We start from the raw sequence: 72,089 nt of genomic DNA, 5'->3' as shown, positions 1-72,089 counted from the left end.
TGAATAGATACAGGGAAAATTGGCAGCCTTGTTGCCTTGTCTTGTTCCTGATTTTAGTGGAATTGCTTTGAGTTTCTCTCCATTTAATTTGATGTTGGCTGTCGGCTTGCTGTAAATTGCCTTTATTATGTTTAGGTATGTTCCTTGTATTCCTGATCTTTCCAAGACCTTTATTATGAAGGGGTGTTGGATTTTGTCAAAGTTTTTTTGAGCATCTAATGAGATGATCATGCAGTTTTTTTTTTTTCTTTCAGTTTGTTTATATGGTGTGTTACATTGACAGATTTTCTTTTTTTTTTTTTAGGCACTTTCAAGATCATAGTTTATATATTACTTCAGATAAAAAGATAGTATACATATTAGGAAGTCCCTTAAAATTCAACTCTAAAGTTATACACATCTAGTATTTTGCATCAAATGTTAACCAAACGTTTCTAGACACCTGAAAGCCCCACTATTAACATGAACTATGGTAATAAAAAATTTGACATTTATACTTACCTGGCAGGGGAGATACCATGATCACAAAGATGGTTTTCCCAGGGCGAGGCTTATCTATTGCACTCTGGATGTGCTGACCCCTGCGATTTCCCCAAATGCGGGAAACTCGACTGCATAATTTGTGGTAGTGGGGGACTGCGTTCGCGCTCTCCCCTGTTTAAAAAAAAAAGACATTGTATTAAAATTTGCATCTAATTATTTTAGCAAAAGTCCAGATACACTGAGGATATGACCTATTGTTTTTGATATAACAATTTATTTTCCACGTTTCTTTTACGTTAGTCCTATGAACTTTTTGGGAATCTGATTCTTTCTGATCATATATATGTAAATATACACATGTATTTCTGCATCTGTATTGAATAAAAACTGTCAACCAAATGACATATTTCCTGTACATCTAAAATGAAACACTTCTGTACTGGTATTTGCCCTGCCCATGACCTTGGGCTATATGGCCGGAAAGAGGCAGTGCTTCTTGCCTTTTGTAAGTGATCTCTTACAAGGAGACGGAGAGGGGTCAAGTGCTTCTTCTTGGCATGATTGGACACTGGACAGCCAGGTGCATTCTCTCCAGGACAGAATAGAGATCCCCAATTTGTATCTTATTAAATCCCAATTACCCATTCAATAGACTCACGTAGATTGATCTTAACAAACTTCCCCTAGTGCTCATTGCATTCAATGTAGTACAGAGGTTGTTAGCTCATAAGCTTTGCAGTAAGGTGATAGTAATGGAGACATCATATACTTATCTTAATGTTTAATCACAAAAAAGGTTTCAGTGATTTTTTTTAGAAAGTTGATTAAATGATATATGTATAGGATAATTTCAAACATTTGAAATATTATCAGTTAAAAAAATATATAAAATTGGTCCAACAGATAAACTATGTATACTATAGGAATAGTTTAATGGCTTGTTAATATAAATATGTTTTATGTAAGTTTCATCTGTAAGTAAATCTATAAATTAATATTGAGAATACAAAATGTAAGTGCCCAGTGCTTGATATTTAATAAATTTGATTCAATTTTCAAAAAAAAAAGACATTTAATTTGTTCAATGTATAGTATTTACATTATGAAACCAATGGTACATAAACAGTGATAAAGAATAAAATCAACATTAAAAAGCAGAGGTTTGTAGTCTTACAATGTGCTAATTATCAAATTGTATATAAAATTAAAACATAGCAGAGCTTTCTTACAAATTCTTAATCATCTGAGTTGCAGTCGTTACTTGCTACCAATTTACGTGCAACATCTGCTAGAAATGATATCTGATTTTCTTTTCCTCAAGAAAGGATGAGTAGATAAATAATATTTTGAAGCAGATATTAATTTACTTGAAGATAGGAAAAAAAAGTACTCAAGATTAGTACTGGTCACAAGCCTCTTTCCTACAGAAATCATAAAAACAGGGAGAGTTTCCTTTTTCTCGTGTGAACCAGTAGTTTTTCTTCTATTGACTTCTGGGTTTCTGTAGTTTGTACTTTCCCACTCTAATAATTGGCTTTTGTTCTACAAAATGGTGGGTGGCGATTTCTTTTTGTGTGTACACAAGATTCTGCTAGTACGAGAGGCCTTCCTCTTTCTGTTCGTAACCAACCTTACTGCCATATTGGCACTCCATTCCCTCCTGCCATTCTCACTGTTACCTTTGGGGTTTCTGGTGTACTTGGACTCCAGAGTCCCTCCAGTCAGATAATGCACAGCTTTGGATTACCTCAGCTTGAGTTGTCCCACACGTGCATATTCACCTGGCATTCTGCCTACAATTCAGACAAGTCACAACAAGGCCTTCAACTCACCAAAGACATTTTCTACATAGACCTCAGTTGAGATGTATACTTAGCAAAATTATTTTTCAATTGAAACAGCACAGTAAACAGGTAATATAAAATGCCCCTGGATTTTGCTTCCTGTGTAAATCTGTTACAATTTTAGCTATAAATCATAAAGGTCCAGTTGTTTCACAGAGCCAGTTTGAGATGGGCTGCATTCCATTTATGCTGTATATAGTTGGAATTATATATGAATCGCCCCTTCTTCTGGCCATCTCTGCCTCGTCTTAGTACTTTGCAAAATTGAATTAGTTGTGCACCTGGTGCCCCTCACTTGCTTCAGTCATTGTTATTTGATGGCACAATGGACCTCTCATCATTGAGGAGAGGAAGATGTGTGGTCATTTAGGGCTCTTTGGAGCTGTGCCCCTCATGATACTGTGCCTGTACATCTCTTTTGGGACTTTTTTTTTCTTTAACTCTCCCTGTTTTTATGATTTCTGAAGGACAGATTTTCATATGTTGAACCATTTTTGCATCTCTAAGATGAAGCCTACTTGGTCATAGTGGATAATTTTTTGATGTGTTCTTGGATTTGGCTTGCCAGTGTTTCATTGAGTATTTTTGCATCAATGTTCATGAGGGAGATTGGTCTGTAATTCTCTTTCTTTGTTGCATCTTTGTGTAGTTTGGGTATCAGGGTGACTGTAGCCTCACTAAAAAAATGTTTGGAAAAGTTTCTTCTGTTTCTATTATGTGGAAAACTTGAAGAGTATTGGTATTAGCTCTTCTTTGAAATTCTGGTAGAATTCTGTGCTTTCTTTGGTTGGGAGATTTTTAATGACTGTTTCTATTTCCTTAGGGATTATTGGTCTATTTAAATTGTTTATCTAGTCCATTTAATTTTGATATGTGGTACCTATCCAGAAAATTATCCATTTCCTTTAGATTTTCCAGTGTTGTGGAGTACAGGTTTTTGAAGTATGACCTGATGATTCTCTGGATTTCCTTGTTGTTTGTTGTTATGTCTCCCTTTTCTTTTCTGCTTTTGTTAATTTGGATGTTCTATCTTTGCCCTTTGGTTAATTTGGATAAGTGCTTGTCTATCTTCTTGATTTTCTCAAAGAACCAATTCTTTGCTTCATTGATTCTTTGTAGTGTTCTTTTTGTTTCTATGTTATTGATTTCAGTCCTCAATTTGATTATTTCCTGACGTCTATTCCTCCTGGGTGAATTTGCTTCTTTTTGTTCTAGGGTGCTCAGGTGTGCTGTTAAGTTGCTAGTGTGAGATTTTTCTAATTTCTTTATGAGGGCATTTAGTGCTATGAATTTTTCTCTTAGCACTGCTTTCATAGTGTCCCATAAGTTTGGGTGTGTTGTACATTTGTTTTCATTGAATTCTAGGAAGTCTTTAATTTCTTTATTTCTTTCTTGACCCATTAGTGATTCAGTTGAGCATTATTCAATTTCCATGAGATTGTAGGCTTTCTGTAATTTTTGTTATTGTTGAAATCCAACTTTAAGCCATGGTGGTCCAATAAAATAAAAGGAGTTTCTTTCTTCTTTTTTTTTTTATATTATTTTATTTTACAATACAATTCAGTACTACATATCAGCCATGGATTCCCTTGTTCTGCCCCCTCCTGCCCCCTCCCCTTCCCCCCAGCCCACCCCCCATTCCCACCTCCTCCAGGGCAAAGCCTCCCCCGCGGACTGAGATCAACCTGGTAGACTCAGTCCAGGCAGGTCCAGTCCCCGCCTCCCAGGCTGAGCCAAGTGACCCTGCATAAGCCCCAGGTTTCAAACAGCCAACTCATGCCATGAGCACAGGACCTGGTCCCACTGCCTGGATGCCTCCCAAACAGATCAAGCCAATCAACTGTCTCACCCATTCAGAGGGCCTGATCCAGTTGGTGACCCCTCAGCCATTGGTTCATATTTCATGTGTTTCCATTCGTTTGGCTATTTGTCCCTGTGCTTTATCCAACCTTGGTCTCAACAATTCTCTCTCATATAAACCCTCCTCATTCTCGCTAATTGGACTCCCAGAGATCCACCTGGGGCCTAGTCATGGATCTCTGCATCCAGATCCCTCAGTCGTTGGATGGAGTTTCTAGCACGACAATTAGGGTGTTTGGCCATCCCATCACCAGAGTAGGTCAGTTCGGGCTGTCTCTCGACCATTGCCAGCAGTCTGTTGTGGGGGTATCTTTGTAGATTTCTGTGGGCCTCTCTAGCACTTTGCTTCTTCCTATTCTCATGTGGTCTTCATTTACCATGGTCTCCTATTCTTTGTTCTCCCTCTCTGTTCTTGATCCAGCTGGGATCTCCCGCTCCCCCAAGCTCTCTTTCCCTCGACCCTCGCCCTTCATTTCCCCCACTCATGTCCAGGCTGTCCATGTAGATCTTATCCAAATCTGATGAGATTTGCTTTGTGACTGAATATGTGGTCGATTTTAGAGAAGTTTCCATGGGGTGCTGAGAAGGAGGTATATTCTTTTGTTTTAGGGTAGAATGTTCCGTAGATATCTATTACATCCATTTGAGTCATAACATGTTAGATCCCTTATTTCTCTGTTAAGTTTCTGTCTGGCAGGCCTGTCCATTAGTGAGAGTGGGTTGTTGAAGTCTCCCACTACTAGTGTGTGGGGTTTGATGTGCAATTTAAACTTTAGTAATGTTTCTTTTACATATGTGCATGCCCTTGTATTTGTTCAGAATTGAGACTTCATTTTAGTGGATTTTTCCTGTGATGAATGTGTAATGTCCTTCCTGATCTCTTTTGATTGATTTTAGTTTGAAGTCTATTTTGATAGATACTAGGATAGCTACACAAGCTTGCTTCTTAAGTCCATTTGACTGGGAAGTCTTTTCCCAGCCTTTTACTCTGAGGTAGTGTCTATCTTTGAAGTTGAGGTGTGTTTTTTGTATGAAGCAGAAGGATGGATCCTGTTTTTGTATCCATTCTGTTAGCCTGTGTTTTTTTATAAGCAAATTGAGTCCATTGATATAAAGGTATATTAATGACCAGTGATTGTTAATTCCTGTTATTTTTTGGTGGTAGTGTATGTGTATTTCCCTTCTTTGGGATTTGCTGCTGTGTGGTTATCTATTGTCTGTGTTTTTGCGAGTACATCTAACTTCCTTAGGTTGAAGTTTTCCTTCTAATGCTTTCTATATGGCTGGATTTGTGGATAGGTATTGTTTAAATCTAGTCTTGTTGTGGAATGTCTTGTGCTCCATCTACGGTGATTGAAGGTTTTACTGGGTATAGTAATCTGAGCTGGCATCTGTGGTCACTTAGTGTCTGCAAACTGTCTGGTCAGGACCTTCTGACTTTTAGAGTCTCCATTAAGAAATTGGGTATTATTCTGATGGGTCTGCCTTTATAAATCACTTGGCATTTTTCCTTTGCTACTCTTAATATTCTTTCTTTGTTCTGTGTGTTTAGTGGTTTGATTATTATATGGCAAGAGGACTTTTGGGGCGAGGTTAGACTATTTGGTGTTCTATAAGCTTCTTGTATCTTCATAGGTATTTCCTTCTTTAAGTTGGGAAAGTTTTCTTCTATAATTTTGTTGAATATATTTTCTGTGCATTTGAGTTTGTATTATTCTTCTTCTTCCCCTATTATTCTTAGATTTGGCCTTTTCATAGTATCCCAGATTTCCTGGACACTTTGTGTTCTGACTTTTTTGGCTTTAGTGTTTTCTTTGACTGATGAATCTATTTCCTCCTATTCTCACTTCCATCTCCTACATCCTGTTGGTTATGCTTGCATTGTAGTTCCTGTTCATTTACTCAGATTTTCTATTTCCAGCATTCCCTCAGTTTGTGTCTTTCTCATTGTTCCCATTTCAATTTTGAGATCTTGAACTGTTTCCTTCACCTGTTTAATTGTTTTTTCTTGGTTTTCTTGGCTTTCTTTGAGGGATTTATTGATTTCTTCCAATTTTTTGTTTGTCTTTTCCTCAATTTCTTTAAGGGAATTTTTCATTTCCTCTTTAAAGGCCCCTATCATCTTCATAAAGTTATTTTTAAGATCGCTTTCTTCTGCTTTTTCTACATTGTGATGTTCAGGTCTTGCTGTTGTAGAACCACTAGGTTCTGATGGTGCCATATTGCTCTTATGTTGTTGTACTTTTCCACTGGAGTCTACCTATCTCTTCCTCCAATAGGTGCAATAGGTGCCTGTGTCTGAGCGCGCTGCTATTGGTCCAATCTATACTTGCTGTGTCTGTGTCTCAGGGGGCCACTCCTGGTCCAATTGTAGCTCTTGGTCTAATTTGAGCTGGCAGATTCTGTGTCTCAGGGAGCCACTGAGGTTACATGAAGATGGTTGGGTTTGAAGTAGAGAGTGAGTCTTGTAGACTGCAGGGTTCAATGAGGGGGGTGTTGGTGGGGAAGCCTGCCCACAGGAGTCTTCCCTGCTGGCTTACATTGAGGCAGAAATTGGGGGGGGGAGGCATAGGTTGTGCCCTAGGGCCTAGGTCCTAGAGGCAGGACTCTCTAGGTGAAAGTGTCTTGAAAAAAAACTTACTGTGGTGAAAGTATTTTTATGGTTCCTGGAATTGCTTTACATCTACTTTTTTTAAGCAATACAAATAACTATATTAAGATTTAAAAATCAATGTTGAACCTGCTTTTCTTAAATCTTAAATAATCAGCTTTTCTCTAGATAAAGCAGAAACAGAAATGTTAGTGAACTGTTATAATTTATTTTTCTTAAAACAGCAAAAGTGTTTGTGAAGCAGGAAGAGAAGCAAGAAGCAAGGGGACATCTTACACAATTAATTAATGGCATCTCAAAAGACAGACTTACCTAGAGATGAAACACCAAGTGCAAAATCATTCTTAACTTACTTTTCAGCAGCACTTTCCCAAGCCATGGCCCAACCTCTTGTATCTATAAATGAGAAAAGAGAAAGAAATTATGACTTCAATGAAGCAAATGTGACTCTAATATACCAATACCTAACCCCATGAGTCTCACAAACTAGCCATACTAATTTGTCCTTACATGATACTTACAGAATATATCCATTAAAACATGGCAGAGGAAAGAGAAAATGTTAGCAGTTGGAGAGTAACTCAAGAGAAGATATATTTGCCTTTGTAACCTAAATGTTTTTCAGTGACCGATAATGTAGCTGACCTCCTATTTTGCTTATCCTGATAAATTCTACTGTTATAAAGCAAGATTGCCTCCTCTCCATTTCTACACATGTTACAGATAACATAAATGGAGTTATGCAGGTTTGGTTTTGTTTTAGCCAGGGTCTTACTGCTTGGCCAGAACTCACTATACATACCTAACTGGCCTAGAAATCACAGAGAAAAACCTGTCTCTGCCTCCCTTATGCTGAGATTAAAGGTATGTGCCACCACAGTGAGTCATGTGGTTTTAAGAGGTTTGTGGTCTTAGAAAAACTTACTCCTATCTGTCTATAAGATGACAGAAATGCTGGGGAAATTATGGACATTGTTCACATATTTCTGCCCATCTCTTTTCACCACCCAATAAATACCAGGACACTTCACTAGATACAATCTTGGTAAAATAGATTTGTTCAGACCACATACAATTTCCTTAACCCATTGAGGGAATTTGACATGTTGAAGTATTTCCCTTTTTTGTCACTTTTTTATACCATGTTTGAGATTATAATGTAATTATAATATTTATCTCTTTTTTCTCTACAAAATCTCCCATGATTCCTCCCTGCTCTATTTCAAATTCATGGCCTCCTTTTTTCACTGTGTTGCATATATAATCCACTAAGCCTGAGTAATGTTACTTGCATATATGTTTTGAGGGCTGCCCATTTGATAATTGGGTAACCAATTGGTCTGTTCTTCACTGGGGAAGACTAGTTTTCCCAATATCAGCATTTCTCAGTTGTCTATAGTTCTGTGTGTAGGGTTGAGGCTTCATAGTCTTTCCCCTATCCACTTTGGCATGTTAATTGGTGTCATCTTTGTTCAGTTCATGTTTGGGCAGTCATACTGGTGAGAATTTATAGGTGTAGCTTCTTACACTACTAGGAGACACACTATAACAGAAAACTCCCTGATTGTCTGGCTCTTACAATCTTCTACCCCCTCTTCCACAGTGTTCCCTGAGCCTTAGGTATGAGAGTGTTTTCTAGATGTATACTGGGACCAGGCTCCACAACTCTGTATTTTGATTGGCTGTGATTATCTGTAGTGGTCTCCATCTGTTGCAAAGAGAAGTTTCCTTGGTGATGGGTGAGGACTACACTTATCTGTGTGTATAAGGGCAAATGTTTAAATTGCCTGGAATCATGCTTGTTTGGTAAAGCAGTGGTTATAGATTCTGCAATATCCATGACTTCACTAGCATTGAGTAACTAGCTAGGTTTCCAGTACCATTCATGGTTTTCCTCTTGTTCAGCGCATCTTCCATCCAATCAGAGAGCTGTTGCTTGCTGCCAAGGGATGTGTGCCATCACTGCGCTTACCATGTCATGTTTATCATTGTTGTGGTTCATAGGAATCATAGCTAGGTAGAGCAGTTAGTTACCTTAACAACGATTTAATTGGGAAAGTTAGGTTTGGAAATACCATGTAACTCCATGGTAACAACCGTGGGAAAATTGTTGGTTTACAAAACCACTTTTAATAACATCTTTGTTATTTGAAGGAAAATCAGCAAAAAGATTTCAAATAGTTCTTCTGCAATCAAGTTATTGTAAGAGAAATTGAACAAAATAGTTTTGGTTGTTTTAAGGAATTTATTTATTGTGGAACCTAATACCCTAAGTAGAGATCTACCAGTAGTCAAATGTCCATGGAAAAGCAGGCTCAAATGGAGAAAATAAAAGGTGCAATAGATCAAATAATTATTTGATAATATTGGTTATATCCTATTAGTACTCCATCACCAGAAGATCATGTGCTAATTGCAAACAGTAAGCACACAGTCAAATTTTGTGGAGCATATTCTTAAACAATGAAAAACAAAGTAAATTTTACTGGCCAATCTCCTAAACAATCTCTTATTAATTTATAACTATTTTTAATACAATATAGAGAAATATGTTTGTATTCCTTTGATTTACCTAAGTTAATCAAGACACTTTCCCATAAACAAATGCAAGAAAATAATATATTTGCCCACCCCTTCTGTACTGAACATCTACTATGTTAATTGACATTCCAGGATTTGGAAAATTATAGCATGAATTAACATATGTTCTATCTGTAAGTATATTATACAATATATTCAGGGAGATATGTAACTAAATAATATGCATATGACCTAAAATATATGAAACAAAGAAAGAAGTCATCTTAATGATATTTAAACCATGTAGTCTCACAGATTCTCCCAGAATGGCTTTACTACTAATGGAGATAACTTCTCGTATTCTCCCTTTAAATTCTGTGCATATCCGTGTTATGACACCTTTATCTCTGGACATGATTATTTTATAATTATACTTTCCTCCATTTGAATGTAGGCTGTTCCTGTCTGCTTTATTTTAATTGAACATTGCCTGGCATAAAGAACCCTGGAAGAATGTGAGGATGAACAATCACTTTATATAACAATGATACTCTGTTCAGTTCTTAATAAATGATTGTTATATGGTAGGTGGAACCCATAACTGTCATAAATAAAGTGGCCAAAAACCTGAGACTAGATATGTCATGGGCTCTAGGGAAAAAGCTACTGCTATTATTCTCCTAAAGGAGTCCTAATAAAACATTGTTATACTCATAGTGAGTCAGTGAACCCTCCTCAAAGAAGCCTGTTCTTACAGTAGATGGTAATTAACAAATAGAATCACAACTGAATGGTGTGCAGTCAGTGAGCAACTCTGGAGCACTCAGTCCTAAATGGGATGTCTTTATCAAGCCCCTCCCTCTCATGATTGACAGATCTCTGCAGAAAAAGAGATGTAAGAGCTGGAGGTAGGACTCCAAGAATACAGTATCATTCGGACACAAGAGAGCTGATACAAATATGAACTCACAGAGACTGTGACAGCATGAATAAGACTTGTACAAGTTCAAATAAGACAAAAATCATAGCATGTAGAAGGGTAAGAAGACACAGTCCCACCTTCAACCAAGAAGCTATTTGTGACTGATAACTGCTGGCAAAGGGAAAACCAGTTTTTTCCAATGAAGTCTCAGTAGGTATATCAGCACATCCCAGAACAGGCCCTATTACAGGAGTAGTTGCCCAACACAAAAGAGACTCTATGTTGTGTGTGTGTGTGTGTGTGTGTGTGTGTGTGTGTGTGTGTGCACTTTTTGTTTTGTTTTGAGGGTTTTTTTTTTTTGCTTTTTATTGTGTTTTGATGTTTGTTTTTGTTTTGTTTTGTAAGAGAGAGGGAAAAAACATGAGGTTGGGTATGTAGGGAGGTGGGGAGGATCTAAGAAGAGTTGGGAAAAGGAAAAGAATATCATCAAAAATATTTATATATTTTTAATTAAAAGAAGGAAAAGACCTCAATGAAATAATTCCACCCCCAAAATGTTCTGTTTTATAGAAGTAAGACATAGCAATAAGAACCTCACAGTATTTGAAAGTTGCAAGAAAGTAAAGAGCTTGAAACATACCAAATATTCTTCAGTTTCCATCCCCACACTTTTCTGAGAAAGTCTAGTGTAAATTATTTGCATCTTATCCTGGAGTGGTTGCTGAGCTGTTAATTTTCGTCAAGTACCTGAGAAGACAGAAAATCAGTTGAGGAATTGTTTCCATCGTATTGGTCTGTGAGCATGTCTGTGGTACATTTTCTTTACTAATGATTTGATGTGAGAGGGTCCAGCCCACTATCAGCAGTGCCACCTCTGGTCAAATTGGCTCTGTGGAGCAAGCCTGTAAGCAGTGTTCCTCCATGACCTCTGCTTCAGTTCCTGCCTCCAAGTTCCTGCCCTGTTTGAGTTTCTGTCCTGAATTCCTTCAATGATGGACTGTGATCAGGATGTTTAAGCCAAAGAAACTTTCCTTCTTAATTTGCTTTTGAACAGAATGTTCAATCACAGTAATAGAAAGCAAACTAGAACAGTTTGCCAATGATATTAATCCTTTCATTTGAGAAAAAGTGGCATTGTATTAAAAAAAGAACAGCATGGATGGGGAGAAACTCAGGAAGCCTCTCCCTTAGCTGAAGAACTATTGGTAGTAGGTGGCTACTGAGGGAAAAAGCATCAGCTTTCTTCACGGATGTGGCCTTTGGTAGGTTGCCTATGCTCCAGTGGACCGTCCTGCATCCATACCTATATGAACAGCACTGACTGAACTCACTGGGTTTTTAAAAAAGAGAACATGAGGTTGGGAGGGAGATGGGGTGAGAATGTCTGAGAAGAGTTGTAAATATGATCAAAATATATTATATAGTTGTAAGAAATACTCAAAGAATAAATACATATTTAAAAATTAAATGGCTCATAGAATCCCTCTTCCCTCCCTTCAACTGGACTCCAAGAGATCGGCCTGGTGATTGGCTGTGGATCTCTGCATCTGCTTCCATCAGTATATGAGCAAGGAGGGGTCAACATCATTTTGGGGAACCTACAGAGACAACCAAACCAAGCTAGTGGGAACTCATGAACTATAGACAGACAGCTGTGGGGCCTGCATGGGACAGACTAGGCCTTCTGCATGTGGGAGACAGTTGTGTAGCTTGTTTTGTTTGAAGGGGCTCCTGGCAGTGGGATCAGGATCTATCCCCTGTGCATGAGTTGGCATTTTGGAACCCATGACCTATGGTGGGACACCTTGCTCAGCCATGATGCAGGGAGAGGGTCTTTGTCCTGCCTCAACTGAATGAATCAGGCTTTGCTGACTCCCCATGGAAGGCCTTACCCTTTCGGAGGAGTTGGGTGAGGAGTGGGGGGAAAGGCTTGGGGGAGAGCGGGAGGAGGCATGAGAGGGGAATCTGTGGTTGGTATGTAAAATGAATAAAAAAATTTTCTTCAATTAAAAAAAGAATCGTCATATGTAAGCAATAAAAAAGTTAACTGGCAACATTGGAATTTTTCATTTTACATTCTTCTTTAAGCACTTAAATTGAGTGATGTAAAAAGAAATGTCATGTGTTATTTGCTACTGTGCTTTCCTCAAGATCCTTCACTTAGCTGATCACAAGATTAGTAGATATTTAATGTATAATAGCATACCCCAAAAGACAGCACTGATTATAGGAAAAACAGAAGAAATTTACTAAGAAACCACTTGGGAAATGACCACTGGGAGTATAAAGGAATAACATCAAAAATACCTGTGATAAACTTAGGCAATGTCAGATACTGCAACAACATTTCCTGAATCAAGAAGAGTGATAGAAAAGCCAGTATGCTGTAAGAAAAAGGTATGGCTACAGACCAATTCCTTATTTACAGAGCATTGTACTTGATTCAGAGTATCACTTCACCATGAAATTCTATAAGGGGAACATATGAATAAATAGTTATTGGATATCTTATTTGGATCACAACATTTTCTCTTTTTTTTCTTCCTCATACTTGTGTACACAATTATAACTTTCAAGTGGATTCTTTTCTATTTTAATTCAATATTAAAATCAAGAAAAATTCTTAGGTTTTATTTTAAAATCCACAAAAAAAACCCCTCTAACAGGTTAGCTAAGAACAAGCTGGGTTTTTTTTCCCTTTTCATACGGAATAACACATCCTTTGGGCAACAAACACCATTCCTCTGCTGTGTTCCAGGACTTGTTTCCATTAGATCTTTTACATGATTGGGCTGACAAAGGTTCTAGCGTCTGGACTTGCTGGAGAGGCTCATGTTTTGGCTAGGTAAGTACAGAATGTTCATATTTATTCTTCCTCATTGTCTCCCATTCATGTGTCCTTTTAATAGACATTCATGCAGCGTTGAGGCTATAAACCTCCTATCCAGATGGCAGACCAGTTTTTGAAGGAATGTTTTCAAAGGTCCCTGCCCAACTGACAACAGTTTATTCCTTCCTAACATGCGTATTTGTGCCATCAAGCAATAGGAGGTACCTATTTTGGGCAATAGAAAATTGGCAATTCATGTATAATTGTTGGCTTATTGAGCCAGTGGTATTTTCACTTTTATGACTAGACTCACTTTTATACTTTTGTTGATGAGTTTTCTGGTACCTAAATGCAAGCCAAAACTGTTTTCATACTCATCAGTCATTATTCTCAGCCAGAAATTCCTTATGTTTCTCATATTCAACATGACTAAGAAATAATTGAATCCATGGATAAAAACTCCTGCACTGTCAATTTTAAATTTACTGAAAATATACTCAGTGAAGCATGCAGATAGTGGATTTACATGAAATGAACATATATGTGTGACTAATATTCATATAAAGATATACACTATTGGGGCATGAAAAAGGCTCAGTCAATATAGTGTGTGTTACACAAGCTTGATGATATTAGTTCAGATTCGCAACACTCACATAAAAGCTGAGAATAGTCCTGCAAGTCTGGAACTTCAGCAGCAGGGGTTGAGGTGGAGGACACAGACAGGCAGATCCCTTGGAGTTCACTGTCAGCCAGGCAATGAGTTTCTGGTTCAGTGAGAGATCCTGTCTCAAAAAATAGGGTGGAGAGTGATATGTGAAGACACCTGATCTAGATCTCAGGCCTACACACACACACACACACACACACACACACACACACACACACACACACAAGCTATATACTATTGAGTTCAAGTATAGCTACTATATTGACTTCTTATACCATCTACTAGTATTCCAGTATTTCAACCCTGTGAGAGTGGAAAAAAAAAATCAACACTCTTCTTTGTTGGGCTTTAGGTGTTGAACCTTCTCCATTCATTATCTGCCCGTGCATATGTGAGTAGTTCTAGTTGTTACTGCTCTACAGTATTCCATTATCTGATTATAATGTGATACATTTATCCATTCTGTAGTTGGTGTCAAGTTAGGTGTTTTTCAGCTTGTTGCTATTAGGAATATGGCTATTATTAGCATTCTTGTCTAGGTCCTTTGTCCTACATGTCTCTTGACCCATTTCTCTCTTGCAATTGTCAGAAGAAAAAAATATGGAGTGAAAATACCCGTGTAAAAAAGCAAGGCCCGTGATGCCACTGCTAGTTGGGACTTGCTATATGAGTAATTATACTTTGAATATAAACAATTCCCTTTGCTACAGTGCTTTCCCTCAGCAACCCAAACTCATTGAGTAACCTAGTAAAATGGCCCCAAGACACTCTTGTTCTCATTTGAAAATCAACCAAATTGCATAAAGGATGAAAGAAAAACTTAGAATAAACATATGCAAGTTTAAAGCAGTATAGAATAGCATTGCCAAAAAACACTCATTAAAATTACTCATGGACAAAATAGATTTAAACTAATTAAAATGCCTAGTCACTCTAGAGTAGGCTAAGAGGGAGGATTGACTTGGTACCAAATGGCTTCATTTTATGGCTTCACATCAAACTTTTGAAATATTTTTAGTTAAGGAAATAAAAGAATGATGGGAAAACTCTCATAGGGAAGCAGATAAAATACCATGGAGCCAAGGAGATCATTATCATTATTATGGCAGCATTTTCTATCACATTTATGAATTTAGGTAGTTTTTATCATACTTGAAAAGGGACAATTGAGCAGGTGCCATTTTATGAGGTACTAATTCTGTAGTCATTCCCAAGTGGAGGATCCACACACAAGGGTCAATTATTATGAGCCTAATAGAAATGCTGTGAGTGAGAACAATTCAAAGTAGCATTAATGTCTGCATTGCTCCCTTGAGCAGAGTTCAGCTGTCAATTTTAGTCCTGAGGAGCTTGGAGACCACCAGTGTGGCCAAAAGCATTTTGGATTTGTTACATCAAGGGCAGAGTGAGCTGTAATATAACTTTGAAAAACAGTTACTGATTTTAAAATTATAAGAATATATCAAGGAAAAGAAGATTAAATATGATTCCTATAATTAAAATATAGATGGGATGTTCCACATATTATCCTGAGATTTTAACTTTCAAATTTAAAATTATTTCTAGCTAAAAATCTGTCTTTATTCTCTGGCTTCTATTCAGCATTGATATAACTCCTCATGTGGGATTTTGTTCAAGTTATATCAGAATTACATTCCTATTTTTCATGAATATCAGATCACATATCCTTACAATAACTGAAATAACAAATGTGAAATACATAGCATTATAATATACATTTACTACTCACTGCAGTTAACATACACGGTAATTACATATGTTACATGAGACTTGTTACGCTTTGGAAATTGAATATCACTCCCCCTCCCAAAAGCTCTTGTGTTGAAGGCTTGGTCCTCAGTGCAGCAGTGTTCAAGGCTTGTTAGATAATGATGTCCCTGACTGATCATGGGATAAGTCCATTCATGGGTTCTTAATTTAATGGTCTTTTGGTGAGTGGTTGCAATACTAGAAGGTTGGACCCATGATGAAGACAAGTAGATCATTGTGAGCAAGTATTGTGAGTATACTTTGTCCATTGTCCCTTTCTCTCATCTTCACAGCTGTCATGCCATTTAGTAAGCTCTTCTCCTCTACCATATGCTCGCCACCATGATGTTCTGCTTCAACACTGGCCTAAAATCATCAGGCCAAGAACCATGGATTGAAACACTAAAATTGCAAGCCAAAATAAATCTTTCTTCCTTTTAAGTTTTTTAAAAAGGATTCATTTATTTTTATTTTGTGTGTATGAGTTTCTTGCCTACATGTGAGCTACATGTGTGCTGTGGAGGCCAGAAGAGGGTACCAGATACCCTGGCACTGGAGTTGTGGATGGTTATGAGCCACCACATAGGTGCTGGGAATTGAAACCAGATTTTCCAAAAAGCAGTAAGGGCTCTTAAGCACCAAGCTGTCTCTCCAGTTCCTTTTAAAGTTTGTTTTTCTTCTTCTTTAACTTAGATATTTTTCTCACAGTGAAGGAGAACACCATTTGACACATGAATAGCAAGCACTACAGCTACAAGGGGAAAAGGAACATGAGAGACAAGAAGACTAATGTTTATTAGTGACCAACTGTATGGAAGGAAATAAGGCCAGCATTTTATATATCTTGTAACCCATTTTATTCTTTTAATAATAACTCAGGTTCTGGTTTGGTAAGCTCCTTATAGATTAGACACTTGAGAAGCATCAAGGTTAAATATTTTAACCAATGGCACCACCTGATGAAAAGTTGATTCAGGAATCAAAGCTATGTCTGCCTTCTCAAATCCATTTCCAATATACCACTTTCCCTTCTCATTCTAAGGTCTGACTCGTTTTTAAGATCTTCAATGTCCTATGGGAAAGTTTTAAAACAAAATACATATGCATATAGCAACTCTCCAAGTTCAAGGTCATTATCTCTCTAGTTAGTAGATTTTTGTAGCCATAGCAAAGCACTTGAGACTGAGTAATTTATAAAATGATAGAAATTATTTTCTTGCTGTTCTACAGGTTGAGAACTCCACTATCAAGGAAATTGCATGTCCACTTGTCAAGTGAGGGATGCCTTCTGTTTCCTTGGTGATACTTATGTAATCATTTGAAAGGGGAGAATATTGTTTCTTCACCTTATAGAAGACAGAGGCAAATGATAAATTAATGCTATATATAGCCTCCTTCATAAGGACGTTAATTCTGTTCATGTCAGGAGGAGCCCTATGGCTTAACTACATCTTAGTCTCTCCCCTCATTAACATCACATTGGGCATTAAATTTTAACAACTGAATTTTGGAGGGAACACACATTTGAACCATACCAGCTTTGGCAGTGGCAAGTTTTATGTTTTGGGTTTTTTGTTTTGTTTTGTTTTGTTTTGTTTTCTTAAATAGATGCTCACCAGTTATGGTTTCAAGTCAACAAGGAAGGTTCATTCAGTAGTTGCATGCTACATCTGGGCCAAGGTCAAACTATTAAAAGGAACATGCCTTCTCCAATTTACTTCTCCAAGTAACATGTCTTGATTTAGAATAGTATACATTTTCATTTCCTTATTCATTCCTCCCAGTGTGATGCTTTCACTATATCTAATCTGTTCTAACTCCAAGGTATTTACTAAGCTATGACTACAGACTGTAAGGCTTATAAAATTTCCCTTGACCAAGTCAGTTTCCCCTGAAACATTTTAATGGTTCTACATAAAAATATGATAATATTCATAATGCCTTCTTAAGACTTATTTTTATTAAGTTTATGTGTGTACGTATATATAAGTGTATGTGAACTCTAGTTATAAATAGTTTTGAACTGCCTGACAGGGGTGCTGGAAACCAAATGTGGGTCCTCTGCAAGAACAGCAAGTACTTCCTTAACAATGGAATCATCTTTTTAGCCTCAATGTTCATAATTCTTAGATTAGAACAAAATAATTTAACCCCTTCTTCCCTCTCTGGCCTTGCATTTCTCCTGTTTTCCCACATCCTCACATCTTTCTGTCTGGTCATTCTATTTCTGAATACTAACAAATGTGATATGCTGCATCATTCACCCATGTCTTTGCCCAATGTACATTTATCTGCCTGGAAAGCCCTTCTTTCCCCATTTTTTAAGTATATCCAACTTCTGTTTCATAGTTCAGCTCCAACACAATGTCTGATTTTTGTGTTCTTCTATGCACTCAAATATAAAAACATTATGCAAAAATGCACTCAGTAATACTAGACTGTGTTTTATACTCCATGCTAAACTCCTTGAAGACAGGGATTATGCATTTTAGCATGTTATCCATACATAGCATTAGCAATTAATTTCTGAATTATGAGAGGTTATTGTTAGAAGAGGTTATTGTTAGAATTAAGTGAGATTAATCTATGCAACTATAACACAGTGTCAGTCATATAGAAAGCACTTAGTAAGTATTATTACTATGCTGAAAAGAATTCTAACCATTTATGCAATGATTAATCATTCTACAAGTCCAAAAATAATAATAATGACTTTAACAATACTTTAACAGTGTTTTTCTATAGAACTGCACACAGGCCTGGCACAAAAGTAAATCCTACTGGAAAACTAAAGCATAAAGTCTAGTGAGAGCTAGGACAATGGGTGCCTCATGCCAACAAAGGGAGCCAGTATAGGGAAAGCAATGGATGAGTACTGTAATTGTGTATAAAGTCCTGCACTGGCCTTCAGAGCACAAGTCAGCTGCTCACTTTTACCTTCAAAATCTCATGTAAATTTCTCTTGGGGTCAATTCTAACCCAGGGAAAGGAAATATTTGAAATGTAGTTCTGGCACAGGTAATTTGGCACAGCTGAAAGTTATCACATCAAGTTTCAAATCTCCAGATACATAATTATAGAACTGGCCCAAGAAACCAATGTTCTTTCCACTAGATTACTCTTCCTTCTACGGTAGAACAAATTGCAAAGATGATAAGAACATATACTTTACACTGCAAGGATTAATTAGTATCAGTTTGAAAGCAGACATCAAATCACTGGCTATTCATGCCAGTCTTTCCAGGAATTCTCCCAATTTGCTTTGGCATAAAATTTACTTTCTTAGTACCGATTTTTGAAGTGGTGAATTTGAAATCATTTAGGTCCTAGCTTGATTATTTAAGATGACATTTACAATGAAAAATGGCTTTAATACTGATCCATAGAACATTCTTTCTCTCCACAAAATTGGGAGAGGTGTTTCAGAGTTCTGATCTCTTTGAGGGAATTTCTGACTCAGTGAAGACTTTTCCTCTTTCAGAATTTGACCAGTCTAAGACAGCAAATACATAAAAAGCCATGGGAATTTCAGTTTCAATTTTATGAAAATGTTTATATTTTAATATTTTTGTCAAGACCACATATTTAAAATTAGGAATATCTATGCAGTATTCTTCTAGGACCAGTTCTGAATACTTTTATTACTAATTTAATAAGGTGAAACAAAAGGAATCAGCTGATAAAATCTACTCTCTGCAATTTTTAAAGATTTATTTTATTTTTAATTATGTGTATATATGTGCATATAGGAGTGGAAAGATATGCACATGATGAGCACAGATGCTGTGGAATTCAGAGGAGGACAGGGAATTCTCTGGAACTGGAGTTACAGGTGGGCACTCAGGACCACCAGCTCAGGGGTGGCAGTGCCCACTGCCTCCCTAATTATCAATGAAGAAATTTTATCACAGGCTTGCCAACAGGACAATCTGGTAGTGGCCTTTTCTCAATTGAGGTTCTCTCTTCCAAACTTCTTCTAGCTTGTATTATGTTGACATAAAACTAGCCAGCACGATACAAAAAAATTGAAATAACCTCCTGTCTCTTATTAGACCACCATGGCTTAAAGTTAGATTTCAACAACAACAAAAATTACAGAAAGCCTACAATCTCATGGAAACTGAATAATGCCAAGTTGAATCACCAATGGGTCAAGGAAGAAATAAAGAAAGAAATTAAAGATTTCCTAGAATTCGATGAAAACGAATGTACAACATACCCAAACTTATGGGACGCCATGAAAGCAGTGCTAAGAGGAAAATTCATAGTTCTAAATGCCCACATAAAGAAGTTGGAGAAGTCTCACACTAGTGACTTAACAGCACAACTGAAAGCTCTAGAACAAGAGGAAGCAAACTCACCCAGGAGAAACAGATGCCAGGAAATAATCAAATTGAGGGCTGAAATCAATAAAATAGAAACAAAGAGAACAATACAAAGAATCAATGAAACAAAGAGTTGGTTCTTTGAGAAAATCAGCAAGATAGATAAGCCCTTATCCAAATTAACCAAAAAGCAGAGAGAGAGCATCCAAATCAACAAAATCAGAAATGAAAAGGGAGACATAACAACAAACAATGAGGAAATCCAGAGAATCATCAGGTCATACTTCAAAACCTGTACTCCACAAAATTAGAAAATCTGAAAGAAATGGACAATTTTCTGGATAGGTACCCCATACCAAAGTTAAATCAAGACCAGATAAACTATTTAAATAGACCAATAACCCCTAAGGAAATAAAAAATGGTCATTAAAAGTCTCCCAACCAAAAAAAAAAAAAAAAAAAAGCCCCGGACCAGATGGTTTCAGCACAGAATTCTACCAGATTTTCAAAGACGAGCTAATACCAATACTCTTCAAATTGTTCCACACAATAGAAACAGAAGGAACATTACCAAATTCTTTTTATGAGGCTACAGTTACCCTGATATCCAAACCACACAAAGATGCAACAAAGAAGGAGAATTGCAAACCAATCTCCCTCATGAACATTGATGCAAAAATACTCAATAATATACTGGCTAACCGAATCCAGGAACACATCAAAGAAATTATCCACCATGACCAAGTAGGCTTCATCCCAGGGATGCAGTGATGGTTCAACATACAAAAATCTGTCAATGTAACACACCATATAAACAAACTGAAAGAAAAAAAAACACATGATCATCTCATTGGGTGCTGAAAAATCCTTTGACAAAATCCAACACCCCTTCATGATAAAGGTTCTAGAGAGATCAGGAATACAAGGAACATACCTAAACAAAATAAAGGCAATTTACAGCAAGCTAACAGCCAACATCAAATTAAATGGAGAGAAACTCAAAGCAATTCCACTAAAATCAGGAACAAGAAAAGGCTGTCCACTCTCCCCATATTTATTCAACATAGTACTTGAAGTTCTAGCTAGAGCAATAAGACAACAAAAGGAGATCCAGGGGATACAAAATGGAAAGGAAGAAGTCAAACTTTCATTATTTGCAGATGATATAGTATACATAAGTGACCCCAAAAATTCTACCAGGGAACTCCTACAGCTTATAAATTCCTTCAGTAAGGTGGCAGGATACAAGATTAACTCAAAAAAATCAGTAGCCCTCCTATTTACAAATGAAAAAGGGGCTGAGAAAGAAATCAGAGAAACATCACCCTTTACAATAGCCACAAATAATATAAAATACCTTAGGGTAACTCTAACTAAGCAAGTGAAAGACCTGTATGATAAGAATTTTAAGTCTCTGAAGAAAGAAATCAAAGAAGATATCAGAAAATGTAAAGATCTTCCATGCTCATGGATAGGTACAATCAACATAGTAAACATGGCAATCTTACCAAAAGCAATCTACATAATTCAATGCAATCCCCATCAAAATCCCAACACAATTCTTCACAGACTTGGAAAGAACAATACTTAACTTTATATGGAAAAACAAAAAAACCTAGGATAGCTAAAAGAATCCTGTATAATAAAGCAACCTCTGGAGGCATCATGATCTCTGACCTCAAGCTCTACTATAGTGCTATAGTAATAAAAACAGCCTGGTACTGGCATAAAAACCGACATGTGGACCAATGGAATTGAATTGAATATCCTGACATTAATCCACACACCTATGAACATATGATTTTCGACAAAGAAGCCAAAACTGTACCATGGAAAAAAGAAATCATCTTCAACAAATGGTGCTGGCATAACTGGATGTCAACATGCAGAAGATTGCAAATAGATCCATATCTATCACCATGCACAAAACTCAAGTCCAAGTCTATCAAAGACCTTAACATAAACCCAGTTACTCTGAACCTAATAGAAGAGAAAGTAGGAAGTAGTCTTGAATGCATTGGCACAGGAGACTACTTCCTAAATATAACACCAGTAGCACAGACACTGAAAGCAACAATTAATAAATGGGACCTCCTGAAACTGAGAAGCTTTTGTAGAGCAAAGAACACAGTCAATAAGACAAAATGACTGCCTACAGAATGGGAAAAGATCTTCACCAACCCCATATCTGACAGAGGGCTGATCTCCAAAATATATAAAGAACTCAAAAAGCTAGACTTCAAAATACCAAACAATCCAATTTAAAAATGGGCTACAGAGCTTAACAAAGAATTCTCGCCCGGCGTTGGTGGCGCATGCCTTTAATCCCAGCACTCGGGAGGCAGAGGCAGGCGGATCTCTGTGAGTTCAAGGCTAGCCTGGTCTCCAAAGCGAGTTCCAGGAAAGGCGCAAAGCTACACAGAGAAACCCTGTCTTGAAAAACCAAAAAAAAAAAAAAAAAATTCTCAACAGAAGAATCTCAAATGGCTGAAAGGCATTTAAGGAATTGCTCAACATCCTTAGTCAACAGGGAAATGCAAATCAAAACAACTCTGAGATACCATCTTACACCTTTCAGAATGGCTAAGATCAAAAACACTGAAGACAGCTTATGTTGGAGAGGATGCAGAGCAAGGGGAACACTCCTACACTGTTGGTGGGAATGCAAACTTGTACATCTACTATGGAAATCAGTATGGCGGTTTCTCAGAAAATTGGAAATAAGTCTTCCTCAAGACCCAGCTATACCACTCTTGGGAATACACCCAAGGAATGCTCAATCTTACCACAAGGCCACATGTTCAACTATGTTCATATCAGCATTATTCATAATTGCAAGAACCTGGAAACAACCTAGATGCCCCTCAACTGAAGAATGGATAAAGAAAATGTGGCACACAATGGAGTACTACTCAGCAGTAAAAAACAATGATATCATGAAATTTGCAGACAAATGGATGGAACTAGAAAATATCATCCTGAGTAAGGTAACCAAGACTCAGAAGGACAAACATAGTATGTACTCACTCATAAGTGGATACTAAATGTGAGGGAAGGGATGGCCAGACTACAACCCACAACTCCAGAGAGGCTAGCTAACAGGGAAAGACCCTAGGAGGGACATATGGATGACCCTGCGAAGGAGAAGTGGATGAGATCTACATGAGCAGACTGGGTATGTGGTGGGGAGCATGGCAGAGGGCGAGGAGTGACGATGAGAACATAAGGAAATGGGAGGGTCAAGCTGGAATAGAGACAGAGTGGCAGGGCAGGGAGGAAGATACCATGATAGATGAGGACATCATGGGAATAGGAAGAGGCAGGGTGCTAGGGAGGCTCTCAGGAATCCACAAGGTTGACCCCACCTTGGTCTGCTGACAGTGGTCCAGAGGGTGCCTGGACCAGTCTACTCTGGTGACCGGCCTAGCAAATAACCTAGCTGTCATCATAGAGCCTTTGTCCAGTGTTTAATGGAGGCAAATGCAGAGAACCACGGCCAGGCACCAGGCTGAGCTCCAGGAATCCAATCGATGAGAGAGAGGAGAGATTCTGCAGGCGAGGGACATTGAAATCAGTATGGGAGGATGTGCAGAGATGACCGGCCACACTAGTAGAAGCCCATGAACTGTGGACTGGTAGCTGTGGAGCCCCCATGGAAATGGACTAGGCCCTCTGGATACAGAAGATGGTTGTTTGGTTCGAACTGTTTGGGGGGGGGGGTACCCAGGCAGGGGGATTAGGATCTGTCCCTGGTCTATGGGCAGGCTTCTGGGAATCCGGTGCGTGAGATGTGAGGCCTTGCGTAGCCTTGGTGCAGTGGGAAGGGGCTTGGACCTGCCTAGGCTCAGTGTGCTGGGCTCTGCTGACTTCCCATGGGAGACCTCGATATGGGGGATGTGGGGATGTGGGGTGGCTTGGGAAAGAGGGCTGGGGAGTGGGAGGAGGGAGGATCTGTGGACAGTATGTGGAGTGAGTAGAAAATGTCTTAATAAAGAAAAATGAAAAAAAAAAAAAACCAGCCAGCACAGCATGTGAAGTAATGGGTTTCATTGTTGCATTGCCATACATAGTTGGTTTTGTTCATCCTCTTTCCATTAAAAGTGATGAGAATTTTAGCCGCCAGAGAACCTGAATTTTCATGTGATCCTTTAATTACATTTTTTTTTTATTTTAAATGTTATCTTAGGAGTCTTTTTTTTTTTTGGCTATGTGTAATGGCTGTACATTACTTGTACTCTTGGTGCCATTGAAGGCCAGAAGAGGTCTTCTGATCACCTGGAACTGGACTTACAGACAGTTGTGAGCTACTGTGTTTGCTAGGAATTAAAACAGTGTTCTCTGCAAGAGTAACCAGTGCTCTTAACTACTGAACAATCTCTCCAGTCCCATAATCTTTAGTAGCTTCATCCAAATAGTTACATATTGTTTCACAAGCTAGCAAAACCACAGTAACTAACTAAAAGCCGTGTTATTTTAAAGCGTAACCTTTAGGTTGCCCCAGAGTTTATTGTCTATTCTGTTATCTTTGGGCTACAAAAACCAAGCAAATGAAACAAAACTAAATAAAATGACAGAGGGACTCCAGCAATTCATTGTGATAGTTACTAACATAGAAATCCACTTTTCCTATTTTAGTTTCATTTTACCATAACGATAACTTTTTTTAATGTTTTAAAAACAACTTCCTTTGGTTCCCCCCGACAGCTCTCATTTTACCCATCCAGTATAGATGATTTAGCTAACAAACACGAATTAGTAGCTTATTATGCTCTGCTTTACAAATACCATCGAAAATACTTTTAAAATATCTTAATATTTTTTATCATTTGTTTTTTGAAAAAGAATAAAAGTTTTTTAAATATTCCTAAAACCATTTGTTTTACTCATAGTAAATTAAAGATTTTAAGAATCTATTTCCTTCCCTTTGACTGAACCTTAAGTTGAAGAATTTTGATTATGCAAATCAGGTTCTCTGTGGTATAGCCAGGTTTGTGACCCATGGCATGTGTTTGCCAAGAAAGATGGCTGTTTCCAGAAGTAGGCTGTGATGTTAGACACCCCTTTGTATGAGGTTAAGAACTGGCTTTAGAGTCTAGTTCAAGGGAACTGACATTATTTTACATTGGATAACTAGAGTTAGCACTATCTTTGGAATGAGAAACTTTGCTAGGATGGAGGTCAATGTGAAGAATACCTTTACATACAGAGTCTCCTGAAACAAGTAGATACTCTTCTTGCTAGGTCCACATATCCTGGTAAAAGAAACAAAGAATACTTACTAGTGATAGTCTAACACCATGTTCCCCAAAGATATTTTCATTATTTCCTTTTGTGTTTTTCAAACTTGGCATAGAACCAAAGGCATTGCACATAATAGGCAAGAGCTCTACTGAGTCATATTGCCAGCACAACATTTTATTTGAATAATGAATCATTTAATATTTAAATAAGACTGTTTAAAAGTCCATGGGATTTAGCATCAAGAAGATGTGACCTTAGTTCCAGCTCTGCCACTTACCAGCAGTGTCACTTTGGAAAAATTACTTCAATATCTATGAGCTTGGCTTTCCAAGTGATATTATAAAGCCATGCCTAAGACTCTTATTGTGAACATCCAATGAAATGTTAATGGATGTGGTAATTTCCATGGATGGAGCATAACATAATGTTAAGGTTTACTATTTTTTAATATTTTAAAAGATAAATTATTTACGTGTCTCTATGTGTATGTGAATATGTGGAGATATATCAATGCAGGTGCCCTCCAAGTCCAGAAGACAACATTCAGTCTTCTACAGCTGGAATTACAGATGAGCCATCAAATAAGCATGCTGGAAAGCAAACCAGAGTCCTCTGCAAGAGGGGTATGTGTTGTTAACCACTGAGCCATCTCCCCAGCCCCTTACTTTTTTGTATGATAGGATCTCATGATGTAGCACTGTCTGCCTTGGAATTCCTGATATCGGCCAAGCTGGTCTTGAACTGACAGAGATATACCTGCCATTACTTCCTGAGTACTGGGATTAAAGGAAAAAGGCACTACATGAAGTTCGCCTCACTATTTTTAATATTGTTTATCCAAAAGTGAAATTATTATGGCCTTGACAGGAACAGATTTTAAGCATGGAGTCTGGATTCAAATCTTAGGTTTCACCCATGCATCCTGTTTTTTTACTGTGAGACTTTGTCTTTTCATATGCAGATTAAGGAAACAGCTACTTCTTAAGGACTATTGTTGAGTTTAAATAAAATTACATATACACACACATACATGTGAAAAATAATGCTACACATGTTCAATGCATAATATAGTTCATGCACTTCTAATTATCCATGTGTTCCATATCTCATACAATTTTTCTACCTTTATTTGCAGATTATTATAGAGGCTATGATAATTAAGTAAGGGTGTTGACATTTAAATGTCCACAAAGTTCAGGGAAAGAAAAAAGTTAGAAGTAGAATGAGAGTTTGCTCAGTACATATAACAATAACAGACAACTTGTTTAAAAGTGAAGAACCCAAGTCTTTACCACAGTGGGTCATACAAAGTACATAAGCCATCTTCTAATATTGTAATTTTCACAAACAATCCAAATGATTTTGATAGAACACATTAAGAATTATGAAAATAAGGGCTGGAGAGATGGCTTGGTAGTTAAGAGCACTGACTGCTCTTCCAGGGGACCCAGGTTCAATTCCCAGCTCCCACATGGCAGCTCCCAACTGTCTGTAATTCCAGCTCCAGGTGATCTGACATCCATGACAAAACACCAGTGCACATTAAAAAATAAAAATAAATAAGTAAATAAATAAATACCTCTGCTCTACACTGGTATTTAAAAAAATGAAGGACAGAATCATAAAAATAAGCTCCTACTAACCTCAGAAACCTGAGGCAGCCAGCCCCAGTCAATCCACCCAGCTTAGATCTGAAGAACTGCACAGACAATCTTTACGAATATGAGATAAGCGATTACAGTTTAAGGCCACTTATTTGGGGGCGGGGTTGTTATGCTCTGAATATCAGTTAAGGTTAAAATGCACAGTAAATAGTCAAAAAGAAGTAACCTTTAATATAAGAAATTCTCACATTGGAAACTTATTATTTTTACAAGTAATATATGCATCCTCAAAAATACATGGAAAAAAGAACTACCCATCACACAATACTGTGCCTCAATGATCAGTCGCTGACAAGGGAGTCATTAACTACACAATCAGTACAATGATTAGCAGACTAGAGGCCCTCTATCCTGACTACATATTATTAAATATAATATCAAGCATTAGCAAATGGCAGGGATAATTGTATTTGGCATCTCTGATTTGGAGTAAATATTGGGAAGGGGTGGATATTAATGTCAATCATCACAGCTATTACACACTTGACCACACAGCTGGTCAGTGAGAGAACACAGTCATTTGCTAGTTCCTCTGAGATCCTGACTTTTTTTTTTTTATCATGCCATGCTGTGGGAGACCGTCATACCCTCAGGCATTCACAACAAGTTAATTATTGGGCATATTGTTCAACAGCAGAGGGAAACTTGTTCATACTGTTTTTCTTTGAGCTGCACATATTCTGAGGCAAAACAGAAAACTTCAGATACAATTACCAAGACTGTTTTTTGGTCTTTTTTCCTGCATGCCCCGCAGCTGCTGTGTTCAGCATCAGATATGAGAAGTTAAGCTGAATAAACTAGAGGAAAACCTTCTAGAGAAAGCAAGCTCAGCTTTAAAAAAAAAAAATTGCTAAGGTTGCCGACTCAAGAGCCCAGGACAGCTTAATAAAATTGAGTAGGAGAAAACCAATTAAACACTCTAAAGTGCTATTCTGGGGCTCACCAAAACAACACAAATCAAAAGAGTAATTATTCAATTATTACTAGCAGCTGGATTTTGTGATTTCTTTTCAGTTAAACCAAGTCTTCCCTAAGCCTCCTCCCTTCCCCAACATACACCTTGCTGTTACTTCCCAGAGGGCCAAATGATATCTTTCAATCTCTAGAAAGTACTTCACTGTGAATTTGCCCACAGGGATATTCAAAGATAACTTCATGCTTAATACTTAACTCGGAGAATATCCCTTCTCTCTTCTAAAACCTCCAGCCTGGTAGACAAAGCCTTGTCAATACGACCCCTGCCCTGGAAACTTTTGCACTTTCTCTGTTGTAGCCCGAGTTCTTGGCAAAGTGTAAGGTTCAAAGTCTGCTACCAAATTCTGTGTTCTACTTCTTCATGCACATGTTGTACCACACCTACCTCCTCCATATGTCCTCAGCAGTAGTCAAGTAGCCTTGTTCAAAGCATAACCTTTTGAAGCCATTTTTTTTTTTTTTTTTTGTCATTTGTCTAAATTCACCAGGCAGGAAGGAGTATCAGAGGAACCACGAGTATCTGGCTCTGTTCTGGGTGAATCTAAGAAGAGTTTCAGGACATGTCTGTGAGTCTGTTTCCTAAAAGGATTGGCATAACATTCAGCAGACGGAGTAGGGAAGAACCACCCTGATGAGGGTAGCACTGTCCGATAGGCTGGGCGACTGGATGAAACACAAAGCAGAAGAGTGAAGATTGGGCATACACACCACACACATGAACAGGTGCATCCATGCTGCTGTCTTTAGAACCCAGATACTGCAGCCCATGAATGCAAACTTGGAACTGTGTCTATACTGGTGGGTTTCAAGTCTGGCTAGGGCTGCATCACAAAACCATTTTGCTCTGAGGTTTGCAGCTTCTTGGACTGAGTAGCTAGCTACTGATTTTCTTGGCTCTCCAGCCTATGGACAGCTATTGGAGAACTTTTCAGTACCTGATATAAATTAGCTTACTAAATCCTTTCTTATAATTAATTATATCTTCTACATGTTCTATCACTCTGGAGAACACTAATACACAATACAATTTTCTTTATATGAAAAAAAACAGATGATAGACAAGATTTACCCACAGGACTAATGCTAATTTGAAATACATTCTGGCCACTTGCTCTCAAGCCAATGGTCATTTCTGAGTTTTGCATTCTGGCCTGTAAAATGACAATCATAATATTTGCTTTATATGTGAAATTCAAAATTAAATATCACCATGTGAAAAATCACTTATTTAAATATGAAGCACTGTATATTAAGATAATGTTATCTTATTATATGTTTGTGGCCTAGAACTGTTCATCTTTCTGCAACATAATTATGGATAGAAATATGAAATCATGCCTGGTACTAGACTAGAAACCCAGTCAACTTCCAAGGGCTAGTAAATTCATCGACATTATAAAAGAAACAACATTGCCATTTTGCTAGACAAGTACAATTCCTTATTATATTCCAAATCTTATCCCTATACTCATAGATAAGTGCAGCGACTGCCTCTCATCAAAAAGTTTCTTTTTACAGCAAATGGAGACTGTCGCAGAAAACCACAACTGTATACAATGCAAATCAATGGATCAAGGCTATCCCAGATTCAATGGATACATTCATATTGCAGCTCCTATATCTATGGCTCAGAAAACATCACAGAGAAGGACCAAAAAGATCATATGAGGGATTATGCCAGGAAGATTGGAACAATGGTGATATCACTGGATATGTTAACAGGGAAGGAGGTAATTTTTATGGGGTACCACTCCTAGATAAAGAACTATAGGCAACTAATGACTGTGGGAAAGGGAGAATTTGCCTCTCCCAGGTTTTCCCTTATTGGTTATCCAATACAAAAAGGTCAGCCCTGAAACTATACACACACAAACAACAAAATGAATTCAACAGCTTATATTTATATATGATGCTATACCTATACATATATTGATATATGTATGTAGCAATAATAATCAAAGAAATAGAGGCTATCAACTTGAGAGTGTGGGAGCATAGGAAGGGTTAGAGGTTGGAGGCCTGGGAAGAACTGGAGAGAGAAAAGTGAAGAAGGAAAGTGATATAGTAAAGATTCTAGTTTAATTAAAAATGTAACACTATCCCTGATTTCAAGCTGTATTACAGAGCTATAGTAATAAAAAAAAAACTACATGGTACTGGCATAAATACAAACATGTTGATCAATGGAATAGAATCAAAGACCCAGATATAAATTCACACACCTATGAACACCTGATTTTTAAGAATCTAAAAAGGCATGATGGAAAAAGAAAGCATCTTCAACAAATGGTGCTGTTCTAACTGGATGCAGTATGTAGAAGAATGCAAACAGAAGTGTATCTATCACCCTACACAAAACTCAAGTCCAAATGGTTCAAAAATCTCAACATAAAACCAGATATGCTGAACCTCATAGAAGAGAAAGTGGGGAATACCCTTAAACACAGTGGCACAGGAGACAACTTCCTGAACAGAAAACCAACAGTACAGGCACTACAATCAACAATTAATAAATGGGACCTCCTGAAACTGAAAAGCTTCTGTAAGGCAAAGGACACTGTCAGTAGGATAAAATGGCAGCCTACAAAATGAGAAAAGATTTTTGCTAACTCCACATTGGATAGAGAGCTAATATTCAAAATATACAAAGAACTCAAGAAACTAGACATCAACAAACCAAAACAATCCAATTAAAATGAGTACAGATCTAGACAGAGAATTCTCCATAGAAGAATCTCAAATGGCTGAAAAACACTTAAAGAAATGTTCAACATCTTTAACCATCAGGGAAATGCAAATCAAAACTACTTTGAGATTCCATCTTACACCTGTCAGAATGGATGAGATCAATAACACAAGTGACAGCTCATGCTGGAGAGGATGTGGAACAAGGGGAACACTCCTGCATTGCTGATGGGAGTGCAAACTTGTACAACAACTATGGAAATCAATATGGAAGTTTTTCAGAAAATTGGAAATCGATACACCTTGAGACCCAGCTATACCACTCCTGGGCATATACCCAAAGGATGATCCATCCTACCTCAAGGACACTTGTTCAACTATGTTGATAGCAACTTTATTCATAATAGCCAGAAACTGGAAACAACCTAAATGTCCCTGCAATGAAGAATGGATAAAGAAAATGTGATACATTTACACAATAGAGTATTACTCAGCTGTTTAAAAAAATTACATTGTAGACAAATTTCTAAATGGTCTTATTAAATAAAAAACATGGAGCCAAATATAGATGTAAAAGCCTTAGAGAGATCTGGGAAATAGGGAAAGCCACCAGCCAACCTTACCTCACCAACTCCAAATGTGAGCTACTTCCTGTCTTACCCATGCCTTTATTGCCTTGCTGTTCTGCCCTCTCATTGGCTATCTTAGCCCAGCTACCTCACTTCCTTGTCACTGTCTATGTGTACAGACCTCCAGGTCTTTATGGTTGTTACTGGGATTTAAGGTGTGTGTCACCATGCTTGGCTCTGTTCCCTAGTATGGCCTTGAACACACAGAGACCCTACCTGCTAAGTGATAGGATTAAGGGTGTGTGCCACCACTGCCTGACTTCTCTGTTTACTTAAAGTGGCTTGCTATTTCCTCTGATCTCCAGGCAAACTTTATTAAAGCACAAATAAAATATCACCACATTTCAGCACAAATAAAATATCACCACATTACATCATGAAATTTGCAGGCAAATGGAAGGAACTAGGAAAACAAATCATCCTGAGTGAGGTAACCCAGACCTAGAAAGACAAACATGGTATATACTCACTTATAAGTAGATATTAGCTTTTAAGTAAATGATAACCATGCTATAATCCACAGACCCAGAAAAGCTAAGTAACAAGGAGGGCTTGGGGGACAGGGCACATAAATCTCCCTGGGAAGGAGAAATAGAATAGATTTTGTAGGTGGGCTAGTAGCAGGTAGGAATGGGAATAGGAGATATCAGGTAAGGAGATGGAGGGAGAGAGTACAGGGAGAGACACTGAAACTGGAGGGCATTTGGGGGGTAATGTGGATTCTATGAGGGTAACACTATCAAGGACTGCTGGTAATGGAGGCTGGAGCATGAACCAGACATCTTCTGTAACCAGGCAACTTCCAGTCATGGGAATGCAACATCAATCCACTCACAAAACCTGTGACCTACAATCTATCCTGCCTGCAAGACGTGCTAGAGCAATGGAGGGGCACAACTTATGGGAGGGGCCAACCAACGATTGATCTAATTTGGGGGCCCCACCATGGAAAGGAATCTATGTCTGCCACTATCTAGATGACAAGGAACTGGAGGCAGATAGTCCAGAGACTTAGGATAGAAAAAAAAATCAACAAAATGATTCCTAATGATATTCTGCTATAATCATAGATACGTTTCTAGCCTAGTCAGTTTCCTCCAGCAGCTGATTGGAGAAGATGCATAAAATCCCAACCAAACATTAGGCAGAGAGAGAGAGAGACCTCAAATTAGAGATCTCCATTGGATCCCTGTCCTTGGAGGTCCAGAAACTGTCCCCGCAAAAGAGAGGCAGGAAGAACTATAGGAGCCAGAGGGACAGAGGACACCAGGTGAACACAGCCCACAGAATCAACTAACCTGGGGTCATGGAGACTCACAGAGACTGAACTGACAACCAGGGAACCTGTAGGGGTCTGACCTAGGTTCTCTGCATATGTGTTATGGTTGTATAGCTTGGTCCTCTTGTGGGATTCTTAACAATGGGAGTGAGGATGTCTCTGACTCTTTCACCTGCCCTTGGGGCCCTTTTCTTCTTACTGGGTTGCCTCACTCAGCCCTAATATGTGGGTTTGTGACTGGTCTTACTGTATCTTGTTATGCCATGTTTGGTTGATACTGCTGGGAGGCCTGCTCCTTTCTGAAGGAAAATGGAGGAGGAGTGGATTTGGAAGAGAGGAGAGGTGCAGTAAGTACTGGAAGAAGTGGAGGGAGGGGAAACTTCAGTCAGGATGAGAGAGGAATAAAAAAGAACGTAAAAATAACACTTAAACAAACAAAAACTTTAAAATCTATAAATTGTTTTCTTTCTTAAAATAAATATATCTCTAAGTGTAGCATGAATCTTAAAAGGTCTTATTAATAAAAACAAACCTGGAGCCAGGTATTGGGGTCAACACTGGAAGATCAGAGAAGCAGAACAAGCCACAGCTTCCTCACCTTGCCAAATCCTCAGCTGATCCTGTTTCCTCAGACTGGAAGCCTCTGAGTCCTCATCCAAATGGATCTCAGTTGAACTGTGCTGCTAAAAAGCCTAAAAGCTTAACCAGCTCTAGTTCCTGGTTTTCATGCCTTATATACCGTTCTGCTTTCTGCCATCACTTCCTGGGATTAAAGGCGTGTGTCACCATGCCTGGATGTTTCCAGTGTGGCTTTAAACTCATAGAGATCTGAATGGATCTCTGTCTCTCAAGTGATAGAATCCTAGAGAGAGACCTCAAATTAGAGATCTACATTGGGTCCAAAGGTGTGTGTGCCACCATTTTCTGGCCTCTATGTCTAGTGGCTGTTCTGTTCTCTGACCCCAGATAAGTTTATTAGGGTACACAATATTTTGGGGAACACAATATCACCACATCTAAGATCTTCCTTTAAGGGAAGATTTGGTGTCTACTGGTAGGGAGTATAGGTAGAAGTGGCTGCCAGGTGGCTACTACTTTAAGACTAGCCGTATCTGCTAGTGTCTGCCTCAACGGAGGACACTCGTTTTCTATGGCAGATCTCTTGGTGACAGAGCAGAACTGAGGTATGAAGAAAAATTCCCCGTTTTGTGCTCAAAAGCTCTGAATGAAACATGAGTTTGCTTTATACGGCTCTAGAAGAAAAGAGGAGCTGAAAGAGATGTAAAAATTCCTGGGGAAATTAAGTTTATGGACAAGAGAAAGGGATTGGTGACTTGGGGTTCTTGGACTCATATAGTCACAGCACACAACCAAATCTTCTAAGGGGAGCAGCAGAAATATTCAACTCAAAAAGGCTGGACCTAAGAAATTAGGGTTGTCCCAGAACCGTGTTACCAGGCTGTAGTCCTTCAGGAAAACACACAGCCTTAGAACACAAATAGCAAATCAGGACTCTGATGTTGCTAACAGTCAGACTGAATTCACATTTTGAAATATAAAAGTAATATGACATCCCTTTTATATTGTAGCTACTGAATATAGTACAATCTACTTTATTTATATGCTTTGAAACATATTTTATGAATGTCATGACTAATATTGGTTGTCAACATGACAGGATCTAAAATCACCATATAAATACACTTCTGTAAGTTACTATTGATAGGTATTCTTGGACCCCTGGTAGTGGGTTTCTCTGCCAACGCAATAAGCCAGATTAAGCCAAATTAAAAAGACCAGGTTTAATGAGCCGAGCGCCCTTAGGTGACCTTTCCAGCCCCCCAGAAGTGAGGTAGGGCAGGCTGGAGGAGAAATCACATGGCAGGTCTAGGAAATGGAGCTTCAATACCCTGTAGGCACAGTCTTGAGCTTTGGGGGAGAAGCCTGGACTTTTGGCTGTCTTTCTGAGGGGAGCAAGGTTTGGAGAGAAAGGAGTGGGGCTGAGGCGGAGCTTCCAACTGAACATTCCAACTTTCTTGGATATATGGGCGCAGGTTCAAGTCTGGCTACTTCCTGTTGGCATGGGACAACGTGGGGAGGGGGAGTCGGGAGTCCATGGGCTCACACTCAGCGGGAAATATGGGTGAAGAAGCATTCAGTTAACTGCCATGACCTCAGGAATATGTTTCCTGAGGAAGTAGAGAAGGTAAGTTGCTAGGAGAAAAACCAGATTATTATCCCTATTAACGGGGCTAGCCATGGGAAGAGTGATGACTGCCAGAAAGAGTGGAACTGGAACGGAGGTGTGCCCTGGTTGTACAGAAGAGGTAAGGGTGAATGCCAAAGGTGAAGGAGCAAGACATAAGATTAGATATGCCCTTGATTGGGACATTTTGAAAAACCACAGGGTAGAGGGTCCCAGGTGCTGGATAGACCATTTATCCTGGATAGGTGCCCACTTGAGCCTGGAGAATGGTACCAGCACTGATATCCCAGGAGCTTAGGGGGGTGGCATGACAAATCAAGGGATGATGTGTTCCAGGAGTATGTGGGCCACCACATCTACTGTTTTCTTGGAGATGGATAGTGCCTCTATCCATCCTGTAAAAGTATCATCAAGAGTTATGAGATATCAGAGCTTTTTATGAGTGGGCATGTGGGTGAAGTCAACCTGCCAGGTCTTGCCCGGTTGGTATCCTCAGAGCTGGTGCAGGGGCTGGAATATCTGGAGGGCCCCCTGTTGGTTGGCCTTGGTACATGTCTGGCAGGAGGAGTGGACCTGTAAAATACAAGCTTGAAGATGGGTGGAGTTAAAGAGGGGCTCTAGAGACTGATATTAGTTCCCACCAGGCCAAATTTCTTAATACAGTAGCAGAACTCTTTCCCCAGGAACATGCAGGTGTCCGTAAAACAGCTGTAACAGATTTACACCTTGGTGTCATAGCAAAGACTATGGCTTTAGGTCAAAAGACATGAACATTTTTCGTAGGGCCTGATTTTAGTCAATGAAACACACCTTTAAGTCTATACTTAGAAGTCAACTAGATGAAATTTACTGAACAAAAAAGGTTGAGCAAGCGAAGGAGGAGGAGGGAAGGAGGCTGAGAAGTGGGGGAGGAGGAACAGAGTTGAACACACCTGCAGGCTTCCATACCTTCTCCAATGCTAACCTGCTTCAGAGAAGGAGGAGTTGGCGTTTCAGCAGAGTTTTGCCGTATGTGGCTAAATACAGTAATTCTGAAAAAGCCTCTATGCAGTCCTAAAAGCTGGGATCAGTAAAATCCACAGAAATTTAAAAACTTAGTGCTCTATCAGTTTATCAAAACTGTATTTATCAATGCTAAAACTCTGAACCTCCAAAATTCCAGTGTAATAATAGCATAGAAAGGGGACAGAAGTTTGAAACCTGTTTATCCTTTACTATGAAGCCTGGGAACAAGGCAAACCTATCTGTAGTTTTAACAGGAAGCTTAACTAATGAACTAACGGGCTACCAAGGTGGTTGTAGCCTTGTGGGATAGGGAGGAGAGCTGTTAAACTGGTAAATCTATCAGTGCCCTAGTCACCAAACACCATCAGATCTGAGAAGGATAACTTTCACCTGAGTAAGCAGAAGTGTGGCAGCTTTCCAACTACCTAGGCAGCTGTCCCGGGTATCTCCATGGTTGTTGGAGACAGAAGTCCCAAGGTGGTATCAGTCTTCAGCTGCCAAGTCCAGAAGATCTGACACATTTTCCTGTGAAGTAGTCCCCAAATTGGGAGACTATCCTACCTTGTCTTGGCAAAGTGGAACAATTAATTCCCCAGTGTCCTGCTTGTCCACAATCTGGACAGTGTCTTAGCAGCAGTTAAGGTGCAAAGCAGTTTTCCACTCTGTGGCTGGCTTCACTACATTTAAAACAAGCTCCAGGTGGAAGTCCTTTTGTGGCCATCCATCTTCCTTAGAGCAGATAGGTGATGCTGCCAGAAGTTAGCATGTCTCTATCATGAGAATCTTTTTTTTATTAAATGCCATATTCTCAGATCTTTGAAGCATTTGAGAATCGGGGGATAATTATCTGTTAGGTATAAGCCATTTAGTATCTCTAGAAGGCAAAACCCAGTTTTCACAGTGTAAACAATTTAGTGTTTCTAAAATCAATATCAAGGAGATTACTCTTACATTACAAAATCTGGCTGCCAGCAAGACACGTCCCTGTACATGAATGCATGGAAGTACAGCTTTAATATCTGATTAAACCAGCATTATTTTAAATCCTATATTTTATAAACCTTGTTTTTAGGACAGGACAGAAATTATCATACAGAAATCTATCCTAATGCAAAATATCTTGGAGACCTGCTATCTCTTGGTGGTCCCATTCCATGTGGTCACCTTTATTCAAGATGGCAGTGAAGTCATATAACCTCCCTGTTCTCTATCCTTAGTCAAAATGGTGGCTGCCCACATGTTGTACTTAACTGAGGTGGTGTTAGACCACATGTTGTTTCTCAGAGCAGTTTCAATTTGGTGTTACAAGTTTTAGGTTAACTTTCTGTTATAGACTTTTAACCATACCTAATTCCTTAGCTGTTTTTTTCTTTAATAAAATTGAACAGAATAAAATAACTTTCTCTGTCATTACATCAGATTCAGTGGCCAGAAATCCCAGAGGCAAATTCTGAGCCCAGGCAACTCGTTGTAATAGCAGCGGCTGACACACGGAACACATAAACTCACACATCCAAGACCAGTCAGAAATAAGCATGCAGTGGCCACATACACTTATATATACAACTGAGCCTGAAGTAAACATACAAGCACAGATCCATCCATACATACAAAATAGACAGGACTTTTTTAAACAGCAAAACAAACAAAATTTTCTGCAGGAAACCATGTCAGGTGAGCAACTTATAAATTCTGAAATAAGAGTTTACAGTGTAGAGCAGCATGTAAGAAACCATAGGAATAAAAGATGCTTCCTGGCTATAATGCTGGCTCCTATTAGGCTGGCCCTCCATGGGCAGCTGGACACTGACATTCATGCTGCCGGGGGGCTTGTGGGCAGCAGGGTCCAAGGCAAGTGGGTGCTGCAGGCTCGCAAGTGTCAGCACCTCAGGCACCTGAGCCTGGAGGAGAAGACACTGCAAAGGAAACTGAAAACAGAGGATCAATGCAGGCTGCCCAAGATCGAAAGAAAGCCTGGATGAGCAAGCTGTAGCAGCAAGTAGAGGATTTGGAAGAAGAGGGTTTTTGTTGTTGTTGTTTTGTTTTGTTTTGTTTTGTTTTGTTTTGTTTTGTTTTTTAGGAGTGGGGAAGTAGAGCTTTAGAGGTTAAGACACTTTGAAGGTGTAGCAGAGTTTATTCAGTTTAGTGTGGGAGAGCAGAGGCAGGGACAAACAAGGAGAATGGATTTGTTATGGGTGGAGCAGGCAAGTAGAACTCCAGCATGGTGGGGGCTGGGAGGAGAGAAGGCAGAAGAATCCCCTGGTGACCAGACCAAATGCCAGGAAAGCCTGGTGAGCAAAGGCAAAGTGGGCACCCTTCAGCGGATGCTGCCCAGGTATGCCACTAAGAAAAAACAACAGGAACAGCGGGGTTATTGTAGGCAGAGGATCAGAGAACAGGGAGTGGTGGGGTGGGGGGTTGGAGATGCAGAAAAACAGCAAAAGGGAAGGGGAGAGATTTCAAACCATTTGGATAAATGTTGAAGTAGACAGCCCAAGGGTGTCTGAGGATCAGGCTTGGACCAGCAGCCACCCACCTACAAGCCTTCTTCCGGAGACTGAAGGCTGTAGAACCATGTCCAGTGCTATAAGCCTAAGGCCGAGAGTGGTGTAAGACGTGCCTCCTGCAGAACATCTCCTGCACAAAGGAACCCATGGGGCAGGGACTGTCCCTTCTCTGGAAATGGGCCATGGCAGGTAATCGAGAAGTTAGAAGAGGTCCTGGACACCTTATAGGGTTTTTTGTTTGTTTGTTTGTTTGTTTGTTTGTTTGTTTGTTTGGGGTTTTTTTTTTTGGCTTGCAAATGGGTGACTTGTCTGAGCTAAAAACCCATCAGGTCTGGGAGGGGGCAAGGCAAAAGGGAGAGTGGCTTCCCACTTGGCCAAGAGCAGGGAATACTCAACTCCACCTGGCTCAGCACCAAGATGATAGGTGTTTTGGGGATTTCCGCACCAAGAATATAGATATTTTTGGACCCCCAGTAGTGAGTTCCTCTGCCAACACAATAAGCCAGATCAAGTTGAAATCAAAAGACCAAGTTTAATGAGCCAAGCACCCTCGGGTGACCTTTCCAGTCTCCCAGAAGCTAGGTGGGGAGGCAGGAGGCGAAATCACATGGTAGGTCTGGGGACCTGAGCTTCAATACCCTGTAGGCACAGTCTTGAGTTTTGGGGGAGAAGCCTGGACTTTTGGTTTGGAGAGGGAGGAGTGGGACTGAGGCGGAGCGTCCAACTGAACAACTATGAAGATGTTTTCAGAAAGGTATAACAGAATAAGGAAGACTCACTCTGAATATGGGCTAGCACCAACCCATGGGCCATAGTCCCATCTGAGTAAAAAGGGAAAAAAGAGCTGAGCAGCAGCATTCATCTCTTTCTGCTTTCTAATTACAAATACAATGGGATCAGCTGCCTCATGTTCCTTCCACCATGATTTCCCAGGTATGATGAACCATACCCTCAACATGCAAGCCAGAATATACCATCTATTCCTCTGATTGTTTTTATGAGGTATTTTGTCACAGTGATGAGAAATATTTCTGAAACAATAAATAATAAATAAATAAATAATTTTGAAAAAATTAATAAACATAGACAAAGGTTTCAAATCAGTCTCTAAGCTGGAAAATCTATTAAGGTCCTATGTTATTCCCAGAATTTTATTGGTACAGAGAGAGTAACAAAGGAGATATGGTCTGTACTATGCTATGGTTGGAGTGTATTCCTCAAAGGTTCATGTGTTAAACTTAGTCATGTTTGTGAGGTATTAAGAGAGAGTAAACCAAAGATAGCTCTGTGATTTAGAAGTGAAGCCTTTGGAAACTGATTCGGATTGTATAATCTCATAACAGAAGAGCCTCCATAATTGAGCAATGGTAGCATTATAAGGGAAAAGAGAGAGCTCAGAGGATATAGACATACACATGAACTCCCTGACTGGTGTTATGGGATGGCATATACCACCTTGGACATCTGCCAGCAAAAAAAGCTATCATCATTTGCAAATTTGAATTTCCAGGTCAGTGATCTAAATAAATCCCTTATCTCTATAAATTTACTCAGCTTCCACTAACAAAAGCTGACAATTGTAGCCAGCAAAGAGTTTCCAGCTTTTTTTCATCTGTTACCTTAAGGTCAGCCAACTAGACTCACAGAAAACTGACAGGATCTTCAGGACTACTTTCTGGGAGACTGATTCACTCAACAGTGAATCGGCTTTCTCTGCTGGTTGCACCTAGGATGTCTACCTGAAGTTTTTCTCTAAAGAGACACGTTTACCCTTTTGCAGGACAGGGCTTAGATATTTTTGTATGGGAGAATGATAACATTGTGGTTGTGGTGTAAAATTGTTTTTTTTTTTTGTGAGCCAGCCCACCACCACTGGACACAAGAGCTGGTAGACCAATAATAGCATTGCTTGCTTGCCCTTTGAATTGGAACCTCAGTGATACACTCTACCCAGAAATCTGTAATTGGAACCAGCTACAGATATTCAAAAGAACAACATGATTATTAACGCAGTCTGTTCAGTGATTCTCAGTGTCTCCAAATTAATGATTTCCACTTAAATCCTTATATTGACATCTGATTCCTGGGGAAACTAAACTAAGATCCATGTCACCTTCAGAATCCCTTCCAGCCCTGAGTAGAAGGGACACCATGTCTACCCCAGCATAGTACGGGAAGAAAGGCCTCATCTCCAAGACGTTCAGTGACAAATGTGTATGCTTTTAGAGACTCCAATCTCTAGACACTCTGATTAACCTATACCTGAAAATAGCAGGTAAAGAACTGCCTTTGTCCTCCACTTAAGCCTGTTCAAGCCAGGCTTTTGTATTATTCCTTTTTCCTTACATCAATGGCTATGATCTTCAATACAAGGTAGGTAAATAACCATGAAACTGAATTTATTCACTCAGAATCATTTCCTACTTAGAACTGAACAAAATTTTTAAAACCTTAATTTATATTTCTTTGTTTTTCAGGAGTCTCACTACATAGTTAGGGTAGCCTCAAACTCACAGTAACCCTTCTGCCTGTGCCTCCCTACTGCTGAGATTATAGGAAAATACCACCATGGTTGGCTTAAGTTATACTCCATTTATTCTTTAGTTACTGAAGGAATAGTCTGTGTGGTATCTTTTGTGGGGTAACTAAATGCCCTCATATTTTCATAAAGTCCTTGGATATTTTCATAGGAAAAAATCTGGACTGACGTGATCAAGAATGCCTAAAGCAACTGGGTGTGGTGTCCTGTATCTTCAATTCCAGCACTTAGGAGGCAGAGGCAAATGGATCTTTGTAAATTGGAGTTGAGCCTGGTCTACATAGCAAGTTCCAGGATAATCAGGGCTAAATAATTAGACTCTATCTCAAAAACAAAGAAACAACCAACCAAAAAAAAATGAGGAAGGAGGGAAGGAAGGAAGGAAGGAAGGAAGGAAAGAAGGAAGGAAGGAAGGAAAGAAGAAAGAAAGAAAAATAAATAACTCCTGGGACTGGGGAAATGATGGCTCAGTGGTTAAGAGTGTACTGGTCTTTCAGAAGATTTGAATTTAGTTCCCAGAAATTCTCCAAGCATTTCATAATCACCTGTAACTTGAGGTCAAGGTCTCTGGCACCCTCTTCTGGCCTATGGGGGCATTTGCACTCATGATCACATTGCAACACACCCCCGCCCACACACACACACACACACACACACACACACACACACACACACACACACACACACAGGCGCATGCATGCATGCACACCATTTAAAATAAAAAAAGTCTCTCATGTTGGTGCACATCAGTCCTCAGGATGCAGAAGCATCTGGATCTCTGTGAGTTCAAGGGCAGCTCCATTTAGGTAGTAAGTTCCAAGCCAGTCAGGGTTACATAGTGAGACCCTGTCTCAAAAATAAATAAATAAAAATTTTAAAAAACTAGAAAATAAAAAGATAAAGAATACCCAAAGCAAAGGTAAGGAAATATTTTGTGTCCAGGCCCATCTTAGGATCTGCTGCTCAACCATCACTGCAATGCAAACAGTAAGAGACAAGATGTCGTAAAGCTTCATCTATAAAATAGGCTAGGTTAAGATTATAGTATATACACTTAGACTCTCCAGTGTTGCGCTATCAAACAGATTTCTGAAGAATGAAAATATTCTATAACCCATCTAATATGGTAACCAATATGTGGCTAATGCTATGGAGGCTATGAATTTTTTAGGGTAATATGCATTTAAATAGGCACATGTGGCCAGTGACTACCATATTGGACATAGTGTGGTGTTGCTTTGCCAATCCTGGCAAACTCTCAACCACTTAATCATGTTTCAGTCAACATTTCTGCCCCAACTGCTTATTCACTGGGAAGCACAATGTTGGAGACACTGAAAATGAGAACAACATATGCCCCGGCTTCCCAGTGAGCCTGACAGCTTCCCTTTTGCTTTTGGTCTGGTTGGCTGAGCATCATACATATGGAGCAGACAAGCCATCATTTCTCCCTGAGAATGCTAAAGGAGAAAAGCTCTTAGGGATGTAGATCATGAGCTGCAATGTCCCTGCCAATAATTCAGACATCATCGGGTGGTCTTGGGCACTAGTGAAAGTCTTATCAAGGTTGGGGCTTCAGTTTTCTGTTTCAGTGGGCATTTTCACTGTACTAACACTGTCAGTTCCAAAATTCTGACCTTTTAATAGCGGATAACTCAATTTCAGTAAGCTTCATTTCAAACCCCTGCTTTTTCCCTTTTTAAAGTTTGCTTTTCAAAACTAGCCTAACAGGGACTATTCTAGTATGTGATGAAGTTGCTTCCAGAAACCCATAAGCATAAATCCACAGGTTTATTGCTCAGTTAGTGCTTATGGGTTTCTAGAAGCAACTTTGCCACAATCCTGTGAAATCTTGCTCACAGTTCATTGAACTCTGACTGGATCTTGAATTATATTTGATGCTCCAACAGAAAGCAATATTTGTCACATTCTATTACAGTATGTTCTTTGGCTTTGGGAAACTGAGTATTGCTTTGAAAAATTCTCTGTACTAGAGTGCTTACTACCCTCAGATCTTAAATCAAAACGTTTCAAGATGTCACTGTGTTAAAATAATAATTTATATGCAAAAGTTGTCTATTCTGAAACTTGATACCAGTTCACATGTTTATCCCAGACATGGTAAGGATTTCAGGATCATACCCACTGAAGTGGGAAACACCATTCTTACTTCTGACAATCAAGTTTTTTACCCTTTTTTGCTTTACTTAAATTGAATTATGAGCTGGAGAGATGGCTCAGTGGCACAAGCATTAGGACCTGAATGTGGATCCCAGCATCCACATTAAAAGCCAGGCCTGGCAGCATGTGTTTTTAACTCGAGTGCTTGGAGGGAGTCAAAACAAGTGTATCTCCAGAGCTCTTTGAACACCCAGTCCAGACAATCAGTGAACTCCAGATTCAGTGAGCCTTACTGTGTGCAAAACAAAAATAAGATGAGCAGTAGAGGAAAGCAGCAGAAGTCAACCTCTAGCCTACACACATGGACACACGGGCAAGGACACCAGCACACACATGCGTAATCCATACATACAAAATTTAAATAAGTATATTTAATCTGTGGCTTTATTATTTTGGGCAGTTAATCTAATCTCTCTCTAAATATATATAAATTTATATGCATATACATACATACAAAGCTATAGACAGACAGACACAGGTTATTAACGCTCAGTGGTGTGCAGTATTCTATTATATGACTGTTTCAAAATATATTTATCAACTCAACTCTAGACATATACCTGTTGTTCTGGAGCAATTATAAAGAGAGCTTTGAAGACATGGATTATAGACACATATATAACATTTATTTTAAATTTATTTATTTTTATACATGTGTGTGTTTTGTCTGTATGTATACATGTGTATCACATGCATGCCTGATGCCCATGGAGGTCAGAAGAGGGAGTTGGATCCCCTAGAACTAGAGTTAAGGATGACTGTGAGCCACCATGTGGGTGCTAGGAACCAAATCCAAGTCAGGTGCAAGAGCAGCAAGTTTTCTTACTCACTGAGCCATGTCTCCAGACCCCTATAGAACATTTTTATTGTATACCTACCGGTGAAGTTTCACTGTAGGAAACCCTCCTAGTTTTCTAAAATGGTTGAGCCATTTCACACTATCACCTACAATGTATATGTGTCCCAGTTGTTCTACACATTCACAAAGATGTTTTCTTTTCCATTTTAGTCATTGTGATTGAGATATGGTGCCTTATTGTGGATTTGATTTGAATTTTCTTAATGACAAATGAAGTTGAATACCTTTTCACTTCCTTCCCAGCCACTTGGATATCATGTCTGATCAGGTACCCATTTAATACTTTTGCTCAGTTTTCATTAAATCCAACTGATCACTTTTTTCAACTTCAGTTTTGAGTATGTAACATGAATACAAATTCAAAAATAAAAATATTTTGTCAAATATTTCAAAATATATTGCTCCTATGCTTTTACAGTTTCCACCAGCTTCCAATTCTTCTCTTAATATAGTAGAACTAGTACATAATTTTGAAAATTAGTTTATTAGTTTTGTTGTTCATTGTATAGATCCAGAGCTTTTTCACGGGGAGATACTATGGTTTACGTGTTTAACAAAAACTAAAAAAATAAAGAAGAGAAAACCAGTACAAAAAACCTCAGTTTAAACAACTCAAGAGGAAGATTATTTATTGAATATTGAAGGCTATAGAAATAGCAGTTGAGATAATGCTAGCTTTTAGATACAGACAGAAAAAAAAGAGAAATTTGCAAAAGCTTCTGGACCTGAAATACAGGGTATGCATATGCTCTCTAACTGAGCTGTCTCATTAGGACTGAACCACTGAGTCAGTTAACTGTAAGATTAAGAAGCAATACTGAAGTTCTGAGTCAGTCTGATCATCCACTAAGCTGTAAATCCTCTGAAGAGGAGGCATCATTGGCATTGTAGGACTTACATAAGCAAGATACATGATTTGCTGTAGAAATGCTGAATCGACTGCTTCTGGGTTCCACTTCCTCAGTTATTCACTAGTAGTAAGTTGGATACTTAGGGAGGTACATTAACTCTTTTGAGCCACCTGGGTAACATTACTGCACAGAAAATTAGTGTAAAAGAAGATTGCTTTCTCTATAAATGTTCGCGTTTGCAAGCTTGCTTAAGTGCTGAGTTCCCCTTTGAAGCAGAATCTGGATAACTTATTCATGAAATCCTGGAAGTGTGCACATGTACAATGCTACAACAGTCGGATGTTACACGGTAGGAAAAAAGCCCTATGCAATCTGGAGGTGTGAACTGACCATGGGTAAAACACTAACAAAGCCAGTTTCATGTCCTACTTGTATGAGCTCTCCAGAATAGTCAAGTCCATAGAGCTGGAAAGAAGAACGGTGGTTGTCAGGGTATTGGGAAAGAAGAGAATGGGAATGATTCAATGGATACACAGTGTTACTTTTGCAAGATGGGAAAGTTCTGCAGATGGAAAGTGATGATGGTCGCACAATTTACATGTTACCAGTATCACACAACTGTACAGATAAAAGTCAAAATGGCAAAGTTCTATATACAACTCTTACCACAAAAAGGAAGACAAAATTGTTTTAAGGCTACTTTCAGAATTGATACGAAATTGTATAAAAAAATAACTTTTGGCCGGGCGGTGGTGGCGCACGCCTTTAATCCCAGCACTCGGGAGGCAGAGCCAGGCGGATCTCTGTGAGTTCGAGGCCAGCCTGGGCTACCAAGTGAGTTCCAGGAAAGGCGCAAAGCTACACAGAGAAACCCTGTCTCGAAAAACCAAAAAAAAAAAAAAAAAAAACTTTTAAACTTTTCTTTCTCCTTAAATAAAGTTTACTTTTGTTTGGGGGGTTTTGGATTGGTTTGTTTGGTTGGTTATATGTTTGTTCTGTTTTCTTTCTTTATTTGTTTTGAGGCAGGTTTTCAATGTGTAGCCTAGGCTGGTCTTGAATCCTACATCCTTCTGCTTTAACCTCCAGACTAGTGGCTTAAATTTTATTCTAATTATTTGTGTCTGCAACTGCGAAGTTTTCTTTCTTATTAAGTATTCTATAGATAATGGCAGTATAAACCTTAATAGTATCTAATGCAAGTAGAACTGTTACTATTTGAGAATTTAAGATTTTTTTGTAGAATAATTTTTGCTATCAATACAATACTATTATATTTCCCATATGCATCAAAAATTACACTTCATTGGTTCAAAGCTAAATAACTGAACGATAAAGATTTTAACAACTCAAGAATACAGTCTTTCCTGACTAAAAATATGGCTTATGAATACACCATTCATGGTCACAAGTAATCATATATGTATCTCAGATCAATTAAGTAAATTTATAGCACAAAATAAGCTCACTTTCTTTTCAGGCTGGGAAGATATGGTGGGAAAGTCCTTAGACTCACATCTGTTGTAGATAAGCCTCAGAATGGGTTATTTTCTTAGTAAATGTTGTTTGTCTTTTGAGGGCTTGAGTTCTGCCATGGCGTATATTTAGTTTTATACATTCTTAGACAAAGTCTCCAAACATCTTTCAACCCCCAACCACCCAAAAAACAAAAACAAAAACAAAAAAAAAACAACTGGAACCACTGAGGAGTCCTAGAAGAAATGTACAGGCATAATTACATGATTTCATTGCTAACGGACATGATACATACATGGGAGAATCCTTCAGCTAATGCCAGGAGCTGTACACGAGAATGAAACAATCTCTCGGGAGTTCTATTGGCATCTGAATTAAGGACTAAGATTCTTGAAGTACTTCGGATTTCTTCCTTAATGCTAGGGATTGACCCAGGGCCTTGAGCACAATAAGGATGCATTCTGTCACAGAGCTATATTCTCCAGCACCAATCTTGAAATATTTCTACCAGGAGTTTATTTTTTAATGATTTATTTATTTTTTATTTTATATGCATTGGTGTTTTGCCTGCATATATGTCTGTTGTGAGGGTGTCAGATCCCCTGAAACTGGAGTCAGTGAGCTGCCATGTGAGTGCTGAGAATCAAACCTAGGTCCTCTGGAAGAGCAGCCAGTGCTCTTAACCACTGAGCTATCTGTCCAACCTCAGGAGCATATTTTTATTACACTTATTGATTAATTCATTTATTAAATGTGAGTGTGTGTGTGTGTGTGTGTGTGTGTGTGTGTGTGTGTGCATACCACAGTGCACATGTGGAGATTAGGTGAGAACTTGCAGGAGCCAACTTTTCCTCTACCATGTGAGTCCATGGGATTGAACTCAGGTTATCAGGTTTGTTGGCAGGTGCCCTTACCCACTGAGCCATCTCGCCGGTCCTCTAATAAAACTGTAAATACACACACTCATCAGTTCTCAAAAAATAAAGTCTTTACAGTTACTACACCCAGTTACTTAAATTTGTAACATATGACACATTCTTCATATATTGATATATATTTATGTGATAAGTGAACCACAATAAATATTATAAAGTGTTAGTTGAAACTACTAAAATTCTCCCTATTTGTAGCTCTCTATATAGACATATAAACTGAGTATATTTTACTATAAAAATTTCTAACACTTCCATAGTTTCCAACTTACAAGTGAACTCACCAATTTTAACTGTCTGCATTGAATATAAGCACTTGAGGGTCCCAGGGATAGATATAAATCAAGACAGGAGAAATAGCCTGTTCTTGTTTGGTTTTTGGTTTTTGGATTTTTTGTCCTATCTTGCATGGTGAAGAGATTTTGTCTAGACTGGGTGTAGCTTCCTTCTTTACTAATTGCCTTGTTTCTGCTTCTCAGTGGACTCCATGGACTTCACGTTAAGTATACCCAGCCCCTTTCTCCATTCTGCATCCACCTGCTGCTCTGTAAGCAGAAAGCTGTTAGCCAATCCTCAGACTTAGGAATGTACCCATTGCCCCTATCTTCCTCCAAATTATGAAAGAGCCCTTAGAAAATCAACTGTACAACTTGGGAGAGATGTGAGTTTTAAGTGGTTCTCTCACTCAAGTTAATCGAAGTCCAAAATGGGGCCTCAAGAAGCATAGAAGCCAAAGTGAGTTTTCACTTTATTCTAGTCTAAGATAAGCACTACTGCCAAACTGCCAGGCATAATAGAGAATGCAAGGGAAGTAGCAGTACCAGTGTCAATGAGAACAACAATCCTGTCTTTTACGGTTTTCAGTTTAATGGATGGAATACATTTCTTAGAAGAATGATCTGTGCAGGGTGGTGCATACCTGTAATCCCAGCACTTGAGAGGCTGAAGCAAGAAGATGAACTACATATTGAAACCCTTGTCTCAAAACCAAGTAACAACAATAGCAAAAAAATCAAGAATATCAGATCTATCTTACAAGTAACTTACAAAAAAAAAAAAGCTTAAGGCAACCAGTTATATTATATGAAACAGGTTTTCCCATTTGGAAAGAATTGGCAGGCAGCTTGTTTGGAAACATCCGTGATAACTACATTTCTTCATTACATCTCCCACCATTCATCAAGCAGAAACCTCCTCAACAAAGCTTCCACAGCAGCACGTATATGACTTTTCCTTGTGCATCATTTCACATTAGTGTCACATGTTTTTGTTACTTACATCAAAGAAATGAGAGCAACAAGGTCTTCTTTGTGACCCTCGCCAAATAGAGAATAAATGAACAAATTCCATTTATTAGTAATAGTAGGAACTTATCAATGGCCACCAGTAACTCTTGTTTTTAGCCCCAACTCCACCTCCACAGTGAACCACTCCTTTTTCATCTTTGGGAAAAGAAACAATCTTGGTTACTCGAATTTTTTCTTCCACAGTTTATTTTTTTTCAGCTTTTCCATCATTTGGCAAACGTGGGGCTTTACATTTCCTCCGAGAAAGTGATAGCGACGGGGACCACATTTCATCTCCTTTTTGCAGGAGCATAGTCACATGCCCCTAGAGGAAGTGTCTGATACTACTTCTAATGTTTAACAATGCCTCTTCACTCATGAATCTAGGTCACACAAACTGATGTCACAATCACTAAATGGTGATGTTTCACCATTTAGGAAGACATTTCATGAGCTTCCCACTCTTCATACCTTCCCCATTAATGCGTCTAGAATAAGGGTATGGACCAATAAAATTCTGTTGAAAGAAACAGACCATGGGCTTAAACATGGCCATAGTTTGCCAAACTCTGATCAATACTATTGCCAAATAAGGAAGAAAGAAGTGGAATGTAGGAAAAGCCATGGGGAAACTTTACAGTTAAAAGTTGAATGGATAACAAGAGGGACAAAATATGATTCTTTTAAAGACAAGGGAAATTTAATATCATAGAAAGATACGCTTGTGGATGATTTCAGGCATATGTGCAGACGTCATATACATAAAGAATGTAAGAAAATAAAATAGAAGTCAAACTAAAATTTAGCATTCAGAGTATATGCTGTTGAAGCATTAAAGGCTTTACACATATGTTTATGGAATAATTATATTATTTATAATATTTTGATCGACTTTTTACAATTACAAGACAAATTATTTGAAATCCTCCTTTTTTCCCTACTTTAATGTTTTTCAAATCCAGCTTCTTATTCTGAAAAAATAGTGGATATTAAATTTTCTTTTATAGAAAAAGGAACTACATTTTCAAATAGTACCTTTTCTTGTCATTTATAGGACTTTTAAATATGATTTACACATATATTTACTTAGTGTGTGTGTGTGTGTGTGTGTGTGTGTGTGTGTGTGTGTGTGTTAGATGTGTGCAAGGGACAGAAGAGGGTACTAGATCTCCTTGAGTTGGAATTACAGATGTGAGCTGCTTGCTGTGGATGCTGGGGCCAGAACTTAGGTCCTCTGGAAAAGCAGCAAACACTTTCAACCACGAAGCCATCCCTAGTGTGATGGCTATTCCTGGTTGTCAACTTGACTACATCTAGAATGAACTACAATACAGAAATGGAGGGCACACCTGTGAGAGATATTCTGCTTGGTTTGAAGTGGGTGTTTTGACTTCTAGTCTGGACCTTTGAGGTAGGAAGACATACCTCTGATCCAGACCTAGAGGCAGGAAGACACACCTTTAATCTGGGCCACACCTTCTGCTGGAAGCCTATATAAGGACATAGAAAAAGGAAGGATTTGTTCATTACCTGCCTACCCTTGCCTTGCTATCTTATCCATTCCTCTACTGGCCTTGGAGCCTACTTCTTGGGGTTTCCAGCATATACAGAAGGCTAGCTGAGACACCTAACCTTGTGGGACTGAGCAGCTACTAGATTCTTGGACTTTCTGTTCACAGCTAGTCATTGTTGGACTGTGGCCTGTAAGTCATTCCAATGAATTCATATATATATATATATTAGAGAGAGACAGACAGACAGAGAGACAGACAGAGATCCATAAGTTCTGTGCTCTATAGAACCTTGACTAATACACCAACTTACAGGTATTTTGCCATAAAAAATTTTCAATGCCATTTTCAGAGTTAAAATATGGCTTATATTGATCTATATTAAGATTACTTAAGTGACGTAGTACATTAAACAGAGAACTATGGGCCAGGCAGCGGTGGCGCTTGCCTTTAATCTCAGCACTAGGAAGGCAGAGCCAGGTGGATCTATGTGAGTTCGAGGCCAGCCTGGTCTACAGAGTGAGATGCAGGACAGGCACCAAAACTACACAGAGAAACCCTGTCTCTAAAAACAAACAAACAAAAAACAGAGAACTATGTTGAACCTCAGAACCAAAACATCACCTATAACTAAACATCCTAGAAGATCCCATTTCCTTTCTTGAATCAGGGAAAGAATTACTGGGAAATATTAGCTACAAGGTTTCCAAGGACATTTGCATTGTAAAAAATATCAACAAATTTATCTTTGACATTTCAGTTGGGGTCAAAACAGACATTTTAAGTGCAAGAACACATTTAATTTTACCTTGAAAAAGTACTAATTCTACTGATATGTGAATGATCTCGAAATGTATATATTTTTGACAATAAAAAGCACATTTTCAGTTATACTGTAACTGAGAAATAGGCTTTTCTCTGACTGTGGAAGGAATGCATGTCTTTTTTTCCCCAGTGCTTCACTGAACAGCCATGAATTCTCAGACCATCCACTAAACAAGTATACATATTTGCTTCCTCTTGAGTCTCATTCTTTCAATATTTAATCATTGAATCCAGACCATGTTGTTATTCCCAGTGTCCAAACATCAATTTAACTTGCTACAAGTGGGATAAATCATGTATATCCATACCCAGACTAAATAAAATTGTCACTTATGGGCATGGAAAGCATAAAAATAACTTGAATATTTAAACTCCAGCTCTGAGTCATTTGATGTCAAATCCTAATTCCAAGTTTTTGATATTGAAATAAATTAAGAATCATCCAATCAATTCCCAAAGCTCCCTTTTATTATAAATAAGAGAAAAGGACTTGGTCAAGGTCCTACGATCAAATTATGCAAGAAAGAAAACTCAAATCTTAGCAATCCAAGATCTTTTCTACTCTGATGTAACTCTACTTTCATATTTTCATAGTCTTCCTTCAACAGTTTTAAATCCATTCATTTATTTTAAAAAGCATTTGGGAGCTGGCGAGATAGCTTAGCATTTACCACACAAGCATGAGGACTGGAGGTCAGTCTCTGGCACCTACATGAATGCTGGGTGGGGATAACCTATGCCTGAAATCCTAATGTGGAAACAGAGACAGCAGATCCCCCAGGCAAGCTGGCTAACTAGATTAGCTGAATTGATGATTTCTGGGTTCAAGTGAGGGACTATAACTCAGTAGATAAAGGAGGAAGGGAGGAAAACACCTGACATTAACCTCTAGCTTCCACATGGCCACACCTGTGCATGTGTGCCTGTGCACACACATGCACTGACACAATGCACATATACATACCACACACATACATGTAAAATTTAATTTAGTAGAATAGGGGTATGGGGGTATAGGGGTATAGCTCAGTTGTAGAAGAGCATTTCCTTTGCATACAACCTAATTCTATTGGACCATAGTTCAAAGTTTAGTATCATCAAAAATAAGGAGCTAAAAAATATAAACACTTGTGATAAGGCAAACACCCCTTGCCAAAAGTATAAAGAATATATATTTGATTCTCACAAGTTTGAGAATGGCAGTCTCTCTTTTTTGAGTGCCCATGTTGGGTGTGTGTGTGCTCATGCCCACCCCACCCCCTCTCTTTCTCTCTTTTCTGTGTGTATATCAATCTCCTTAGCACTGGAATTTCAGGCATGCACTGTGTTGCCTGGCTTGTTTTTGGCTTGATTCTGGGGCTCAAACTCAGGTCCTCCTGCTTGCGAGGCATTTTATTGAGCCATATCCCCAGTGTCATGATAATCTTTACAAAACAGGATGTTCCCGGTGTTATGGAAGCATAAATGAAACGGTAACACTCTTGTAATATTCGTGTGATATATAATGGTTGTTTCATTGTGGCAAGATGTGGTGACTCACACCAACCATTCCAGCATTGAAGGGGTTAAAGCAGGAGTAGTGCCACAAGTTTAAGGCCAGCCTGTCTTTAATACTGAGTTCCAACCCAGCCCGAAGATGGTATGAGAGATCCTGTCTGGTGTGGGGGGAGAGAAAAAGAAATTTTCTTATAGTGACAATTTAGCAGTAAAGAATAAATTACATCCTTTAGATTGCAGGTGCCTCAATGATCTGGATGTACCTCCTATGATTTGTAATTATGTTATATCCATCTTATATTAATAAATAATGTATATAAAAAGTGGTAGAATATGTCTTATTTACTTTCCTATTGCTGCGAAGAGCTGCCATGACCAAGGCAACTTATAAAAGAAATAGTTTTTTGGGGGCTTGCAGTTTCAGAGGATTAGTCTACGACCATCAGGGTGGGGAGCATGGCAGCAAGCAGGCAGGCAGGCAGGCATGGCTCTGGGGCAGTATCTGAGAGTTTACATCTACTCCACAAGCAGGAGACAGAGAGAAAGCTAACTGGAAATGGCAAAGGCTTTTGAAACCTCAAAGCTCAATCTCAGTGACACACTTCCTCCAGCACACAATCCTTTCCAACAGTTCCATCAAACATGTGGGCTTATGGGGATTATTCTCACTCAAACTACCAAAGGAGATAAAGCATAAACTTTGCATAGTTGTTATATTTAAGTTCAGTGCACTTCCATGCTGCCTATGAAAAGCATACATGAATGAAATGGGGCATGGGGTTGTGTTGGAATTAAGAAAAAGGTTATATATGAGTGTTTCCTGAAAAGGAGAGAAAATTGGAAATGCTATGATTTAATGAAATAGTGTTAAGGAAAAATTGGAATTGTCCTAATTAAATTAATAAGAAAAACTCCCACATACTTCCACTGTATAGGGATAAGCATGACTAATTTTATTAAACTGTTATTCTTTTCCACAAAATAACAAAAAAGTCTTCAATATTTTGTCATCAAATGATTATACTTCAAAATCATGAGCATGTTCACTACATTCAATCTTCTGTTGAAAAGCAGTATATCCTGTAAGTAACTTATTAAATTAAATCCCATATGTTAATCATCAATGTTGTTTTCAGGATTTGGCAATTTAAGTAGCATTGTAATAAATACAAGTACAACTAAATCTTTACTTAAGTCTGTAATTCAAAATTCAATTTCCTAGAACTTGATTCATTAGGTCACACTAAGCTTTTGATACTCAGACCAATTACTTCCAGAAAATTATACCTGCTTTAATACTGTAAATTATTTGCCTAGTGTAATAATCACTTCTTTAAAATTCTTTTAGGGGCCTACAACATAGTTCAGAGCATAAATGTGCTTGCCACACAAACCTACTGACTTGAACTCAATTCCTAGAATACATAGTGGAAGGAGAAAATTGACTCCCAAAATTTGTCCTCTGACATGCCCATGTGCTATGGCATTCAAACACATGCATCTTACACACACAATAATAATTAATAATAGTAACAATAATAGTAACAAATAGAGAAGAAGAAGAAATAATGAGAATAAACTATGGGCTGGAGAGACTGCTCAGCAGATAAGAGTCCTTGCTGTTTTTACAGAGGATCAGAGTTCTGTTCCCACTATCCACAGTTCGACAACTTACATCTGCCTGTAACTAAAGTGCCTTTTCTGGTTTTGAAGTGTACCACACATGCACGTGTACACAAAAAATTAAAAACAAAACATCAGTATTAATATCCCGACCCACCCCTTGGCACTGCCCTGCATCCTGATGTAAAAGCTTCATTTAAGGAAGAACCCTTCCCCTTCCTCTTTCTCTTCCATCTTTCCTCCCATGAGGTGTGCACCCTCGACTCTCTCTCTCTCTCTCTCTCTCTCTCTCTCTCTCTCTCTCTCTCTCTCTCTCTCTCTCTCTTTCTCTCTCTCTCTCTTTTCCTCTCTTTTCTTTCCCTTTTTCCTACCTTTCTCTCCATCTCTCTATTATAATAAACCATCTCCATGTGGATGCGGAGTCTGGGCTGTGAATAACTGTCTGCCCTGCTGTCTTGCCTTGGTGGCGTGGGTCACCCACCAGCCCACCACTGCATCTGCCCAGCATGCCAGCATGATTCCCTGCACCTGTGGGATACCCTGGCCTGGCCATCTGGGAATCCCCCACGTGTGCAAATTCATAACATTGGTGCCATGATGTCTGCAGGCAATCCCACTGTTTTCTCCTGCATGCTGGCAGTCTGACAAGCTCTGGGACCCTGTACCACCCACCATTTTTCTGACTGGAGCACTGCTGGGGATTCTTCACCCTATCGGTTAGATTTCCTCCCCTCCCTTCTGGCCATTTTCCCACAAGTGAGGATTCATCTCGTTTCACTCTCTGGTACCACGTGTCTTTCAGACTTTAAGCCCTTCGGCCCCCCTCCATGTGTGATGGCATATGGAGACAGCTTGTGCCCATTCAATTCCATGGCCCATAGCATTTGTTACGATGATCCATTGGCTATCTTGCATCATTTGTTGGCCCTCCCTGACCCAGTGGGATGCTGGAGGTCTGCTGGGCCTTATATCTCATCATGAGAAATGCGCCTATGGCCCCCCATACACAACACTGCCACTGACCCATGGCTTGGGTTTATTCCTTTGCAGCTGCTCACACCTTGCCACAGCGGGGGCGGGGGGGGGGGTCCCTCTCTCCCACCTGGCTATACTGCTACTCTGTTTCCTGGTCCTCTCCATAGCACCACTTTCGAGCTCCAATGCATTAACCATAAAAGTTTCCCAGAAAAACTTTTCTCCGTCTTTCTTTCACAAAGTCTATTTCCTATGTGTGAATGGAAATGTGTGATTGATATGGCCATCTATATTTCTTTCTGACTGACTTTTTTTTCTGACTGACTTTTAAATGCTTTAATGTATCTGTTCCTTATCTGCTCAGTTTATTTTGGGGGAAAAAACCCATGTGAACATGTGGTCAGATGCCATATTTGATAAGGTCGATCACATGGTCAGGCAGCGCCATCTTAAATAAAGTCAAAACAGACAGGTTATATGACCTCATTGCCATCTTTACTAAGGGCAGCAAAAAGCCATTTGCTGTCCGTGGCTCCAGCCATCAGGGTGAGGTAAAGGTCCAGTTGCGGCCTCGCATTCATTCCTCCATAGCTGCCTGTGTGGGCGGGCTCCCTGCCACTCAAGCCATCTGTATGGGGGGAGGTCAGGGAATCACCTCGCACTGTGCATTGTTTTACCATTGTTTTATGGATGAGGAAAAGTCCTGTGTTCTTGGCCTGGCGTTCCCCAGCTGCTGCTCTCAAGCTTGAGTGGGCAGGGGCCTGGAGACCCATCCTCCCCATATGCTGGTGGTAATATAGCCAACTTGCCAGCTCATTTGATTGCCTGACTCAGTTGCAGGTGGGGCAGCAAGCTCCTATGACGGGATAATGTAGCAATAGCAATGCTTAAGAGATTTTAAAACTTTTTAAAATGCCACGTACTTTATTTTTGATATTACAAGAAGACATTTGAGAGATCATGAACCTTTTCCTTGGGAGCAGTTTTTAGGTCTTTTGATAAATAATTCAGGATATAAATACCAGTTACAAAAATATAAATTTAAACTTCTCATCAGGCCAAAGACTTCTCTATGTCCAATCTCGACCTTGCTCTTTCTAAACAAAAAATGTACATGCTTTTAACCCAAATCTATAATGTTGCTAATATATCTAAAACTTTTGTGTCATGTTATAGAATAAAAATTCATATAGACTTCACAGGATCAAAAGAAATCATTGGATCCACTTCATAGAGGTCAACCAAGCTCCAAATAAATGAGTTTACAGTTTTCCTCACCCATTTGTTCCTGAGGATGCTCTCTCTCTCTCTCTCTCTCTCTCTCTCTCTCTCTCTCTCTCTCTCTCTCTCTCTCTCTCTCTCTCGGTCTCCTTTTCCCATTTACTAAGACCATGGGACAAGAGGTTCCAAATAAATTCATAAAATTTTAACTCTTGTTCATAAAATTTTAACTCTTGTCTCTAGTCTGTATCTGTTTCAGTGGGCTTCCATCTGGCTGACTGACATATCCAAGCATTGGCTACTGACTTCAACCTGTGAGACATGGACCTGCTGAAGGCTGAAATAGATCAGTCCAGGCAAACATAATTATTTCCCTTCTCTACAGCCAGGTCTGACGACCACATGCCTGGGTTCCCTCCTTACCTTTAACTAGCCAGAGTCCTGACCACCTGTGCCCCATTTCAGCTTGAAGCAGCTCTGGAGAACGTGTCATCCTCTGCTCCCTGTTCCCAGGACAGGATGGAGGGCTAGGTTAAGGATGGAATCCCTGGCATAGAGTCCACCAAGGGGGTCTTTTTCCTTTTCTTGGAGGGTCCTTTTCTCAGAGTTGGGCTGCACCCTGACTCACAAGCCCCTTTTCTCCTGTTCTCATCTGGCCCTGGGATCTTTTCCCTGTCATTCTTCTTTGCCTTCTCAGGAGACAGCTTAAGAAATAATTATTTCTATATAAGTCATTCAGGATTATAATCTGGCTGTACTCAAAGACCAGAACTACAGCTACAGGGCCTCAAAAATGGTAATAGATTCAGATATCACTGCCAACAGCTTAAAGAATATCTCTCTTTACTCAAGGTCTATTCATGCTTAAGAATGTGAACCTCCCTGTCCTTGCTGATTTCATTGGGCTGTGACCAATTGGGAAGCCTATATATTCAGATTTCATTTATATATAAGATCTCAAAGTTATATATATTTGCTCTCAAAGTTACATATATACATTTAACAGATTTTGTTCCCCCAGTCCTCAAACACCTATAGAGATCTGAGAATATGACATTTAATATAAAAGCTTTTGATGATAGACATGCCAGCTCCTGGCAGCATCCTGTATCTCCTCCAAGAAGATGGATGGCTACAGAAGAACTTCCACCCAGAAGCTCATGGCAAGGCTGGACACACAGCGAAAAGCTGAGATCCTGTCCAGACTGTGAATAAGAGGAGCAACAGGGATCAATTGCCTCTCTGCCAAGACAGGTAGGATGACCCCATCACCACCACCAAATTTCTATTTCACACACACACAAAAAATCTGTCAGATTTTCTGGGCTTATCAGCTGAACATGTGCTACCTTTGGGGCTTCTGCCCTCCAATGACCATGGAGAGATTTGGGATTGCTGCCTAGGTATCTAGAAAACTGTCTCACTTCTTAAATTTATCCTTCTCAGATCTGATGACGTTTGATGACTAGGGTATCAGTTTAACAACCCCAATCCCATTATATATATATATATATATATATACTCTCCAATTACAGACAGGTATGCTTCATTTACAGACTTCATGGTACAGGATAGACTGGTTTCAGATATAACTCCAGACGTTCAAAATTTTAGGACTGATAAACGCAGCTTTGATAAACTGATAGAACATTGACTACAAAGAGTTCTTAAGAGTCATTAAATGGATTTTTAACCCTTTTGCTGTGATAAAAATCAGATACCTACAGGCTCCTGGGAAAAGTTCTGCTACTATATCAAGAAATCTGGTCTGATGAAAACTAGCAATCTCCAGAGCCCATTTTTGACCTCACCTATTTTCAAGCATATTTTTCAATTTCCCTCCTCCTGTCTGGGCCAAGGGGCTCTCTAGATACACCAGCCCTTGCACCAGCTCCAAGGACACCAACTGGGACGGATGCACCCCCACCTCCAGAGAAATGGCAGATGTGATGGCTCCCACACTCCTGAAGAACACATCATTCCTCAATTCACTGTTGGTACCACCTCACCAGGCTCAGGTAGGCACCTGCCCAGCAACTGGAACCTGGTTTTCCAAGATATCTCAATAAAGGGACATCTTGTGTTTTACACACTCAGCCTTGCCTCTTCTGTATAACCAGGGCACTTTCCTGTTCCATTCTTTCTGGCAGTTATCACTCTTCCCACAACTAGCCCAGCTCATAAGGCCGATGATAACAATCTATTTTTTCTCCTAGCGACCTCAAGGAACAGACACCTGAGATCTCCATGATGACAGTCAACTATGCTTCTTCATTCCTGCCTCCTGCCATGCATGACTCCTGGCTTCCCTCTCCCCACTTCAGCCTTTGTCAGCTTGAAGCAGTCTCAGGAAATCAGTGCCCTTGCTCCCCTACTCGCTATCCATAACTCACCTTTTTATAATAATCAAAATGGAGAAATGTTAGTATTCTGACCCGCCCTTTGGCACTGCACTGTGTCTGACATAAAAGCCTCATTTTAAGGAAAAAACCCTCCCTTTCCTCTCTCTCTTCCACCTTTTCTCCCACGAGATGTGCACCCTTGACTTCTCTCTCTCTCTCTCTCTCTCTCTCTCTCTCTCTCTCTCTCTCTCTCTCTCCCTCTTCTCTCTCTTCTCTCCTTTCCTATCTTTCTCCTTGTCTCTCTATTATAATAAACCATTTCTGCGTGGATACAGCATCTGGGTCATGAATGACTGTCTGCTGACCTGTCGCCATGCCCACATGGCGTGGGTCACCCGCAAGCCTGCCACTGCATCTACCCAGCATGCCAGCATGGTTCCCTGCATGTGTGGGATACCCTGGCCTGGTCAGCTGGGGATTCCCCCATGAATGTAAATTTATAAGAATAAATCCTTAAGTATAGATAAATAAAATAAAATTTTCTTTCAAAGCAACAAATGATTCATCTTTAGCATAATTTGATCCTTCTATTTGGAGTTAATTTTTTAGCCGGTAGACCAAGTTCTTACACTTATTGATCTTCTGCCTTATCATGATTGATTAGTTCCAAAACAGAAGATAATTATATTATGTAATTTAATGGATCTATATATCAGTAAAAATTGGGTCAAATATTATTTTTTCCTTTAATTGAAAATAGATTTTTTTTCAGCCAGGCGGTGGTGGTGCACGCCTTTAATCCCAGCACTTGGGAGGCAGAGGCAGGCAGATCTCTGTGAGTTCGAGTCCAGTCTGGGTTACAGAGTGAGTTCCAGGAAAGGCACCAAAACTACACTGAAAAATCCTGTCTCAAAAAAAAATAGATTTTTTTTCTTCACATACATATCCTGAATATGATTTTCTCTCCCTCTACACCTCCCAGTTCTTTCCCACCTCCCCTCCCATACAGATCCATCCATTTGTGTATCACATTAGATAACAAATGGGCTTCTAAGGGATAAAAATAAAAGTGTAATGCAATGTAGAAGGCATGGTGTTCTTTTGCTCACAAACAAGCACTGTGGAAACCAGGAATGTTAAGCATGCAGGCTTATCCCTTCAATGAGAAGGATGTGTACACCTGTTTTCCACACAGAAGGCTGGGAGTGGATGCTGTTAATAACCTGGTGACTTTTGCTATCTGTAGAGTCAGGCCTCACACAACTACCCCAGAATGTGTATCCCAGACTCCACATCCCAGACTTCTACCTTTAACTTTGTTTTTCAGTCAGTAAAACCCATCCTTAAGGGAGATATCACATGTACTTTTTAGCCTGCTGACCTTTACACTATCTCAGTCAGAGACCTCACCAGATCCTAGACAGTTTAGCTATAGAACCCATGTTCATGATAGAGGTCACATGTACTTTTCAGAAGTGTTTCAATGTAGTCACACCTTAAGCTTTATTGTGCACATGGGATTGTGACAGTTGCTACCAGGAAACTTTTTTTTCCAAAATTGTACTATACTTAAATATGTCTAAAATAAACTGCCTGGTGTCAGACTACAGAAGTTTGAACCAGAACCAGCTAATTAAGTCATGCTGAGCCAAGGCTCCTTCTTTCCTCACTTGGTTTGTTTCCCTGCTAATTGTGATGCTTGCAGGGACCCTCCACAATATAATAAGATATTTAAAAAAATAACATATCAGAATAGGAGAAAACAAACAGAAGGAAAAGAGCCCAAGGAAGGCACAAGAAACAGATATAGATACAGGGATCCAATCATTCACACACTCAGGAATCCCATCAAAACACCAGATTGGAAGCTGTCATGTAAGCACAGAGGACCTGGGGCAAACTCCTGAAGGCCCTGTGCATGCCGCTTCAGTATCTGTGAGTTCGTATATATATTGATCATGTTGATTTAGAGGACCTTGTTTTCTTGGTGTCTTTCACCCCTTCTGCCTCTTATATCCTTCCATCTCCTTTGCAGTGTTCCCTGAGCTCCGAGGGGAGGGATTTGGTGGAGACATTCCATTTAGAGCTGTGTAATCCAAGGTCTCCTTTCTGTGTCCAATGTCTTGCTGTAGGTCTCTGTATTTTTTCTCATCTGCTGCAGGAGGAAGTTTCTTTGATGATGGCTGGGCAAGGCACTGGCTTGCTGGATTCCCTGGCAGGGGTTAATGTTAATTTTCACTCATCTGGATTTCTTTTTTATTTGAATAATCATAAATTGCTCCTTCAGGGAATAGGATAGATAGCCAGTTTTTATAACTAGTGCTTTCTTTCCTCTTAAATTCTGAAAGTTTTTACACATAGTTTGTCTTTTCTTATATTTGTTTACGATGCTTCATGCCATAGAATGTAGATTGTTGCTATTTTCTCTTAGCAAAAAAGAAAAACATTAAACAGTTCTCTCATGTGACTTTCAGTCTCTTTCCCCAGCTGAATATTTTCAGTGAAAATTTTATATGCATCACATGTTAAAATATTTTAGGTATTTGCTTTTATTCCTGAGCCCAGGCTTTTTTTGGCAGAAAAAAATTTAAAGTACAATTTAGAAAATAAAAATACCTACAATGTAACCTTCTAATCCAAGTGCTTTGGATTATAAACTTAGATCTACTAGATGAGAAAGTTTTTAAATTTTTATTTAGTATATACTATATTTTGATTGTAATCATTAGTATATTGTAAACATTTTACCACTGTAATGAAATAACATTGGATATTATTTTAGTGAGGTGGTAATTCTATTTACAATATCTTTATATATGGTAGATATCTTTAAGTTTTTCTATTATAAAATATGCTGTGATTAATATATATATATATTTATCTCACATCTGAAAATTTTGATGCATATTTATAGAAGTAACAGCTATTGAAGCCACTGGAGAAAATAAAAGTGTTTTGACAAATTTCTAAATATATTATATACAAATATAATATATATAAATATAACAAATTTATTGTTAAAATTAAATTGCTTTGAATTTTTGTCTAGTTGATACCTTTGGTTTTTCTACTCTTACATGGGATTCTCAAATTACTCAATTATTCTTGATCTTAAAATACCATTTTTGTTTAATTCTTTTACTGATGTACTTTCTATTGGTTGACTCACATTTGGTGCTGGTATTGCAAATGGCATCAGTGTTTGGTGATATTTTGTGTTATGGCATGACTCCACATTCAGAATGCCTTATTTTTACACTTTTAAACAGCTTCTCCAATCAGCCCCTGTGTAACAAGGAATGCCATCTAAACAGGAAGGCAAAGTAACCCTGCCAGGATACTGCATCTGTGACTTAGCTCTTCCATCATTGGGTCTCTGCCTGTGTCTTCTTCCTTCCTTTCTCTTGCCTCCTCTGCCTCTTCTTTCCCATTCAAAGCAACAGTAGCTTTTGGGTTATACTAACTACATTTTTTCCTATGTATGTTTCAATTTCTGCTATGTTCTAGCAACTGTGGCCCTAAGTATGTTTATATAAGTAAAAAAAAAAATCTAGTTAGAAAGTCATTAAGTAATAAATAAAAGTCACCTAATTTGGGTAAGCCTGGCTAGCCTATGTGTGACTGCTTTTGGTTTACAGACAATCCTTGATAAAATTTTCTGTGAATAGAGGCATGAAGCCATGTAGTATAAATAGTGGCAAGCTACACTTTGAATGCCTGTTCAGTAGATGCTTATAACTATATCAGGCTTTTCCGATTACAATGCTAGTAAAGCATCTTGCTCTATTATACCAAACTATCATTATTTTCTAGAAACAGTGTTAATTTTGTATGATTAGTTTGTAACTAGCTGTTGTATTGTGACTTATTGTTAGTCTAATAAAGTTTCCTTCCTTAAGTTTCTATTTAGGTTCGTTCATCAATCTGATTATTTTTCTCCAACTTTGTATTGTTAATATCTCATTTATTTTTCCTGGTATATAACACTGTGTAATAAACCTTAACTATTGCTGATTTTATTGGTATTGCCTTGGTGCTAAATGTTCGACACAGTATTGTCTCCTGAGATGAGACATCTACATTTGTAATACTACGTAGGTGTCTTTCTAGTCTTAATTTACAAGCAACATTGATTATTGTTGTGAAAACTTAAATGTTGAGGGCCAGAAAGATGGCCCAGTGGGTAAATAAGCTTGCTGCTAAGCCTGAGAGCCTAAGTTCAAGCTCCAGGACCCATGTGATAGAAAAAAAATCTGACTCTCAAAAATTATCCTTTGGCATTCACATGTGCATGTTGGCAAGTGTGCCTCTAAATACAAAATAAATAAATAAACATATTGAATTTTATCATATTTTGCCATTTAATGAGCTATCCATTGGGTTTTATCCTTTACTAATTGGTATGAAATATATTTTACTGGTCCAACTCATTGTTTTATTTTTATTTTCATTTTAAAAGATTTTCTAATTCCTTTCATTGTTCTGACTTCATTGTTTCTCTCATTATCCTGTGGAAATATAGATTTATATTTGTTTACTCAACATGTTTTTTATTTTTAGGTATTATATTTGTTATTTTATTTTTATTATAATTTTTCTTGATTTTGAGACTTCCAGACTTTTATATGTGAATTATTTTTCATACAGAAATGTTGGATATTATCTTTTCCTTCTTACTTCATACATTACAGTTTTCATGTTTTCTTCCATTCAATGTGTTAAGTTTCCCAATTATTTGTTGCAATATCCCTGTCCACTGCCACATGAATTTCAGAAATGTCCTATCAGAAATGTATATGCACATTCTCTGTTGATATATAGTATGGGCAGATGAGGTTACTTGTCAAATATAATAGTTATACACTGTTCGTATATTACACTTGACCAGAAGCAGGGAAACAAAAACATTTTGTATGTTCAAGACATTCTTTTTCTCACTGAAATGAGGAATACCAGGTCTATGTAGTATTTGACTCTACAGAAGTGGTCCTAGAATGAAAGAGGAAGGGGGATCTGAGTCATAACTGTATTTCAAATTAAGTAAACAAAAATAAAACATTTGTTGTAAGACTTTTGGAATTAGGTGCACATTTTTACCAAAGCATTTAACAAAATCTGAAGGTGCTAAGAACATGCCTCTTTGGAAAAAGAAAACCTGTCTGTTCATTTAATTATTTCAGAAGCCTCTTACTTAGCTACGGAAATAATCTGTTATTTATTATATTATTTTTATACAATCATAGAACAGCCTAATTGAGCAGAGTTATATGAGTAATGATCTAAGCTTATTTGTTTTTGTTTGTTTGTTTGTTTGTTTGTTTTTTTTTTTGGTTTTTCGAGACAGGGTTTCTCTGTGTAGCTTTGCGCCTTTCCTGGAACTCACTTGGTAGCCCAGGCTGGCCTCGAACTCACAGAGATCCGCCTGGCTCTGCCTCCCGAGTGCTGGGATTAAAGGCGTGCGCCACCACCGCCCGGCCTAAGCTTATTTGTTATGTGTGAAAGACAAAGCAAAAATGATTCAAGTTTCCCATTCCCCCACAGTCTTTTCCTTTTGTAGAATGCTTACATCAAAATATCTTACAGAAGGGAAGTATATTATATCTATATTTCAGATCATGTTTTGTTTCCCATTGCCAATTTCTTAGTTGCTTTTAAGAATGAAGTATGTGCACTGTCTTTTTCTCTGTGTGTCTCTCTGCCTCTCTCTCTCTCTCTCTCTCTCTCTCTCTCTCTCTCTCTCTCTCTCCCTCTGTGTGTGTGTGTGTGTGTGTTTATGTGTGTGTGTGGTACATGTGTGTGCATGTATGTGTTTGTGTGTGTATGTGTACACATATGTATGTAACCAAAAGCATTCATGGAGGCCAGAAGAAGTCACCAGGTATCCTGCTCTATCACTATCTCTTTTTTATTTCTCTAACACGAGGTCTGTCACTGGACTTGCACTAACATAGACATGATTTTGATTCTGCGGAACCTATTTAAAGCTGAGCATGGCCACAGATACCTGTAACCTCAAGTTTGGGGGTCAGAGACGAGTGGATCCTAGGAGCTCCTAGGTCTTTATGCCAGTACAACAAGTACGCCTACCCACTGAGTCATCTCCCTAACACTTTGTTAAATTTTAAATTGAAGTTTCAACAAAAAAAAAAGAATCTTAACTTGTTCTAGGTTGGTTTTCTGTTGCTGTTAGAGAATATTCTGACCAAAGGCAACTTGTGGAAGTGAAGAGTTTATTCTGTTTTACAGATTACAGCCCATCACTGAAAGAAGCCAAACCAAGAGCTGAAATGAAGAAAGGAACTGAAGCAGAGAGTATGGGGTAAAGCTGTTCACTGGCTTACTCCTCAGCCTTTTCAGTTACCTTTTTTACACAGCCCAAGAATGTATGCTCAGGGATAGCACTGCCCACAGTGTGCAGAGCCCTCCCACATCAATCATCAATTAAGAATATCCACCACAGACCTTTCCACAGGTCAATCTGGCAGGGCATTTCTCAGTTGAGGTTCCTTCTTTTAGATGTGTCAAGTTGATAATAAAATTAATCAGTACAGAACTATAGCAGTAGGAAGGTGAGTTATAGTAAGGAGAATTTGCCATCTATTTTTATTCTTAAAGAATGCCTTATTAGTAAGATTATAATTGCTATTGCCTTTGTTATTATTGTTTACATAGAGAACCAGAATTTATATGTACATATTAAAATATTTTATTATCACATATCATTCATCAATAAAAGTTTTCTTTGCAGTTCACACATGAAAGTGATGTCTAAATCAAAAGCATGCTATCTAAAACTAAATGCAGACAATATTATTTTGGTATCTTTTCCAAAGTGGTGAGAAAATTATAGATTTTATGATATTCCCTAAACATTTATTTAAATTCAAGCTTCCTTTTCCTAGGAAGTTTTCTGTTATTATATATTTTGTTAGTATTTCTGTTCCACTTACTTTGACCTCTTTTTCAGACATGTAATTATTTTCAATGTTATAGCACAGCTCTTTGTCCTTCATTTTAACAATTTTTCATAATTCTTGTCTCATAATTTTTAAAATAGCATCCTGATTATTTTCCTTAATCAGGATAGTATTACAATGTCAATTTTCCTAATTATCATTTCCAATAGATTTTAATATACTAAATTATAGCTGGAGTTTTCTCCAGTCCTGCCTGGCCCAAATCTCTCTCAACCGCCAGTTCCACAGCTGCTCAGACCCAAGCAAGTAAACACACAGAGACCTACATTGCTTACAAACTGCATGGCCGTGGCAGGCTTCTTGTTATCTAGTTCTTCTATTTTAAATTAACCCATTTCTATTAATCTATACTTTGCCACATGGCTTGTTGCTTACTGGTACTTTATACCCTCTCCTCATCATGGTGGCTGGCAGCATCTCCTCCACTCTGCCTTCCTGTTCCCCCAGTTCTCCTCTCTGCTTGTTCTGCCTATACTTCTTGCCTGGCTACTGGCCAATCAGTGTTTTATTTATCAATAAATCATAGCAACATATATTCACAACATACAGGACATCCCACAGCACTAAACTGTATAAAACTGAGTGTGTGTGTGTGTGTGTGTGTGTGTGTGTGTGTGTGTGTGTAGTTCTAAAAAAGCTTTTAAGTAGTTGGTTTCTTATGGTTTTTCCAAACATCCCTAATGCTGTTTATTCTTCCTCCATCCTTCTCCCTCTGTACAACTCTCCTTCCCCAGTTAAGTCCCTGTCATAGTGACTTCACTATTGTTGTGAAGAGACACCATGAACAAGGTAACTCTTATAAAAGGAAGTATTTAAGGGAGGACTTGTTTACAGTTTCAGAGGCTTAATCCATGATCATCATGGTGGGGAGCAGACAGGCATGGTGCTGGAGCAGGAGCTGACAGCTTTACATTGTGATCCCGAGGCAGCAAGCAGAAAGAGAAAGAGAGAGAATGAGAGAGAAAGGAGGGGGGATATGGACTTTTGAAACATCAAAGCCTACCCTCAGGGATACATCTCCTCCAGCAAGGCCTCACTTCCTAATCCACCTACTGGGAACCAAGCATTCAAACATGAGCACATAGGGGTCGTTCTCTTTCAAGTCATCACAGTTTTCCTCCATTTTTGCCACATTTTCATAATCAGTTCTTCTATGAGTGAATATCCTTGTTATTGTGACTAGACCAGCAATCAACATGGATGAGCAAGTATCTAAGTGGTAAGATATAGAGTCCTTCATTATTATTTGTCATCTTTTATTTCCTATATTCATAAAATACAGATAAAATATTATATATCATATTATAGGGTGGCAAATATTCATCTATGTTTTGTGGGAGAGAAGAATTGTGGCTACTTTTACTACTGAGATAGGACCTTGATTTGCAGTCTAGTCTAGCCTAGAACTCATGATCTGTATGTCTCTGCTTTTAGAGTTCTGGAAATACAGGTATGTGTCACCCATCTAACTTTATCTCTTTTTTTTGCAAGCAGTACAGAGCTAAATGGCCAATAGCTAGGCAGGAAGAGGTTAGGCAGGATTTCTGGGGACAGAGAGGACTCTGGAAAGAGAGGCAGAGAGACATCAGATATGGAACAAGTCAAACATATAGAAATAGAGATGTTAAAAAAAAGCCACATGGGAGAATGTAGATTAATATAAATGGGCTAATTTAAGTTATAAGAGTTAGTTGGAAAGAAGCTGAACCTAAGGCCTAGCTTTCATAATTAATAATAAATCTCCGTGTTATTATTTGTGATCTGGCAGCCCAAAGAAAAATTAGACTACACTGTGTGTACTTAAAGAGTCCCTAGCTATGTGAAGATTTACAACTAATGGCTTCTGAGAGAGGAAGAATCAGTTTTTGTAAGGCATGAACCCCCAGTTGGTGATCTAATGCCAAGTGGTCAGTCCCAACATACATATGAACAACATTAAATAATTTCAAAGGGTTGTATTTGTATATTTATTCACACACACACACACACACACACACACACACACACACACACACACACCACTAACAACAACAATAACTGAAGAAAAAGAGGTCACAAATTTGAGAGAAAGTTGGGGGGATATATCACAGGGACAGTCAGAGGGAGGAGGGGAAATGATGTAAATAGAGTTGTCTTACAGTTACCATTGTTGTGATGAAGCACCATGGCCAAAGAAACTTAGGGAGAAAAGAATTTATTTGGCTTACACTTCCACATCACTGTTCATCATCAAAGGAAGTCAAGGTCAGAACTCAAGCAGGGCAGGAACCTGGAGGCAGGAGCTGATGCAGAGGCCATGGAGGGTGCTGCTTACAGGTTTGCTCCCCATGGCTTGCTCAGCCTGCTTTCTTATAGAACCCTGGACCACCAGCCTAGGGATGGCATCACACACAATGGGCTGGGCTGTTCCCCATCAATCACTAGTTAAGGAAATTCCTTCCAGGCTTATCTACAGCTCAATCTTTCTCAATTGATGTTCCTCCCCTCAGGTGACTGTAGGTGAGTCAAGCTGACATAAAACTAGCCATCACAACAGTATGCATTTATGAAATCTTTTAAAACATTTTCCTTTTATTTTGTATAGTAGTAACTCCCATTGTCATTGGGTGATTTATTATACAATAACTAAACTTGAATAAATCTTTTAGATGATGTACAATGTGCCAGAATAGTAAGTGATATACACCATATGAACTCTCATTCAGGAAGCAACAGTTTCTTCCTGGAATCTCAAATTCATCAATGTTCCCCAAATCATGAGAATCCTGAAGTGTAATTCAATATGTTAAATGCACACATTCAATACAGTGAAGATAGAAAATAGGATTTATAAAAAAGGGACAAGAAACTCAAGATGTAAATAATTATTTCCAAAAGCCCTTGAAGGGGAAAAGAAAATCAGTGTAGAGCGTGCTAAGAGTGAACATTTGTGTAATTTTAGGCCAAAGTTTATGCCTAGCATCTGTACACTCAGGAAGTCTTGGATTCACCTGATTTCATCAGTCTTATTAACAAATGTTTTAGTTCCATTTAAGCACACTATGGTAGATAAAGAATTAGGGTTAGTGTTATCTTTTAATAATATATAATATGGATTTTTCCTTTGAAAGCAATTACTTATTTCTTTTTTAAAAGATTATACTAGCCCATGACCCTGCCACAGCCAGGGTCTGCACTGATATCTATATCTCCTGTTACCATTGAAGGCTGAGTGGATGCCCAGGGGCTGGGCTGCCACCTGGAGACATGTTGGCACTCAAATGCCACTCTGCCACTGGGGCTATGCCAATCTACATGATCTATGATGCAACTAGGGCCCTGATGACATCCAGGCCTGGGCTGCTCCTAGAGACCATGTCTGGGTCCATGGCCTTCTGCAGCCTGGGTCTGTGTTGATGTCTATGGTGCCTGTTGCCACCAAAGGACACACAGCTAGCCAGGATCTGGGCTGCCACATGTGACAAGGTTGGTGTCTGAGAGCTGTGCCACTGCTGAGGCCATACAGATCTGAATGATATGCACTGCCAACCAGGGCCATGGCACCATGGAACTAGTGACCTCTGGGGCCATGCCTGGGTCCCTAACGCAGCCGCAGGCAAGGTCTATGTTGATGTAGGAGGCTCCTGCTGCCATCGAAGGCCTGGGATCGGGGCTGACACCTGAGGTCATGTTGGTTTTTGAGGACCTCTCCGCCACTTGGGTCCATGCCGATCTGAGTGACCTGCACTGCCAGCTGGGGCTATGGTGACATCTAGACCTAGGCTGCTGAAAAGGATCATGTCTGAGTCCATGACCCTGCCACAGTCTTGGTCTGTGTTGATGTCCATGACTCCTATTACCACCAAAGATAATAAGGATAGGGCTGCACAGAGTTGGCCCTGCTCCTCACTGGCTGCAGCACTAGGGAGAAATGGCCCTGCTCCCCACCAACTGCAGCACTCGGGAGAGAGGGCACTGCATCTCGCCTGGGTAGCACTGCAAACCTGACCCCGCTGATAGGGTGCAGGTGAGCCAGCCCTGAAGGTGTGTTTCATAGACGAGGGAGCAATGCCTCCATGCCACTTGCCACTTACTGCAGGAAGGAAAGCTGGTCCTGGAGCATGAGAGTGTTAAAGCTGGCCTTGCCCCTCACCAGTTGGAGCACTTGAGAGAGCAGGCCCTGCACTTCACCGAGACAGCACAGTGGAGCTGACTCTGTTGATGGAGGGAGTGGGGCAGGTGATCTGGGTGATCTGGCCCCACACCTCATCTGCCGTATGGTGGAATGGGCAAGGGAGAGATGCCCTTTCTGATTCTCCATGGTGCCTCGCCAACCGGGGTCAGTGGGAGAGTTGGCCTTGTCCCTCACTGGCTGCAGCACTCAAAAGAGTGGGCCACGTACCTCACCGAGGCAACATAGTAGAGCTGATCCTGTTGGTGGGGGTACAGATGAGCCGGCCCTGAGGGCATGAGAGCAAGAGAGTAAGAGAGCTGACCCTGACCCCCACCAGGAAAAGATGCTGTCCCCTCACCCCTGACTTCCCGTTGTCACCTGCTGCAGGCAGGAGATCTGGCCCTGCACCTCCCCAACTGCAGCACTCAGGAGAGCTGCCTTGTACCTCGCCTGAGCTAAATAGTAGAGCTGGTCCTGGTGGTGTGGGTGCGGGTGAGTGGCCTGCAAGGATGTGAGAGCAGGAAAATTGGTCCTGCTCCTTGCTACTTGCTGCAGTGGGTGAGCTAGCCACGAAGATGCTGGAGAGTGCACCCTGTTGGTGTCAATGGGATAGCGTGGCCGATCAATCCAGTTACTTCCCAGGCCCAGAGCCAGGGCTATGAGTTGACCCACCCTAACATCCACCGCATCTATGAACTGCTGGAGTATGTGAAGGGGCCAGACCTGCAGATCCAAAGTTGCAGAATCTCTATGACACAAAGCAACAGCTGAGTATCTAAATGGAGTCCCAGTGAGGGCCCAGTATCAAGGGTGTAGCAGAAGCCAGAGGCCTAGAACCAGACCAATGACTCATTACAATAAACACTTGCAAGTAAAGATGGATGGACTAAAGGATATACCATGTGACTCGCTGTTTCGGATTATAGCTATCACGCTGAGACTTCCTCTCTCTCTCTCTCTCTCTCTCAGTTTGTTTCGTGGTTTTTTGTTTTGTTTTGTTTTTGAGGGGTTTTCTTGTTTACTTTTCTTTTACATTGCATTTTATTTTCTGAAAGAGGTTGCCAGGGCAGAGGGAAGATATGAAGGGATGGGGAGATGAATGGGATCAGGATGCATGATGTGAAATCTACAAAGAATCAATTAAAAAAGATCATACTATAATTAGCCAGGCATAGTGGTACACAAATTTAATCCCAGCACTCTGGAGGCAGAAACAGATGAATCTCTGTAAGTTTGAGGCCAACCTGGTCTACATAGCATGTTTCATGACAGCCTGGGTCACATAGAGACAAAAAAAAGATTATAATATGATTCCATCATTTCCCTGTTCCCTTTCCTCCCTCTAAACCTTCCCATATACACTTCGTGGCTCTTTTTAAAATGCGTGGACTCGTTTTTCATTAATTGTTGTTACATACATATATGTATATATATTCTTAAATATATTTAGTCAGAGGGATGGGAAATGATGTAAATACCATATAGATATATGAAAACTTTTAAAGTAATTTTTTAAAAAATGATGATGCTCTGAACTCCTTTTTTTTTTTTTTAACCTCAGTATCCAGTTAGTGTAAAAGAATTTTTTCTGGATTTTATATATTTCTGTCAATGTTCAACAATCATCTCAGGAAATTTTATTTGGAAGAAATATTTCATAACTTCCTTTTATGCAGTCTCATAACATTGAATAAGCATAAATATGTCAATGTTTTATATATAAACATTATACTTCCCTTATATAGAAGACAAAAAAAAGAAAGAAAAAGCATTCCTTTAACCTCAGTGTTGCTATAAAAATTCAACCACAGTTTTCAAAAACATGGAACAAGAAATGGTTTTCTACATTGAGTAAGACAAAATCATGGATGAAAAACTTGTTTTCACTTTTGGAATAATATCCATTGGCCAGTGATTTTTCCAAGTTTACCTAGCTTTGTTTTCAAATGTCTTTTAAATTTTTTTTCCCACTAAATTTACTAAACTTAGATGTCAAAACGTTTCTGTGCAATTTCAGGAGTCAAATTTACCTTGTCTTTTGTGGTAAATAACAAATTACAACATAAGAAGAAACAATAAACCTTCCTCCCATTAAACCTGTGAACTTCCTCGCACCCTAACATGTGGATTCCCCCTTGTTATACATTTCTAAGTGACAATTTTAGCCCTAGTGTCTACCATAAGACAGGCTCTATAAATATATTTAATCAGTAAGTGGATGCAGGAAGAGTAATTTATGGAGGTTGATGAAAAGAAATATGGAACCAAGGACAAACTTGATATACACTATGACTTCAAAAGTCAGAGGCAAAGATTTCACACAAGTCTCTTTAGTTTTCAAACTACACGGCAAATGCAGCTGAAATGTCAAATGAATCCATGGAGTTCACCAACATGTTTGAGACCAAAGAGTTTAAGAGTTTAGGGATAAGAGTTTCAGTGGTCTGATAAGGTAAGACTATGAACTATGGCGAACTAAGAAACAAAATGCAAAAGGGAAATAATCCATACAGACAGATGTTTGAGTATATTTGCCTCTGGAGAAGAAGAAAACAATAGCATGGTGTATATATATATAAAACAAGTGAGTTGGTAGGAACGACTTTTATTTTCCTATGGTAAAAAGTATTACGGTTAAACATGAATAAGAAAGAATCAGTAGAGGAAAAGATTGAATATAAAGAAAGTAATCTTGTGTATTGTTTTTGTCAAAAGGCATAGAGCAACATTACCTAAGGGCATTTTGCTTCAAGACCCCAAGAATCAATGAAGATCAATTGACAATTTAAAGTACGAGAAAAATGAGAATGAAAATAAT

General features: G+C 39.0%; 1 non-coding gene across 1 annotated transcript; it reads left to right on the top strand.

Annotated features, from left to right (window-relative positions):
• The first annotated feature begins 493 nt into the window (after positions 1-493).
• On the top strand, positions 494-657 carry LOC131900322 (U1 spliceosomal RNA). The gene has a single exon (XR_009376219.1). It is a non-coding gene; the product is annotated as a U1 spliceosomal RNA (small nuclear RNA).
• Positions 658-72,089: the final 71,432 nt, after the last annotated feature.

This window comes from Peromyscus eremicus, chromosome X, assembly GCF_949786415.1.
Source record: "Peromyscus eremicus chromosome X, PerEre_H2_v1, whole genome shotgun sequence".
In the NCBI taxonomy this organism is placed as follows: Eukaryota; Metazoa; Chordata; class Mammalia; order Rodentia; family Cricetidae; genus Peromyscus; species Peromyscus eremicus.
Note: the sequence above shows the minus strand (reverse complement) of the source record. Positions and strands in the feature narration are given on the sequence as shown.